At 36.9% G+C, this 60,948-nt stretch overlaps 1 protein-coding gene across 1 annotated transcript; it reads right to left on the reverse strand.

Moving 5' to 3' along the window:
- Positions 1–44,259: 44,259 nt before the first annotated feature.
- LIPI (lipase I) lies at positions 44,260–59,317 on the reverse strand. Its single transcript, XM_010227377.2, has 10 exons — positions 59,245–59,317; positions 55,870–56,246; positions 54,130–54,238; positions 52,489–52,590; positions 51,108–51,197; positions 50,247–50,414; positions 48,938–49,030; positions 46,313–46,424; positions 45,755–45,928; positions 44,260–44,422 (listed from the first exon to the last, which is right to left on the reverse strand). Exons 1-10 carry the CDS (start codon positions 59,291–59,293, stop codon positions 44,329–44,331), a joined length of 1,368 nt encoding a protein of 455 aa, XP_010225679.2. The 5' UTR covers positions 59,294–59,317; the 3' UTR covers positions 44,260–44,328.
- Between the last annotated feature and the right edge of the window lie 1,631 nt (positions 59,318–60,948).

Here is a 60,948-nt window from a genome sequence, read left to right on the forward strand (position 1 = left end):
GCATTTATATAGTACAACTATCTTCCCCCATACAGCACAAAAGAAACATCTGGAATGTTAGAGCAAAAAAAGGATGAAACAACTTCCCAGGCAAATTAATACAGGCCTTAAAGGACAGGCAACCTGCCCTACACATCCCTTTCATTCATGCATTGGAAAGGTATTTCAATATTATTTTCAGTAAAATACATAAATATTTCATATTCTTCCCTATATGCTCGATGCTGAAATCTGTATTTTACCCTCCTTGAATTTCTTATGTCTTCCTTGGTTTAGAAAACAATCCTATTTGTCTCTCTTCTCCAAAAATATATTTGGTATATTTGAAATTTACAGCTGTGTAAAAGTGAATAAGGGTGAAGATACCTAAAATACAAACAAAATAGCTTTTCTGATCCCTTTGAGGGCCACATGTGGAACGAGATACCATCCAATGAGGACCTCACTTTAATGTCAGGATTGTTTGCAGTGTATGAACAGCAACAATAAGGTTTTTCCTATTTAAACTCAGGAACAACATTGGAAAGTGTAGCAATATACACATCACATTAAAGTTTTTTAGTAACATTATCAGTGAGTTAGAGCTCTCCTGAGCCTTGCTTTTAAATGAGCCAAATAGCAGCCACTTTGGTGTGTGTTCATAGAAGGTCAGAAGTCATGAATTTGCACATAAGATTTGCAAGAACCTGGATAAAGAAAAGTACATCATGTATACCCGTCAGTTTATGGACAGCTATGGCTCAAGAAAAGTTCGCCAGCTACATATCTGCAGGCCTAGGTGCTTTGCCTGTGCTTTGCGACAGCTTGAGAGGGAAGGCCAACAGCTTTATGCAGAATTATGAAGATAAGGAAATATTTATAAATGCTTTGTGAGAGCTGAGGCAAATATTAACATTAGAGGTTGAGGAGGTGAGGCTTCCTAGGCCTCCTCCATTGGCAGTGGAAAAGAAAGTTGAGCCCCTCGAGGGGAATTGGAAGCACCAAAACCCAGACCCTATATCATCCACTAACTACAGGAGGAGATTAGAGACATTGATCACTAAGTATAATAAAGACCAAGGTGCATACTCATATTCATGGTAAGACATTCTTTCATCTACTGCCAGAATAGAGCTTCTTATTAGGACATATTACAGAATCACAGAATCACAGAATGGGTAAGGTTCGAAGGGATTTCTAGAGATCATCTAGTCCAGCCCGCTGTTCAAACAGCGACACCTAGAGCACGTGACACAGGGTGGCATCAAGGCGGGTTTGGAAGATCTCCAGAGAAGGAGACTGCACAACCTCTCTGGGCAGTCTGTTCCAGGGCTCTGACACCCTCACAGGAAAGAAGTTTTTCCTCACATGGAAGTGGAACTTCCTGTGTTTCAACTTGCATCCATTACCCCTTGTCCTGTCACCAGCCACCACCGAGAAGACTTTTGCCCCATCATCTCTGCGTTCACCCCTCAGGTACTTGTATATGTTGATCAGATCTCCTCTCAATCTTCTCTTCTATAGGCTAAACAGGCCCAGCTCACTTAGTCTTTCCTCACATGATAGATGCTCCAGTCCCTTAATCATCTTCGTGGCCCTACACTGGACCCTCTCTAGAAGTTCCACATCCCTCTTGTACTGGGGAGCTCAGAACTGCACCCAATACTCCAGTTGCGGCCTCACCAGAGCTGAGTAGAGGGGAAGGATCACCTCCCTCGCCCTGCCAGCAGCGCTCATCCTGATGCAGGCCAGGACCTCACCGGCCTTCTTGGGCATGAGGGCACATTGCTGCCTCATGGTTAAATTGTTCTGAACCAGGATTCCCAAATCCCTCTCCATGGAGCTGCTTTCCAGCAGGTCAACCCCTAATCTGTACTAGTGTCTGGGGTTATTCCTCCCCAGGTGCAGAATCCTGCACTTGTCCTTTTTGAAACTCATGAGGTTCCTCTCCATCCTGTCCAGGTCTCTCTGAATGGCAGCATGTCGGCCACTCCACCAGTTTTGTATCATCTACAAACTTGCTCAGGGTGCACTCTGTGCCCTTGTCCAAGTCATTGACGAACAAATTGAAGAGTACCTGGCCCAGTACCATCCTCCATCCCTGGGGGATGCCACTGGCCATAGGCCTCCAGCTAGACTCGGCCCCATTTATCACTACCCTCTGGGCTCTGCCAACCAGCCAGTCCTCAATCCACTTCACTGTCCACTTGTCCAGACCACACTTCCGGAACTTCCCTATGAGGATGTTATGGGAGACTGTGTCTAAAGCCCTACTGAAGTCTAGGTAGACAACATCCACAGATCTCCCATCATCTATCCAGCCAGTCACCTCATCATAGAGCCTAGCAGGTTTGTCAAACACGACTTTCCCTTGGTGAATCCATGCTGACTACTCCTGATCACCTTATTTTCCTTGACATGCCTAGAGATGGTCTCTAGGATGAGCTGCTCCATCAGCTTTCCAGGGACGGAGGTGAGGCTGACCGGTCTGTTGTTTTCCAGGTCCTCCCTCTTGCCCTTTTTGAAGACTGCAGTGACATTGGTTTTCTTCCATTCCTCAGGCACCTCCCCCACCCTCCATGACCTCTCAAAGATGATGGAGAGCGGCTGAGCAATGACCCCTGCCAGTTCCCTCAGCACCCTTGGCTGCATCGCTTCTGGGCCCGTGGATTTGTGGGTGTCCAGTTTGCCTAAATAATCCCTAACCAATCCTCCTCGACCAGCGGAAAGTCCTCCTCTCTCCTGGTTCTCTCTCTTGTCTCTGTGCTCTGTAGTTCATGGAGACTAACCTTAGAAGTAAAGACAGAAACAAAGAAGGCATTTAGTAACTCTGCCTTCTCAGCATCCTCCGCCACCCAGGCACCCTCCCCATTCAGCAGCAGACTAACATTTTCCCTAGTCTTCCTCTTGCTGCTGATGTATTTGTAGAAGTCCTTCCTGTTGCCCCTGACATCTCTCACTAACTCTAATTCCAAACCAGCCTTGGCCTTCCTCATTGCATCCCTACATTCTCTGACAGTGTTCCTATATTCTTCCCATGTGGCTTGGCCCTTCTTCCACACTATGTCCCTGCTCTTTTTCTCATTAAGTTTACCCAACAGCTTCTTGCCCTCCATATTCTTCTGTATTCTGTAAGAATTTCTTCAGAATCAAGGAGGCCTGATAGAATATTATGCGGTGGAATTACAAACATTCCAAAACATACTTAATAAGAGTGATTGAGAACATCAGTTAGTAATTATTGATTATTCGGTAATATTCTAAATCATTAATTCTGTAATTTATGATTAGTTTCTTTCAGTATCTTTCCAAATTTAAATAACTATTGATTCTTCTCTACTCTCTAATTTAAATACCTAGTGAAAAATGTAAGTTTTAATATTTTATAGAAAAATTTTTAACATCACATTAATGCTATAAAGAAAAAATATATATGTATAATGCTAAAAGAAAAAAATATAATCTGCAGCCATACTGTAACTAGTGAATTAATGGAACCTGAATAAAGGCCAATATGTTTTAACCTATGCATTTAGCCCTAAGAAAGATCATTTTGTCAATTCTTTTGTGTATGAGAACCTCTCAAATTTTTATGGAACATGCTATACCCTCAAGGCATTTTCATTATGACTGAAATGGATTTTTTTTTCTCAAACATAAAAATTTTCTCTGCAGTGTAACTATTGGATTGCTTTTAAGATTTTTCTTGAAGAAATTGAAATTATAGCATCTGATGCAGGAATTTTCTGTACCACTAAAAGAGCATTACCACCAACTATCCAAAAATCTGTTTTATGTCATAGGTGAGCAGAAAGAATCAATTTTTTCATAATATCTTATTTCTTCTTATTTTGTCTTCTGCTTTGGTGCCTTAGGATTCATGGTTTCAATTATTTTTCAACAAGAACCAAATTCACTCTCAGAAGCCAAGATTCTTGGGTAATGCATTTTTCGGTAAACCAACAATATCAAAGATCCCATAATAAAACAAAACTGGTATCCTCTTGATTCATATATGCCCTTTCTTGGAAGAAAGTGAAATGCTACATGGTTAATTGTCAAAATCTGATGTAGAAAGCTCTCTGTCTTTTATTTTTTCAAAACCAAAAAAAACCTTCCAAACATATTTCATCTTCTGCATTTTTTTTGCAAATAGATATTTGCACTTTCCAATAATATTTTTTTACTTCTAAGAAAGAATATATCTGATTCAAGAGATTTTCGTTTTGTTTTATAGTGAGATAATAACATTATTCACTATCAACAGCTATTCGATACGATTTTAATAGCAACAAAAGTTGAAGAATTCTCATTTAATCTTATTCCTACTCTTTATTCATAATTCTTAATTTTCACATTTAAAATAACCCCCTAAATACAACCTCCTGCAGGTTATCATTTTTTACAGGACAACTGGTATTGCGACTAACCTTACCCAAGAAAAATCAGACATCTCAGGTCTGCAGTTCTCTGTCTCATTAGGTTTGTATAGCAAGGATATATAATGGTGGCTTGTGTGCAAAGCAGGTTGCACATAGGGGCAGAAGCTGTGATATTATGGTCCTAGCAAAGTCCTTCAGAGGCCCCTGGTGCAGCTAATTGGTGTCCTATTCGTCTTCCAGATAGTCTCCTCTGGTGCCTGTGCTACCAGTGCAGCAGAGTGCAGCACCCAAGCGCAGTAGCATGAGAACTCAAGGAAAAATGTGATCCATTTCCTTGTGAATGGGTCTACCCTAGGGATAAACAGGGATAAATACACTAACTTTCTACAAAACAAAACAAAACAAACAAAAACAAAACAAAGTAAACAAACAAAAAAAAGCAGAGCCTCCTGCTACTACCAGCACCGTCTGATGTGGCTGGTATTACCTGTCACCTGGCAGAAGAACAGCCACAAAGTCACATAGCCTTTCTACACGGGATGGCAACTTGCCTTCATTTGCCCATAGGGAAACAGGAATAGAGCTGTCATTTCCTATTTGCAGACAACAGCATTTACCACCAGACAGCAACATTTTCCAAAATGTACTTGAGACATGGTAACGTCATGTTTGAGCATATCTAGTTTGTATAGCAATATTAAGTTTTGTTATCAATTGGAAGATGTCCCACCATCACATAAAACCAGATTCAGTTTATTACAAGTGCTGAAAGCTTTGGTGGGCCATATTAGCTGCTTTCAGCTGACACTCTGATATTTTACTCTTTAAGTCTTCCTGATTCATTAGAGAGAACAAAAGCAAGGAGTAAATTTAGCTGTGACCAATAATATAAGTTTCCTAAGTGCAATCACTCATAAAATCTACTTTTGCATTAACAGTTCAAAATCAATATAATTGATTTTTGCTCCCTGCAACTACTTTTTGTTTGTTTTTCTTTCTTTTTTTTTTCATAAAGCATGGAATAAACTTAAAATACATTAAGAAATTTCAGAGAACTGGCTCTGTCAATGGAGTATGAAGGATGAGGAAAAAGTGAGTAGAGAAGCAATATATTTTTCACAAACTATTGGATCCCATGAACAAGTTAATGATGTTTGCAAGGGAGAAAATGTGAGCACCAAAAGTTTTCAAGTTGCTGAGTGATAATAATGGTGCCATCTATTGTGCATCCATCACACTGTAGTTCTTGACACGTATTTTGGACTGTTTTCTTGCATTTTCTTTATGATGATTAATAGTGGCATTGTACCATCTGAAATAGCAGCCTATTACACAAAGAAAGGTACCTTAAATTAAATTCACACAATAGCAACTTTGATCTCAAACATACATGGAGAAAATACTTAAAGGTTAGGAAAAAAATCTGTAAGAAATACCCATATCTGAGAGTCCATAACAAACATAACACACTGAAAAGATAGCAGGGAGGGGATACTCAAAGACAAATACCTTTCTTAAGCATCCGTTATTCTGATTTTTCCCCAACCTCTATTTACATTAGATTGTGATGAGGTTCAGTTCGTGTTGTCTGTTGTTACACTTAGAAGGGAAAACAGGGCATTGCATTAGATAAAGTAATTAAATTTGTGCGAAAGGAAGGAGTAAAAGGCAATGCATATCATGCTTCTGCTTCTCACATCCTGAAAATGCTAGTGTGGCTTGCTTTGATTCTGATATAAATCTGAAGTGCATATACGTTGAAATAGCTTACATTTATTTCCCCCCCAGCTTCTTAAATGCTTTGAATTAAGCATCTGTTCACTTGCTTTCAGTGGACAGTGGAAGAAAAGTTAGCACAGAGAGAGACCACTAATATCTTTTCATCTGGTGAGTCTGAAAGTGAGATTCTGAAGCACTGTGATGGTGTCCAGAGCAGTGCAAAGACATTTCAGCATGAGTTTGCTTATGCTGACACATTTTAGTTTGCTCCCTCGGGGGATGAGCACAGTTATCATGGTTAAGCTAATGAGCACTATTTCTAACTTCATCTTTACGGAAGTGGAATTTAGCCAGAAGACTTAAGAGTTTTCAGGATGTGCCGTTCACTATGACTCAACCTGGACAAACAGGATAAAATCCCTTCTCCTATCAAAATTGCTCACAGAATAACCAGGTACATGAATGTCATAAAGTATATTTAATGACTAGAAATCGCGGGATGTGTCATGTGAAAACAGGGATGATAAGTCCCCATTCAAATTCACTTGGGAAACTGCAGCCCTGCAAACGTGAAAATGGAGCCATGTTATAGTTTCCCAGCATAGGATCCTTGCTGCAGAAATTAATTTTTCAACCTCTTGCGATCAAATGATTTGCAAGAAAAATGGAGTGCAGAGAGGGGATCAGACATGGTGGTCTGGTTTGTTCATCAGCTCAGGTATAAACAAATAGGAAAGTCTACATACAGGAAAGCTAGCTACATAATGCTACCGTCAGTCTTAACTAACAACATACATATATATGCATCAAATTTCCAAATGGGCCCGAGTGCAAGTTCAGTCCTGTTGGCTTTGGCTTTTCAATTTCTATGCAGTTACACATGTACACAATGTTATTGTACAGGACTATGTAGAGAAAAATAAAAAGGATTAACTGCAGGTTGATCCACTGAAAATGTTCTCTGCATAATCATCATGCAGTATAATTAAGAGATGTGACAGGGATTTAATAATACAATATTGTTTAGATGTTACAAATCCTTAACTTCTTACCACTATAATACAGAGAATATTGGCATAATTGTAAATCCTCTCTGTTTAGCTCAAAATAATCTTGATGGACTTGAAAAAGAAAAATCCAGAGGAGAGTTAAGTCTGAAGAACAAGAAAGGTCAAAAATCCACCCAACTTTCTGAATGGCAGTACAGAGGTAGTAAGCAGTTGATTAAGTTCTTTTGTTATGTACGTAAAATCCAAGTAGCCATAAAGCCCAAGGGAATCAGATAATTTATATTCCACCTGCATCAGTAATATCATACCACTATATATTCAGAGGGTGCATAACTTAACAAAAAATATTTTGGGGGTAATCTAGTATCTTCTAGTATATTTTTAGAATTGCACTTCCATGTGTTTTTAAAGATAACGCGCCAGAGTTCAATTATCTGGGCTTCTTCAGAGTAAAAAAAAAAAAGAAAGAAAGAAAGAAAGAAAGAAAGAAAGAAAGAAAGAAAGAAAGAAAGAAAGAAAGAAAGAAAGAAAGAAAGAAAGAAAGAAAGAAAGAAAGAAAAAAATAATCCGCTAGAAACTTCTTTGAATTACTTTCCTGTGCATAACTATGATGTACTTAATGATCTAAAAGAGCTGCTCTGCCCAGGCTAGCAACATCTAACTTTGAAGGGGGATCCTTGTGTCTTTCCATTGAAAAGTTCCTTTTTTTGACCATCTTCTCAAGAAAGTTTCACCTTAAATCTATCATTCATCCATTATACAGCTATTCTAATCTCTAGCATGGGGTTCTGTGGCAGGATATTCACATTTATGGAGCAAACAGCAAAGGCATTTTTTCTGCAGCTGTTGGCTTGGATTTAATTCTTTGGAGCATTTTCCTTAAAGAAAAAGAAAAGGCTAGCATCCACAGAGAGCTTCAGTTTTAGAAGCTGTCTCTGTGAAGTGAGTGAAGTTGTTTTCCATGTTTAAAACAGATAAGAAGAGGAAGAAATAATCACCCTGTGAAAATCAAAATAGTCTGCTGTGAATTCAGTTTTATATTTTCCTTGTAACCAACAGCACACTAAATTCCAAAGGCTCAACCACGACACTGAATGAAACTGTAAGGTGCAAGGTAGACCTGAGAAGCAGGCCAACACATAAAAGGAAAATCAGTACTTGCACATCAGTACAGCATAATAAAAGCAATATCTCATTTTGACACTTTGACTGAGTTTATTTTGGACAGAAATTAGCATTGTTTCACCTAAATTTATCCCCTGATGTTGAGTTATGCGTTTGTGTGATGTCACATATTGGTCCGTATGGCACAACTCCAATTGTAGTAATGTTGCTTGTCTTGTTCTTTCCTAAAAGCTCTGGTTATTCTTTTCTTTGTAAAGCACTTTTCTCCCACTCATAGAAAGCTAAAAATGCAATCCCAGGATATCAGAGACTAATCAAATATAGTGATTGTGATATTCTATTTTTTTTTCAAAGGTGCAGACTGCTTACTCCTTCTCAGAAAATATGGCATTAATAGAGACTCCGTAAGTGGTCACTTCTCACTCCTTGTCATTTCTGGTTGACCCTTTTAGAGGATCTCCACTTTCAAAGTTGTAAGGCAAAGCGTCTGAGCTGAAGGCCTTTCTAACTTTTTCAGTGAGCCGAACCATGGATAAAGATTTAATCTGGTGCCAATTGCGCACGTTCATTAAGATAGTTATTCAAGGGAATTCGTTTCAGTGTTATAAAAGGAATGGCTTTCAGCCACCAACTTTTGGGTTTTTTTTCTTATCATTTCTATATGTGAATGGATATAGAGTTGTGCTCACAATTATCCTGATGTATTTACAACCTGTTAAGCACAGAAATGTTGCAATATAGGAATGCTCACTATAGATTTTTTTCTCTTTGTCAATTTGGAGAACTCCAATAACCTCAGTAAAGTTGATTTTTCATTCACTATAAAGTTACAGACAAAATGGGTGACTAAAATTCATAACTAATCAGAGGAACAGCACCCCATAAATGATCTATCAATCAGAGGCCTAGGTGGTGCACAAATCAGGTGGCATACAGGTCTATGTCATATGAGAGAGAAAATACACGCACTTATACCGAACTTCAAAATAATAACTAAAAAGAAAAATGCAAACGCTGTCTTGTAAAGGCCAGAGAGAGACATAAATTGCATGTGGGCTATTAATACTTCTAGACAACTGAATATAGATTATAGCAATAAGTTATATCAAAACTTTTGGAAAATTCTATGTAAACATTAATGAATTTTATTTCCCTGATGAAGTCCTGAGTGGATAAATGCAGGTAAATATTCTCCACCTGTAACAATCTGTGCACTTGCTATCTCCAGTTGCATAAAAATACATGCTAGTAGAGTGTAATATAAACCAGTTTCATAAAACTGCCTAAATTGTTATATGCAATATTTAATATAAAAAATAATTTCCATAACATAAAATCAAAAGTAAAATATGGCTGATTTCCACAAATATGTTAATTAATTTGCTGTATGTATTGTAAGCTATATCTCAAATAAATGACCCAATATCAACAGTTTTAAATAATGGGTATAACTTTTACTTGCATCATATTTATCTCACCAGATTTACACCTGGAAATGATATATATATGATATATAATATAATAAGCACAGTATATATGATCTGTTTTGGCAACAAATGATGATACACCTCTTTTGACAGCAGTCAGTAGTTAGACACTAGTAGTTAGACACTGCTGCAAACCTAAAGGTCTACTTAAGCATCCATCTTGAGTCTTGACTTTCCTTCTTGAGCATATATTCATTATCTATCAACATAGATATCCTTTTCTTTATCAAGAGAAAATGCTATCCAAAGTTATGAAAACTGCAAAGGAAAGGCCTCCTGCTGTGTTGATTGCAGAGAACTGAAATTTATAAGGTTGAGTTTTCTTTGATGAAACATACCCATAATGAAGTGCCATCAAAATGATTTGCATTTGTATTACTTTTCCCAAAGCCAGTTACAACTACTTTTATTGCCCAACTTTTTCTTACTGTTAGCATCAACATAGCTGAATGTATTAGGTTAGTCCCAAATTAATAAAGGAAGTCTGTGATTTCCAATTTACATACTATACACAGATGCCTTTTATGAGCTAATCTGTTTTGAATACTGTAATCCATAATTTGAAATAAAAGAGCTTGCCATCTTTACTCATTAAACCATACATAAAGCAAGAGAAATGATCAAATTTCCCCGGCCCTTTGACTAGCACTTTCATATTTATTCCATGAGCTTTGGCGCTGAAGTTTAAGCGATGCACAGAGCAGCGTGACAGGCAGGTGCATGTGAGATATTTAGTATCAGTAAGCATGGTATTTGGGGGGGAAATCTGGGGGAAGTTGCCCAGCGTGATGCGTAGGCACGCAGGGAGCACAGGGCTTCCCCAGGTGGCCACTACTCTGCTGCCCAGAAACCCCCAGCCTGGGGGCAGTGGGGCTGGAGCTGTGGGGCCGGGGCAGGCAGCCTGGGAGGCTGAGGGTGCATTTCGATGGCAGGCAGTTCTTTGGGGTCTCTTCACTGGGAAAAAGCATCTCACTTTCTTGCTCTCTTCTCTCTTTTTTTTTTCCTGCTAGTGTATTATGAATTTCTCCCATTTTAGGTGGAAGGTTAACCTTTTTCTTTTTTTCCTTTTTTCTTTTTCCTTTTTTCCTCTTTTTTCCCTGTTTTATTTTTTTTTCTTCTTCTTCTTTTTTCTCCTTTCTTTTTTTCTTCTTTTTCTTTTCTTATCTTGTTTCCCCTTTTCCCTCTTTTTCATTTTTTACCCATTTTATCTTCATATTTTTGCTTTTTTCTCATTTTTTTCTTCCCTTTTTTTTGTTTTTTCCTCTTCCCCTTTCCCCTCGTCACTTTCAGAGGACTCCGGTGAGCCCCGGCGCTTTCCTGAGAGCATCCTCCCCCTGCTACTCTCCTGAGAGCATCCTCCCCCTGCCTCTCCCGTTACCTGAGCCCCCAGCTACCAACACCCCCTTCCTCTCCCCTGGCACCCCCACGGGGACTCAGCAGCCCCAGCTCTTACCTGCAGCCAAGCACGGGGCTGAGCAGCAGTGCAGCACTGTGCGGCCGGCAGGGAGATCCGTGCTGATGCACGCCGATGCGCCCGGAGCGCTGTTAGCGCCGCGCCGTGCTGCCCACCGTGGAGCAGAGGGTCCTGCTGCTCACCCCGAGCCAGCAGGGTCTGTGGTCAGCAGTTGTGCGCGGCCCAGTCACAGGAAGCTCCCTAAGGAGGAGGCAAATAAATAAATAAATGAAGAGGACGAGCAAGAGGAAAGCATCCGTGCATAGGAGCTTCTGGCAGTGCAGTTATTAAAGCTGAAGGGAGGAGTCACTTTAATTCAAGGTCTTGCTCTCAGGAAGCATTTCATTATGGATGCAGGCGCGGGGGGAGTAGGAAAGTTGGAGCAGACCCAACTTTAGGCACCTTGGGCAGTGGGAGCTCGCAGTCAGGCAGAACTGGGGCCCCATGTAAAGCACCTGCTCCTGCCCTTTTACAGGCATTCTTGATGTGAATATTTTGAATGACAGAAAGACCAGCATGCTCCTAGGCAAACTATTCCAAATGTTCATTGTCATCACACTTAAAAGTTTGTGTGTTATTCTTCCTTGGAAATCACCAAGTGACCAAGCTCATTGATGAGGGTTCTCCAAGCCATTATCAGCTTAAAACAGATGCCAGGTCATGATTGCCTGGAGAATCACTAAAATCCTACTAATGCAGATACTTTATATTTTATTGCATAGATTTTGACTGATTAGTGATCTAATTACCACAAGCTGGTAAATATTATTAACCTTATTTTACTGCTGAGGAAACTGGGACAGGGAACTTAGGAAATTATCAGGGTTAAATAGCTTCATGCAGGACCTGAGTACAACTCACTTGCCGGATCATCAGCCCCCTCAGACCACTTCCCTTCTCCTTGTTTCTTGGACATAACCATGACGTTTCACCAGCACCTTATATAAGCCGGCTGTCAGCTGACACCCAAACACTGAAATATGGTTGGAGGTACCCCAGATTTAAGGTCTTGCAGCTGTGAATGCAAAGCTCAAAACAAAGACCTGTGTTCTCATGGGGAATAGCAAGCAACATAAGTATGGAACTAGACCCTTCCTCAACACAGAGAAGAACTAGATATTATCATGCATTTGTGAAGTGAGATAAGCATTCACATTTATGTCCTTTCAAGAGGAAAGGAGAGAATGTAACTTTTGTAAATCTCAACAAACATCTTTTTCCAGATATACCCAGATATTAATGCTTATTATTATCTGCAAATTTCATGCAATATTAAACAAGTCTTGTTTGTTTCAGGACTCTGTATTGCTACAGGAGTGTAGCTGTTATTTTTGGAGGGGGAAATATTGATAAATGGAAATGAAAAATAAATTCATCTAAACAGAATAAGAAAACAGAACCTACTTCTTGGCAGTCATTTAAACTAGTATAATGACTGAAATAAAAGTTTAGGCAAGTTTGTTAATGATCAAGATAGACAGGAGGAAGGTGAAATGAATCTTAAAAACCACACTGCATGTCTCTTCAGTTCATCAAAATGTATATATGATCTACTTATGTGGATGCGTTTTCTAAAAGCTTGCATCACACAAGAATACAAATTATAGTTATGCAAATGGAAGGAAGTATGGAAGCCTGAAAAGATGGAAATCCTATGTAAAATTACTCAGATTTTAAATAACCATTAAACTTGTGATAGCCCATTCACTTTCTGTCTACTCTTTGGCAAGGTGACTTTGAAAACTACAAATGAGAACTGAAAGGATTTTTTGTTGTTGTTAACATTAAACAGACTCATAGAATTTTTTTAGCATACTAACATCTACACACAGAGATACAGAAAAGCCCAGATTCACTCTAGCCCAGCATAAGCAGGCAATAAATGATGAAAGGGAAAATACCCACTTCTGTGCATCCATGCCCAAATTTTTCTTTATAATATGTGTTTTTCCACAATGGAATCTTCTATTCTTTAGGTAAGAAATTATTAATATAAACATATTAACACGCACATGCATGCATACCGAAACCCAGTGCCAGAATTTATAGTGTTTTGTAAAATGGAGCAAGAACAGAAGCTAGACAGATCTCAATCTCCGGTGGCCTGATATGTAGACATGAACATAAGCTTATAAAAATGTTTATAGAGTAGTTTTCTTAACTAACACACTTCCAAATGCCTCATGCAAGTTCTCCCAACAGCAGCCTGCAAGCAGGTGCTCCAATTAGTCTGCTCACAGATTGTGCAGTGGAGACACAGCCCTCTTCAGCGAAAGCATCTTGGAGCACATCCAGCTCCAGTACATGCTGATGGATCCTATAGGGTCTGAGTCAAGACTGCTATGGCTTCAGACTCAGAAGTCACCTTGTGTCACAGATGGTCGGAGGAATGGACCATGGAGAAAGCAAGCTAAAACGCTCATGGCAGGAGTCACAAACTGATTTTGACCGATTGCAAGAAGCAATGTATGAGAAAGCCTGCTGTAACAGAGAAGAGGCTCTTTGCTTCCCTGTGCGAATCAGTAATTCCCCGTAAGGAGGCTTGTTTAGGGTACTGAACAGTGTGGTGTTTTCATCCTGCAGGACAACCAAATATGTCCTTATGGTTAACATTTGACAGGTAAGATTGCTCTAATACGGACTCATTCCCCATCACTCAGTACAGTTTCTACAGGAGACAATTTTTTCCCAGGTAGTAAAAAGTTAGAGCTAAAGCAGGTCAAGCACTTACACTCAGAAATTATTAGGGACTAAATAGTAATTACCTTGGATTACAATTAGAATGAGTAGATCAGCTATGCATTGCTTTCAGTTTTTGTGCAAGGAATTGTCCGTGCTTTGCTTCACTTTTACTATAGAGCAACCGGGGATGCATTATGTTAGATAGTAGACAAATAGGGTACAACATCATCAACAAAGAGCTTATAGTCTACAAAGGTAAAAATCTTGATAAGGATAATGTATTTACAGTGTGAGCAGCAGAAGTATTATGTGTTCTTAATTATTCATTTCTTTGCTTCTAAGTGCCCTGATTTATAAATGATGCAATGTGTACATGCAGTGTTGATACTCAGATAACTTAATTGTTTTGGTAATATAACAAGGCATATGATGTAATGCCAATTGACTGCACCTTGTGTGCATTATAGAGCTTTTCCATGTCGATGCTTTTCCTCTAGTGACAAAGCTAATGATTCCTAATATGTGTATATATGGTAAGGAAGCGACTGCTGTGATAGACACTTAATAAATGGTTAAACAGACTGGAGAGAGAGCCAAGAACAAGGCTCAAAATCAAATCTTGGCTTTAGACTCTTTTGGGACTGATCTAATCTGATGCAAAGGATTTGAATGAAAAAAAATGCTGAGTGGGAAAATGTACAAATGTAAAGTATAAATGTAATATTTCTCCACACATGCAGATTTCTTCACATAGACCATTCTAAAGCAGCTTCAAACAGTACCTGGTTTACCCTACATTTCTAGGAAGAATCCCAACTCAAAGTGATTAATTAGTTATTGTAGAGCACCATGAATTTGCTCTTGCAGGCGCATCAGTAGTGGAGTACCAAGTATCTAATTAAAATGTAAATATCCAAGTGGGTATTTACACCTTACGATGGATCTGAATCATTGCCTAGGAAAATTCCTTCTCTCCATATAGAAAAAATCACACTCTTAATTGTATTACCTAAACAGTATAAAGTCGCTGGTTTGCGTTCCTTACTATGACCTAACTTTGCTAAGGCAAAATAGAACTGGAAATGCATGAAGCAGAAAGAAGGGGAACAAAATCTAGACAGCTGCTACCCTTGTGGCCCAGCCATTCAGGAACAGTAGCATTTATTTCTAAGCTCTTCTCAGAAAAAAAAAAGAGTCCAAGTGAGATAGGTACCAACAACCAGCTGTTCAGATCAAAGAGGAAATTCTCACCTTTGTGTGTCAAATTATACACTATTTATTTATTTTTATTTTTTAAAAAAACAGACATTAATCTGTTGAATAAGATTCAATGAACCATTCTGGTTCTACTGTAAAGTGTACATTTCTGAATTTGGTTTCTTTTTTTAGATATTAGTATTACCATCAAGGTAGCAAAGGAGAAGGAAATCACCCTCTGCAGTCAAAACAGGAAGATAACCAGAGTAACAGCATCTTCCCCCTCAGTAAGACTATGAAAGATAATGTGATTTGAGTTGTGTCAAAGGCAGTAAAGCTACTACTAACAGTACTGCCTAATTACTAATATAATCATGCTGTTTGGTGAAAACTAACCTCATAGCCTTCTGCACAGTAAGGGCTTTAAGTACTAAGATTACTTTATATCTAGAATCTGACCCAGAATCTCAGTTTCATAATGCCAGATCAATTTGTAATTGATTTTCTATCACCATTGATTACTACAACAGTGTAAGATTTCATTCAATGGAGCTACATAGAGGAAAAAAAATCTATCACAAAGTTACAGAAGCATCCATCAAATATACATTTAGAGCAAATGGACAATGCACTTACTTAAAAAAAAAATGTAATCATATTCAAAGGAATGGCATTTCAGACTACGTTGACTGCAGGTTATGGAAATATTCTGTGACCTTGACTTCTCTTCCAAGGGGGATGCAAAACCACAAATAAACTGCAGGGAACAAAGCAATTGAGTTTTAGGCTCAATTATATTGTTTTGAGAATGTTCTATAGTATGATAATGACCTTAATTACACTCACATCTATCAATTTTGGCAATAGCCACAAACCACATGTTGAATAACTGTATAATCTGTAAATACACTGTTCAAAGTACTGCCGTCAGAACCGACCTACTTATACATAAATGAAGCTTACATATACATACTGTAGCAGCCCAGGTGTTTTGGTAAAAGCATGATTTTTACTGCCATAAGAGTTATATTGGCATACTCCTCGGTATGCATAAGTTTACCTTATACACACACACTATATTATGGCTTATTTCATTTCTACTGTGTAATATTAAAGGGCATAGCTACAGCCATACTGGGTGGGTATTTTCCATCCTACTGTAGCTTGATAATTAAAGCAGGAAGCAGGAAGTTTGTGTTTAGCAGCAAATCCTTTTTTGTTCATGTAACTACTCATTTTAATGTAAAATCAGATTCTAAATGCAAACATTTTCTTCTTTTATTTCAGAGAGGGAAGAAAATGGTAGAAGTTGGAAACCAGGCCCTAACATTCTGGTTTTAAATGATATTTATTTACAGCTTGAGCCTGTAAACCAAATTTAGCTGTTAAGTAAAGGAGTAGGAGAGGAAAAAGAGAACAGAAGCTCTTTGCCTGACAGCAGTTGTTAGAGTAGCACTCCTGATTATCGTAATGCGTTCACTTGTCAAACGCCTTTCATACCAAAAGCAAACCTGTTAAATGTGAAGTTGAGACCACAGATTTTTTTTTCTTTATAGAGTGTAGAGAAAAAGAAAAGTCATCATTTTTTCTTTTCTATTTTTCTTGTCTCCTGTGGCCATTAATGCATTTTTAATGCTTGAGGGACTCAACCCAAGTGAGATATCACAGCATCTATCTGTCTGTTGGTGCTTACGAATACCTTGTTCATAACTTCAAACAATGAACCTGCACATAAGATTTTTCTTTCAATTTACTACTACTACTAATTTATCTCTTTTGACCAACAGCATTAACAAGTAAGCTCTATTTCTCGTTTCTCAATCCCTAAAAGAAATGTTTTTAACACTCCACTAGCTGAATTGAAAGTTTCTGCTCATCTCTTCAGCTCTTTAATGGCATAGATCCTTTAAACACCAAAGGTCTGCCCTGCTTTTTTTTTTTTTTCTTTTCTTAATCAGCCACCAATATCACCTTAAAACTGCGCAGTGACTTAGGGAATATTTGGAGGCTTTTATTCCCCCAAATCCCCACTATCTCTATTGCTTTAGAGGTGAAAAGTTTGGATTGCCTTGGGGGAAATGAGCCAGCCTGTGGTCCCCCGCACAAAAATGACTTGTCCCACACCTTCTGTAGGGCTCCATCATGGCAATGATGACATTCCCATGCTCAGTAAAGGAAGGAATCCAAGTGCTTCCCCCATCTCAGAGGTCATGTCATGTGAGGAACAGATTGAGAGGTAGCGAAAAGGATATCAAATGAAAAAAAAAAACTGAACTTTACTCCTAATAAGAGTTGTTTAGGCACCTTGCTTTCCTTTTTATTTTTTTTTAAATTCACACCGTTCCTAAATGAGGTACATCTTGCACTTGCAGATATGCCAAACCGCTTTGCTAAGAGACAGGATTGAATGTTTTTTTTTTTCAGTGGTAGGCTGGGGAACTTGTCTTTTGTCCTTTGGCAAGGTGAGACTGGCAAAAGGGAAACATTTCTCCTACCTATACTCTTCTATCCTTCTAATAAGGAAGCCAAGGAACAATATTGCACACCCCATAGATTGTTGAAAAGATGTTTTTCCTTGCTGCATACGAAGAGAACAAGCTTCTAATTGGTTTTTAGAGCAGAGATGGGATGTGGTGATCTGTACCTCTGTCCAGCTTTAGCTTAGCTGGAAAATAAAAATTTGCAGCTCAAATAACTATTAAGTTAAGGACCCAATTTATGAGGCATTCCTGAAATGTTTCTTTCAGCTTCCAAGCCATCAAGACAATGTCAATTTTCTTGAACTCTTACAGAATTTGCAGATGTACACTAAACACAATTTTTAGTGAGTTATTATATTACCAGTGCTGCAGGACACCACTCTGCCAACAGAATTAAAAAGTTCGATTAGCATCTTATAGTACAACGAAAAAAAAATACAACTGAAAAAAAAATCCCCACAAAAGTGAAATCAGATTTTCAATGATTTTTATAAAACAGTTTTAGGCCAAGGTAACAGAGAAAATGAACACGTGTATTCAAAGAGATCTTAGTTCCTCTGTTAACATTGTCACAGATGTACTGGAAAAATCATTAATATCTTTCTGAAAGCTGTAGAGCTGGAAATATACCACCCTAGTTCCTGGTTGTGTCCTTTATTAGAAAGGCAAGTGATTCCTCCAGGTTTCTTATTATACATATTGAATAAAAGAAAAGCTGAAAAAAGATTAATTCTGGAAAATCACACATAAAAGCAGAAAAAAAATCAATAGCAACAGGAATCTAGGGAATAGGATTCAAAAAAATCACAAGAGCTGTAACAGTTATAGTGTGAAGGACAGATGAAAAGAATAAATCAATAGAAAGCTTTGAAGAAGGTACCATAGGAATAGCTGGATATATACTCCGGAAAGGTTTATGTTTTGTGTATAGAAGACAAAGGCAATGGAATCAGCCATCATGAACTAGAAAATAATATCACATCCCCTAACACTTGGTAATGACCTTGACTGCGGAGAAGTTACATCTTTCTTAATAGCGTAGAATTTTGCCCAGCTTTAAAAGCATTTACTTGATATTAGACATAGCTCTTGTCACCTGCAAACTGCTCCTAACTGGAAACTTCACATGGAGACAAAATCGCTTGGAAAGCTACCAGCTTTCTGATTTGAAAAAGATGATTCAAAATAGTTGTTTTTGTGCAACTTCCCCAAAAGTTTTATTCATAAAATATCTTGAAATTCCAAAAGAAATTTCTGCTACAAAGTATGAATACAGCACTTAGGGCATGAGAGACTAGAATAAGGAAGAAAACAGTTTGTTTGGTCTCCCTAGATGTGACCTAGCTATGGATTTCCATTCCATATTTCAGGAGAAAGAGCCCAAAGAGTAAGTCACCATTAATTTATGAAGAATTTTCCTGTTATTTTGTTCCTGCTCCCAATTACATTTTTATTTTATAGTACTGTTATTTCTCTAACTCCATAGATAACTGTGGAAGTTGAAACTCCATGTTGCAATAATGAAGTTTTAAATAGATATAAATTCCAGGCTGATGGATTCATCCAGCGACATCCGGTGAGAGGGTTTTTTAAAAAATTGATGAATAGATAGAGTGCACTTAGATTCCCTTTTCACGTGTTTTTTTTAAAGAAGACAATCATATATACATATATATATATATACATACAAAGAGAAATTGCAACACTTATTTGTTGTAAATGTTTCCTTCTGCTGGAAAGAAAGGACTTTAAATCCTATGTAAAAAATCACATTAATTACTTCAGATTGTGTTCTTAATATCTTGAACCTTTTCTTAATTCTGGCAGAAGTGAAGGGCAGTGTGTTGTTGTCATCTTAAACAGGCCAAATTCTGGTGAGATGTTAGCAGGCTACCTGATATGATATGTGAATGAGAATGCCCTAACCTAGGTTTTGCCCTGTAGTTTATGTACCCTTCTCATTCTGTCTGAGGATAGATGAGTTGGACAGCGATGAATATAAACAAGTGACTGGCAATATGAACCAAAAAACTAGATATTCCCCAATCCTGACGGTTAATCTAGAAACTTGGAGGGACCAGTCTGGACTGTGGTTCTTTGTTGGCAAAGTAGACTTTCAAGGACTGCTATGAATTGTTGTAATTTGAGCAACTTAAATACACCAGTCAGGGTACTGTGGATTTCCATGCTTGACAATATCATTTAGACACGTTAATCTCTGTTTTGAAATCTTAAACTACTTATCTCAAAAGTCCAAGAGGGAGGATGCGTATACTTCTTACACATGATATTCATATCAAATACATTATATTTTAAAATTTTCCCTTCTTTGGTAATCTCCTTTTTCCTACATCCAACTTTTATTCTTGAAGAAAGCAGAATTGGACGTTTATGCTTTACTCTGGGGAAAGGACAGAGCACAACTGTACATGAAAACCTTGGAGGGTTAACCCAAGAACTACTCATCCTCTACTTTCTCAGGCACTTCATGCCCTTGTTTACAAAAGCAGACTTACATCTTTAGTCCAGCTCAGCAGATACTTAGGTGGTATTTCACAAACCACTTGTGAAATATTCTGATATTTTTGAGAGCTTTGACTGTATGCCATTGGCTCTTTATGAGAAAAAGGTTCAGGTTCAGCTAAAAGAAGAAATATAAGATACTTAGCCCTTCTCCTTTCTCCCTTGTGAGTGTATGATTTATCAAAGATTAAAGTTGGGGAGTTCTTTTTGGAAACTGTGTGAAATTAGCAGCAGAATTTCAAAGCAGGGAAAATACCAACATATTTTTTCCAAGTTCTCTAGTGCAACATGTAAGTTACTTTCACAGCTTCCTCTTCGAACATTACTCTATGCCTCCAAACTAATAACACTAATATCACACATAGCTCTTCTTCAGCTATATCATAAAAATCTCCAATATGGCCTTCTCACTTCCATGCTGCCTCCAGCAATTTTTCTAACCTTCTCTTTCACAGCCCAGCACTTGAGCATTTTTTTCTCCTTTTTGCAGGTGCATGCTTCAAATATTTTGAACAAGATTTCTTTCTGATCAAAATACGGCACCTCACTCTTCCCATTAGTTAATGGTTTCCTACTTTCTGCTGCTGTAGTTTCCCTCTCTCTCATTGTTCTCCTTGACCTCAGCTCTGAAATTAGATTAGACAAGTTTATGCAACTCCCTTAGCTGAACAGAAGTTCCTCCAGTAGTTTTATTTCTGTGTCCAAAAAAATGCCTGGATTTTCATTTTCTTGTATAAACTGCAATAACATTGAGTGTGTATGGGTGGACATGACTATTTCCAGTATAAGAAAACTATGAAAATAATAGAAAGCAGAACAAGTAGAAGACAGTCACACTTATTGTTGTAGCACAAGTTCACAGAAGACTGTATATAAGCCTAAATACTGAGACCCAAACAGTCTTCATTCAGCTTTATGATAGGAAGAGCCATACAGAGGAAGAACCACCACAGACAGAATGGTCATGTTATCTAGTGATTAGGAATGGTTTATTGTTCAAGAACTAAGACTATGACTGGCAAGGAACTAATCTTCCCATCTTATCAGGCGCATTATCATTTTAATGCAAAGCTAATAGTAATAATAGAAGTCTAGTATGGGAAAAGAGGTTTGACACAGATGAACAAACCTATCTTTTAGCTACTCTGACTTTTATGAAGCAATATTAACCCAAATATGCCCTCACTGCTTGTATTTTATGAAAATTTTACAGGGATATGAACTTTAGCAGCAGGCATCCATAAAGCAAGTCAAGAAAAAAAAACCTATATTTGTACTTACAATAAAGTCCACTCTGTCCCCTATCAAAATACTTTTTTTTTTCTTTTTGTTTCTAGACATAACCTAGTTTAAGAGCAGCTGAAAAAAAAAGTTTTTCTCTGGAAAAAAATCTTTTCAAATAACCTACATGGTAATGCTTTAAAGGAAAACAGGAAAAGGGGAAGGAATATGAAGGAAGTAGAACTAAGTGGGAAAAAAATTCATAGTTTCGTAACTTTTCTTTTATATCAGCCAAATGGTGCAAGAGATACTTAAATAAAGATCTAGGCATGTCTCAAGGCGTTAAGTTCCTCATTTTTACACCATCAAATTTTACAGTCAGGTGAAAACCAATTTTACATTTATAAATAAATTCTATATATCATACTTCTTTAAAAACCTGCATAATCTTAAGGTATAGGTACATATAAGACACTGTCCTCTTTCCTTATGATAGGTCCACTGACTTGTCTTAGCAACCTCAGAACATGAAAACTTTAATATATTTAATCTTCCTTCTCTTACCTATCTTGCCTTTTGCCAAACAGTGAGTAATACATGCCTTAAATCAGGCTTTGAAGAATTGCGTTCTAGCTAAAGATGTGTTATCAAGTTAAATATAGGAAAAGTATTTTGGTCAGATTTTTTAATTCAAAAGGCCTGATACAGTCTGCATCCTAGTGAATTATGAGGTGTTTTATTTCCATGATGCCACTTCTGCTGTTCTACTAATGTAAAGTAATTTCCGTTATTTCACTGATGTACTGCAATACTTTATGAATGTTAAGGACTGCAGCCTTACAGCAGTCCTGATAGATATGCATTATTAAACAAGAAAGTGAAATACAGAGTTGCTAAGTCATAATGAAAAATAAAAATAAAAATAAAAAATAATAATAATGTCAGAAACTGTCATGGGACATAGACTTCCTGATAACTAATCTCCCACTTTGCAGACACTAACTGATCTAAATAGAAACAGAGAGAACAAAAAAGGTTAGTTAGCCATACTAGGAGTGATATTCATTTGAAAACCAGAAGTCCAGAGGTGTGTACAGAGCTATATAAGCAAAGAGGTAGACTGACCTGATCCTGCTCATCATTCATCCATCTCATCTCACCTGATCCACACCATCATCCTAATTACATGATGGAAACTCAGCATACTGCAGGGCCAGGCCATTACTCTTGGGTCTTGGCTACCAAACCTAGCAAGTGTACAGTTATCAAATCAAACCACGTTTTGTCTGGGAAGGACATTGAGGTCCTTAAACGTCAATGTTATGCCTCAAACCTCAATGTTACGAAAAAGTACATCTCAACTTCATACCAAGTTTCAATTGTGATAAAAAAACTCAGCTGTGAGTAGTTAACATTCAGAGCACATTTAGGCAATCCCCTGTTACCTGGAAGTATCTATGGTCTCATTTGGATTTATATCACTCCTTTGAAATGCATGAATATGTCTGCAATGGAAATCAGTACTCCATTAATTATAAAAGAATTACTCTTGCTTTAGGAAAACCTTCCCCAACACTTTCACCTTACTGGTGAAATTACGTATTTCAATGTCTTTTTGCTGAGTTCAGTGCAGTTTCCTACTTCCAGTTGGTGCTTTGCACTTCCTTTTCAGTTCTCTCTCTGCAGTGTATCAAACTTCGTTTGTTATATTTCAAGTAGCTGGGCAGCTAAATTGTGCCTACCAAGACATATTTTTGACAGAGCATGGAAAGTGCCTGCTTAAAATTCCCTTTGAATACACTTTTGGGTTTTTCTCTCTTCTTTTTTTAAGAGTTGATAAGCCATTGTCACACCATCATTTTTGTGCTAGGCTATTATAGAAGTAGATGTATTACTATAGCTGTATTTCACACCCTATTTTATAACTCAACAACAAAAGAAGGTACTGACAATCTTTCCCACTGAAGAATTTCTTATACTTTCTTAAATAGATAACTTCTGGGTTCCATGGGAAAGGACTTTTAGGTACCTCCGTCTGACTTCAACACACACACACAATGTGTTTTAAATCTGGCTATTTGTGTAAAAACAAAAAAAACAAAAACATCATATTTGCAGGTAACACAAGCCATACTTCCTGACAAGTTTCATCTGTAGCTTAGTGCTTAGGTAGAAGTATTCAGCTAAGTATAAAACTTTTTCCAAAAGCATCTTGCAGTTGCTTCTCAAACAGACATCTTAGCTTGATCATTTGACAATTAGTATTCTATCCGCTTCACACTTTTGAGTCTGAAAATAACAAGAGGCATGTATTACACTTCCTTTGGTCATTCAGGACTCAATAAGGGACAAATAGACCTGATTTTTTCCTACACTAGGAACAGCAAAAATTCACTGCAGATTTCTCTCTCTTCCTTTCAACCTGACTATGCTTTCTTACTAAGTTATTCTACTTATTTCCTCTGTGTGCCCTCACCTGCCATCCTGGCAACCTTTTCGGCAGTCTTGGCTCAGGTCCTTTTTGGGGGACAGACTTAAAGGACAACATATCAAGAGTCATTACTAATATTCTCCTCTCTGAAGTTGTCTCACAGTACACAGTTTGAATAAGTCAAACATGCTACACAGGACAATGAGCTTTTGATAAAGCTTAACACTTTGCCACAGGTAGCTTATGCTATAAGCTGGTCCTAGTGTTACATTTTCAGCAAATAATTTTAAAATTATTGGAATTGTTTCACTGAGAAAAGTAGATACCCTCTGCTAAGTTCATGCAATTAGTTCTACTCACATAAGCTGATATTTCTAGTACAAACATGCATAGCTGAATCCTTCTTTCAATGTATGCTTGAAGCAAAATCCCAACAGTAATTGCACCTCAAGCAACTCTATGCAGTCACTCATAACAAAGAATTACACAGTTTAGTCCACATGAGAGCTCAGTTTGCAAAATTCTTCATTCAAAACCCTCACTTTGGATACCGTGATCATAAGGCAAGAGAGACTATTTGCCCTCTCTGCTAGCCTTTGAAGCATTCATTAAATTCCTGGAAGAACTATTCAGCTATCTGGAGGAAGAATAGGACAGTGCAGATATTTCAGGCAAGATAGTCTATACCTATTTATTGGCACAGTATCTCTTAAAAGGTCATTGATTATTACCAACTGTGTCCATTAAAATTCAATTTTATATGACATTTTAAGATGTGTGTGGGGCAATAAATTGGTAGATTGAAAATGTTTTTCCAGGGAAGAGAAGGTAGCCACAAAAGCAGATATACAGTACAGACTAAGAAGATTGCAATAGACCGAAGTACACTATCAATCTGCTGAATTAATGTAGCAGGGTTGATCCATTGTCTTTGCTGGGATGGAGTTAGTGGTTGTCACTGGAAAACTATAGCATTACCAGATTTGATGAGTCTTACAATGACAAATACCAATGAACAAGATGGTTCTTGAGATGCCGATGTCAAAGTTGATATACACTTTGCTTTAGGGGAGCCTGAAAAATATGTTTCCATTACCCTTTTCTTCCAATGACCTCTGCCTTTTATGAACTCTGTCACAAATGCAGGCATGAGGAAGAGATTTAGGTGAGGACTGAAGTTTCTTAGGATCTTCCTTTCTCCCCCATCCTTCAGCAGACCACCAAACCTTTGGCTGCTGTCAGCTATTGATTCCGCTGCTTGTGCTTATTAGTAGCAGTCATAGTCACTCCTCAAGAAGCTGTTATACTCCTTTTGGGATTTTCTGACCAGTGATTGCAATGCCCTAATTTAGCTCTGCCCATGGTCTTTGTGACCCACAGTCTCTCCTTGTTAGGTCCCAGCTTCCTCCCTTCCCCCTCCCTCCGAAAAAAAAAAAAAAAAAAAAAAAAAAAAAAAAAAAAAAGACAGTATTAGCTCACCAGAGAAGCTACTTTTTACCAATCTACTTGGTTACCAAGTAGCCAAGCTACCTACAAGTAGTTCCAGGAACCACGAAGCCCATGAAATCCAGTGTCTTAAAATGTCTTTTTCATATTTACAGTCTCTGATTACAGAAAAGCAAAATCTGAGCTCTGGAAGGCAGCTTCCTGTGATTGGGAAATCAGTCAAATCTTTTTCCATTGTGGAGTTCTTGGTATCTAATAACAATTGGGTTTACTCCTCAACTTTCTTTCCCTAGCATGAGCAAACAGTCTCTGTCTCTTCTGCAGCACATCTAGTTTCATAAATTGTAGAAATTATTGCCTCTATGACTGTAGTCTCTTTGCTGGCAGAAAAGTCAAATGTCAACAGGAAAAGATGGTTAGAAAATCATCATGATTGCGTACTTTGCATCATTTAAGGAAACAAAGGTTTCCTGCTAACTACAGCTTAAAGATGGCAGCCCTCAAAATGACTGTTTATGCTTGGTTTGACCAAATTTTACATGTTTGCTACTGAACTGGTAGGCTAAGAACAGCTATTACACATACTAGCCATATGGAAACTGTATCAGTGAGGGAGTAGAAAGCAAACTTTTCCAGCAATCCCTTCTCGGTAATGGTAGCATAAATCTGTGGTTACCCAGTTGGCTTCAACGGATCTGCTTTACATTTATGCTGCTGTAGCCAAGCATGAAATTTGTCCCAGTGATTTATTCTGTAATATTCTATTTATTAGAATAGACTAGGTTGGACTCAGTTCTGCACTTAAAAAACACTATGTAATTTAAAAATTCACAGTAATTAGAGATAAAAATCCATGGTTGAGGAGTGACTCCAGACCAAAATTTTCAAAATGTTTTGGGTATTATATGTTGCCTCCATTACTATGATGAGCCAGATATATGAAGCGACCTATGAATTAATATGTGCATGCTTCAGATGTGAAATAGCTCTTAGACCCCGATCATTTGGGGTTAGGAAAGCTCTAGGGATAGCTATGTAAAGCTGATTGCTCTTCACATTTTAACAAAGGATTCAAGTGTTCATTGTATAATTCCTAAATCTGTAACATGGTTTCATATACTAAGACAAAAGTTGTTATCTAGGAGAAATAGTTGGAGAAAAAAATGCAATAAATCCACAACAAAATGAATTGACCACCTTAGTCTAATATGGACTAACATACTTAAAACACTCTCATCATAGATACTATAGGTGTAAAGATGACAGAGCCAGAGCCTTTTCCTTGGTAACCAGTGACAAGATATGAGGCAATTGTAACAAATTAGAATACCAGCAATTCCACTCCACAATAAAAACACCACTTTGTTGTTGTGAAGGTAGTTGAACCCTTGAACAGTTTTCCCAGTGTGGCTGTGGAGTTTGGGATATTTTCCAAACCCAGCTAGATATAAACCTGGGCAACAGGCTGTACCTGAGCCTGCTCTGCGCTGGGAGCTGGACCAGACAATCTCCAGAGCTGCCTTCCAGCCTCAGTTACTCTGCAATTGCTAGGCAGAGCTGAACTTATATTTTGCATATCTGAATAGGGTTGTGAAGAGTAATTAATAATAATGGGATAGCAATGACATTCTACTAATCCATAAACTACAAATGAGTATCCACATCTTTAACTCCCTTTTTAGAAAGACCTTTTCATGGAAAAAAAAAAAAAAAAGTGTTTCCATATTGCTATTCATAATAGATGTCTGAAGTTTATTAAAGAATCTGGCAGTGTCAGCCATTATATAAATTAAAAACTGTCCTTTCTCTAATTGTGGATAATTTTGAATTTCTATTATGATGTTGCAAATTACTCAGCTACTCTTGATGTAAAACAGCCTTTCAGAAATCAGACAGTATATCAAAATCTTTCGTATATATTGGTTCCTTAATTCTTTTTTTATTTCTTTTGGAGGATTAGGAAATTGACTATTGCTCTACAATCCTTGCTCTGCTTTTAGAAAGTCAGCTAATGAAGGCTCTTTGGTAGCAATCCATATAACAGAATCATGTTCGCTTATATGAAACCCTCCACCTTTACCCCAAGAAATGTCTCTTAATTTATTGAATGTGGATTAGCTATTGTTATGATATATATCACTTAGTAGCAACAATCTCCCCATGATCTGAAATTATACTAAAAAACTTTTTTTTTTTTTTTTTTTTTTTTTAAGAAAAGCCATTTTGGAATGAGGGAGAGAGTATTGGGTGCTCTCCGCCTGTATAAACTCAAACAATATATTCTGCATCTTGCAAGCCTGACCCAATCTGAAACCTATAAAAATAGTGTATTTTCATGGTTTTGGTAGCCTTTGAGTAAGACTCAGATTCCATGAAAAGATTAGACAAAAGCAACCATAGAATCAATTGGATGTTTTCCGCATTGACTGACTACTGTCTCCACCTTTTGCAGTAGTTGTACAATAGCTGCTCTGTAACAAAGTTCAGATAAAATTTACATAGCCATCTGGGTAAAATATATAATTCATTAACACCTTATCTTGTAGATGAAAATTGCAAATTTAAAACCTTTCTTCTTGTGACAAACTGGAATCATTTTTTTTTTGCCAGTAGCGTGAATTGATGTTTCCCATCTTTTGCTCTAAGTGTTTGGTGGGAAATGCACAATTTGCACTTCAAAGACTCACTCTAGATTAGTTGTCTGCTTAGCAGCTGTACAAAAGTCTTACAATTGTATCATTAAAGTCAAGAGATTTCCATATATTTCAAGGGACAGGTTTATGTGTGTTTGATTCTGTAGGAAGTATTAGATTGCATATCGTTGTGTGGAACATTTCGATATGCTTGGATTGAAGACCTATGTTATACAGATGATAAACTCGGTGACCATTACTATGTGAAATCTCATATGTGTGTAAAATAATTTAGCAAACACGAGGCAAATGACGAGGCAAAAATAAACTCAATGGTCCAACACAATCCTCCAATTGCACTGACAAGCCTGTGTATGTGAACTCTTACCATGAGGTCTGTATCTGTTTGAGGTGTCTCCAAGCAGACACGGTTTGCTCAAAAGAGGTTGCATCCTGCCATGCAATCCTCTCAAAATGTTCAGAGAGCCTTCGCTACTGATTTGCAAAATCAAATATTTTGATTCCAGCAGTGTAAAAACCATTCTTGGGACAACAGATGGTCCACAAAAATATTTCCTCTGCATGATACGAATGATGAAGAAACAAGAAAACTGACAAGTGTGTGGGAAGACAAGTTCCCTTGACAAACTTTGTTTTGGGAAAAGTCATCTATGTTAGCAACATGCCCAGACACATTATGCTTGATCATGACAAAAGGCAGAGAATGCAATGGAATATTAAAAGATAAAGGTTTTAATCTGACATTAAGTCTAGCACTGCTTGGTTTAACTTGGAAATGTTGATAGTAACTGTAATAAAAAACCCAGAAATCTCTGACAGCAATAGAAATTAGTGCTAAAATATCATCAGTTAAAATTGATTGTTAAAATAAATGTCACAAAGATTTCATTAGTAGCAAAAAGCTTTTTTTCTTTTTTTTCCCCTTACAGGGAACTCATTTTTACTTTTGTATTCTCCCTGGCTAAACATCAAGTGTTTTGTACGTTTTAATGCATTTTTAACTTTTTTTTGAGATAAAGAAATATCCTTGTTTTTCGTTTTACAGATGGAGAACTGGGGCAGATAGAGGGCATGCTTTATCTGTGATGATAGATTTGCATCTTCACTCCTGGATTCCCTGAATATTTGGAAAATCTTTTTTTCTTCTCTCACGAGAAAACATTTTCCTGCTTACAGATAGTCTCATATAGAAGTATTGACAGCATGACACCCAGTACAAGAAAAAAGTATGTCTCAGGATGCCCTTGCCCCCTTTCTTGGGGGAAGAATATGAACATCTCCCCCTGGTCCCTAAAGATGCTAAAAGATAATAGCTGTGTTAGTTACAGGCGTCTGCACCACCTTATCATCTTATGTTGCAGCAGCAAAACCCAGTCTCAAGCCATGACATCCAATGTGGCTCCCTAGACAAAAAATACCAGTGATGACATAGACCTAGAAGGTATCTCTTGAACAGACCTTTGATCTAGTCTCCTCACGCAGCTAACACACTGTTAGAAAGGACACAGCAACCAGGACCCCCAGGACTAAGAGGGTAAAAATCTCCTCCGAGTGTTGAGTGGTCCAATACCCCAGCTATAGGCATCACTCGACAGTTCAAAAAACTACCAAAGCCTTTCCACAGAGCTACACAGGCAAACAGACATATTAGGTTTAACAAAGGCTAACACCTAGAAACTATTCATGTGTAGCAGAAATATTTATTTTGTTGGTACCCGCACATCTGGGGATTTTTCCTGATATAGAGGATTTCTAGATATTTTATTAGTTTGTTGAAATAAAGTTACCTTTGATATGAAAACTATTACATGAAACCAGGATATGGACCTGAAATGAGGATGATTTCACTATCTAACTAAATCCATTTATCCTGATAGGGTCCATATCATGCATTAGTAATATGTATGTAGAAGCTGACAGCTTTGCTATTTGGCTGCCAGCAGGGCTCTCCGGGAGCAAGGAACAGAGGCAAGAGACATTCCTCCAGCAGAACTTGCCACACGTCTGTCTGATGGAACAGACACAAGCAAATGGTGTAAGCCCTCAGTTAACGCTGGTTTCCATGGTCTTACTGTCCTCTGTGCCATCAGAAGAAGTCAGGTAAATCAGAACGACACTCCCCAAAAAGCATCAAATCTTCTCCTGTCCCACTGTAACAAATCACAGACTCATAGAATGGCTGAGGTTGGAAGGGACCTCTAGGGATCATCTAGTCCAACCCCCTCGCCCAAGCAGGGACACCTAGAGCACGTGGCACAGGGTGGCATCCAGGTGGGTTTTGAAGATCTCCAGAGAAGGAGACTGCACTGCCTCTCTGGGCAGCCTGTTCCAGGGCTCTGTCACCCTTACAGTAAAGTTCTTCCTTCTTCATGGAGATGAAACTCCCCGTGTTACAATATGTACTCATTACATCTTATTCTATCACTGACTACCACCAAGAAGAATTTAGCCCTGTTCTCCTTACATTCTTCCCTCAGGTATTCGTACATGTTGATAAGATGCCTTCTCAATCTTTTCTTCTCCAGGCTAAACAGGGTCAGCTCACTTAGTCTTTCCCTATACAGTAAATGTTTGACTCCCTTAATAATCTTTGTGGCCCTAATCTGTACTGGTGCCTGGAGTTATTCCTCCCCAGATGCAGGATCCTGCACTTGTCCTTGCTGAACCTCATGAAGTTCCTCTCTGTCCAGCTCTCCAACCTATCTAGGTCCCTCCGAATGGCAGCGCAGCCCTCTGGAGTGTCGGCCACTCCACCCAGTTTGGTATCATCTGCAAACTTGCTGAGGGAGCACTATGTGCCCTCATCCAAGTCACTGATGAAAAGTTGAACAAAAAAGCCTGAATTCCTTCCTCCAAGTACATGCTCCTTCCATCATCATACAGGGGAATACAGATTTTTTTTTATTTTTAAAGGAAACAGGACCATTATGCAGATGAAGGACTGGTGACTTTTCTGCTCTTTTGCTGCATGTTCTATTAAATGCTGTTCTTCACAGATACTTACACATGCATATTTATACTATATATCCATAGATCATATTTTTCCTACACTCCCTAATTAGGAACCCTTCTCCAACTCCACAGCATTTTTATCATCTGTTTTCCTTTTCTTCTTATCTGTCTACATATGTGATCTTTGAAAAGTCTTTTTATCAACTAAAGAAAAATAGATGAATAGAAAGAACCAGCTACATTATTGCTGGCTTGAACTTTTTCATAAACCTGTCCTGCTTATGAATTCTTAATAGAAGTGGCTGTAATCAGAGCTAGTCATTGCTTGCATTGATAATTTTAGCACTTCAGCTTTTTTTTTTTTTTTTTTTTAAAAAAAGGCCTGATTATAATGATCAGTCTCTTGGAATTTGTTTTACATTTTCTGATCACTGTGTTTTTACACACTGTCTGGCTCTAATAAGATAAAAGGACTGCCTGTTGTAAAAACAATATTTTCTTTTCTGCGTTCTTCCTCTTTCAGGAATTAAAACTCTTTCAGTGCATTACAGATAATTGAAAAATTAAAATTATGGGCTTATTTTTAGCTTGAAAAAGAAAGATCTAGCAGAGTAATTCTGTCCAGGAAGTCTAAAAGATAAGAATAGTCAGATAAGGCCCTTTCCCATGCTCTGCAATCAAATAAAACTGCTGTTCGTTTTAACAGAAGTGTGCAGAGGGGTAGAGTGCCTTTGATACTGTAAGTTTCACATATGGACATATGGAGGTTACTTATTAAACAAGTAAAGCATTTAGTGCTGACTAGAAAGAGTGACAAGCAGTAGATCTACTATTGTCTCTACTAGCTGCAATGCCCTGGCTTTGAAAAAAAAAAAAAAAAAAGTCTACATTTTTGTGGAATGAAACATCAGAACTTAAACAAATAACAAGATGACTTAGATAGATAAACAACTCAATCACAGATGTCTATACCATACAATATGTCTATAAAATAGCGACTGCAAAATTCTGAGCTCACAGCTAAATTCTATTGTTTATTCATACAGACAAATATATAACGACAGTTTTCTTTTTGAAAAAAGGATATTTTTTCTGAGCAAATATCTATGTACACTTATATTGACTTCATCAAATTCCTATAGATATTTTTCATAATTAGAAAGCGCACTTAGCAAATTTGTTTCAGAAAATGCTGGAAAGTCATGGATCCAATTCTCTTTCATGTTTTCTTATTGTTTTTCTGTTCTTTTCCCATCATTACATGACACGCAAGTAGCAGTAATTCCTACTGACATATCATAACAGCTGAAACGTTCTGTTATTTGGACTGTCCTTCTAAAAACATCATGAACAATTGATCGTTACCTTCAATTGAAAAAAAAAAAGTCACAAAGAATTTTGGCATAGGAACTTCAGAAGAGAAGATCTGATATATTGTTTGAATACATTTTATATGCCTCCTGTGTCCACTGTAATGAAAACACTGTGACAGGCATCTTTATATTGATTCACAGAACTCCTACTATTTGCAGCCTAGGCCTAATGATTTCAAAGAAAACCTAAAATATGGATTAGAGGTGTGCTTCTAAAGATGTTTCTTCATTGCAGTACAAGCAGATCATTCTCATCCTCCTCTTGCATTTCATCTTCCCAAAGTTATCTTATACAACTGCCTGGAGGTCTGTGCAATAAGACACATCACTGTAATGTTCTGGGTTAAAAATGCTTCAAAGATCTCTTCTAGCTTGTTTTTGCCATGCAGCTTTTTTTTTCCATTGATTTGCTTTTATGCTGTTAACCACATGCTGGCAGAAATGAGAGAGCAACAAATTACAAGGGGTAGAAGAAGATGTGAAAATAGGAAATTTCAGAGCAACTTCTCAATTTAAGATAGAAGCCAGATTAGGAAGCTGATGTGGGGAATTAAGTTAGCTCTTCAAAAATCCCTTTTCTGTTTTTGTTACTATTATTATTTTTCTTGACAATATTTTTTATTGCTATACCTACTTCTGAATGAGCAAATCTTCAAAAACTCTTGGGCTGGAATACTTCACAGCAGAAGCGTATAAAGTAGATAATTACTGGCTTACTTACTCCTCTTGCCTTTGTACAATTTCCATTTCATTTTTCCAAAGTGTTGGGCAAAAAGGTATAGAATAAGAATGGTAAAGAAAACAATCTCTAAGTGTTTAACTTATAGTGTTAATCTTTAACAAGTTAAAAGACATTAAGCATACTTTTAATGATGTTCTCTGGAATGATTTCAATGTCAAAGCATATTGAAAAAGATTATGAAGAGCTGCAGAATAGGCACATAATAGACATTAAAAACCCTAAACTTTGCAATTATGCAAGCATATAATTAGGAGAATGCTATACAATAAACACCAATTAAGCTGGAACAATCACTAGGGGAATAACAAAATGAATACTGAAGCAGGAAAAGCAAAGCCATCTGCACGCTGAAAAATACTGTGAATTCAAGACAGGATGTGCATAGATAAATACCTGAGGCTCTTTATTACCACACTGGGTAGAGGGGGGCTGGGGGGGGAAGGATGACATAACATTTTCTTACGAAGTTCTCCAACTAGGAAGAAACCAAAAGACACTATATAAGAGATTGTTTCAAAAAAAGCACAGAAGAAAAAGGAAATGAGAGTATCTACAATCATTGTTTAAAATGAGACATTTAGGTCTTCTTCTTTCAAAGATTCAATCCAAAAACAGTTTTTATTTACCAGGAAAAATATAGCTTCATATGTAGATTTCTTAAGAATTTTATTACTGTGGTTTGCCTGAGCACAGACCTGCAAAATCTGGAGAGCAACACATCAGTAACGGTTAATGCATTCACTTTCTAGCCATTTATTAAGCCATTTCCTTGCAGTCTTTCTTATTATTTTCCTCATTATCATATCTAAAACAATCGCCTGCTATAGAACTGTCTTTCATTCACCCAGTATGGAACTTTCTTGCCTCTTTTGCTTATAAAAAGGCCTCTTTCTCAGGAGAAGTGAAATCTAATTTCACAAGGAAAGAATTCACATCATCTAGTGTCTATGGACAATTAGTCCCCATAAAAGCTATATTCGGTCCTCGCTCTGTCACAGGATACAAAAGCCTTAAACATTAATGAAAAACTTGTGATGTGACTTGACCCATGACTTTGTATATGTGAGTTATTTATGGAGCCGTACTTCTCCAGTTTCATACAGTATCAGTGTTGGATCTCAAATTGCCAATCCTGAGTTCTTGCAAAAGGAGCTAGTGACAAATTCTCCTTCTAGAACTCCACAAAGCCATGGCATCAGCAACAGCAATACCAAAAAGTAAACAAGGTAAATGGGAAGAGGGGCAAGATGCAAAGGAGGTCTTTTGTTTCGGCTGCAATTCGGTTAAATTTGGGAACATCACTCAGCAGTAAGTTGTAATACCAATGATCTTACCCACCTGCTTGGGAGCGAGCTTCTTGGCTCGGCAAAAGTGGTGACACTTGCATCCCTCCTTATGATGAGAGTTGATGACAGTTATTTTTTCCCTGTGGCCTCAGAGAGGACAGGAGACACCATTCCTCCTGTTTCCTGCCTGCCTGTTTCTGGATGGGTTTATTGGATAACCAAGACCCTCATATGCTGCAGTTATGGTCGGGAAAAAACAAAGCAGAGTAAAACAAAGTTTAACCATCCCAGTCTTGTGAGAAGTGAAAATTCCACCCATCCTCCAAAGACGACCTCAGTGCAAATCATAAAATACTTTGGATCCCACAGACAGAGAAAGTAAGGATGAAAACAGTCTTTAGCAGTGACAAAGTGTTAAGGTCAGAAGGAACAGAGTGTGGGCATGTGTTCATCCCCAGCATGCACATAACATCACTTTTTCCAGCTCCTGGATAATATCCTGGCCAATTGTTCTCACCTTCTGGGCATATGTGCAACAAAAAGATTCAGAAGTGAGCTCTCTGCAGGAAACCCCAGGCTTTTGAAAATGGAGGCCTCAGTTTTCATGTCACCTGAGTTAAAAGGCATGAAAAGGTAAGATACTGTTAAAGACATGGTGTTTAGGCAATTGGAGAACTTATCTAAACCCAGAAAATATTTTTTTACTCTTTACATGCGTGTAATCTTGCAAATCACTGCTAAATATTTGCCTGTGCATTGTTTAAAGCTTCATGACAACTTAAATGTTTGACTTCCTCATTTTTGTTAATACATTATTTCTATGAATTCAAAAGCCATCAGAGAAAGTACTTTAAATATTATACTGAACAATATTCATCAACATAAATTATACACGGCTCATTTCAGATTTCTTGCATAACCCAATATATACTTCCATACTCCACTCTTGCTAGTGGGAATAAATTAATTATAACATTAGAAGCCATTGTACAAAGGTTAAAAACAGGCAGGCTTGCATTCAATCTACAGAAAACTAAAAAGTTTAGGTTAATGAAATGTCTGCAGAAACGAGTCCTATTAATTAGCAGGTTCACAGCATCCTTCACAGCTATATTTTAGAGATGCCAAAGTGTAATATATTAGTGCTGTAGGCAAAAGCTGTATTGCTATCTAGAGAATCATTTCAAGCTTATTTTATTCAAGCTTGGATCTTTTTTCTAGTGATTTGTATGCTGTAAAGCACTACCTCTTCCTCGAAATCTTGCACGAGACAGAAATCAAGTATGATGTTTATGGACCTGTAGATAATGAGATAAAACTAGTGGAAGAGCTGTGGTTTTATTTATTTTTTAAAAATGGATTGCATTTTCAAAGTTTCATTAACATTATACCTGAGATAGGTAAGTGTTTATAGATTTTTCCCCTTTATTTGCTTTGGATTTGATGATATAATCTCTTTTTTTTTTTTCTTTTCTTTCTGTTATTTTTTGCTGTTTTTCTTTTTTTGGAGATGGGGAGAGGACTAAGAGGGCTGATCCAAACTCATAGCGGCCAGCACAAGTCTTTTCACTGACACTGCTGAACATTTGAACTAGATCTAGTAAAGAAAAATAAATAAATAAATATATAGCTAAGTGTAGTGTCTGGCATTCTAATAAAACTGAAGCTTTGTGTTTCATATGTAGAGAACACATGGAGTGAGAAGTATTGGTATTACCTCCCATTTTGACCTGAAAGAGAAACATGAGTAGATATTGTCTTGCTTTAGACTTTTTCAATACAATCCTGGCCCTTTGAGGAATATCAGAGACATTGCTGTCATTAGGGCTGCTTTTGTGGGATGGACACTTACATTTCTTTAACAGGAAACTTCTCTCCCTGTGTGACCACCTTTCGAACCAAGCAGTAGACCATCATTTGCGGTCCTGCAGGCTGTTTTTCTTCGGAGCAGAAACTGCGGATGGAAGGAGGGGTGGGAAGGGGCGAGCTGCCAGACTTGCAGCCAGTTCCCGGCACGGGGACTTCTTGTTCTGCGCCGTATGGGCAGAGGAGGAGGAGCCGCCCTCAAAGCCAAGCACTGTGGCACAGCTCCAGAAATGACGGTACCGGCGTGGGGAGCAGCATTTCTGCAGCTCCCTACGTAGGCAGCTCTGACTTTAAATCCCATTCACTCCCTAACCTATACCTGTAAAGATGAAGCAGCTTAATGGGAACAGTTTAAACAATAAGTTGCTACCAGCCAGAACACACTCAATTATATTGGGTAGTGATTTTATTTGTAGGAGAGGCAGAAGCCTAAACGGTGACCAGAATAGATCTGCCAGTTTTCTCAGTGCCTGGTTGCATTTTCTCTGCTTTGCATTTAGTCTATCAGTCCTCAGGAAAGTGCTTGAGTCGTGTGGGTAGATCAGCTTCTGTTCAAGTCTTGCCACCCACTTGCACATATTGCAAAAAGCCTCCGTTATTTCCTTCTTCAGTAAAGGGGCTTATCTGCATGTCCCTCCCCCGCCATCTCCTCAGCCTTCCCACTCAGAAAAACCCAACAACCACAATGTTTTTGTGTGGGCTGCTGAACACTTGGTGAAAATTCTTGGTCAATGCTAAATTGGGCTTCCTTTCATCTAATGACATCCCTTCCCCTGCCCCAGTTTATTACATTTAAGAAATACAGGTAAGTCCAAGAACAACCAGGAAGGTAATAATAGTGAGAAAAAAATAAATTAGATTAAGAAGACATTGAAAATATATATGCCTTTTGATTGCAGTAATTAAGGTATGTAGACAGACACAATAAAATCAGCATGAGTCCTTCATTTGATTCAAAGCTCATTCATTTGAGCTATTCACTACTACACCATCTAACAATCTGTATTTATAAGTTTTTGTAAAAATGGTACCTTTTCCTCCATAAGGAACTAGTGATTTCAAAGTAAATGTGACAATTTTGCTCACCAGAACAGTCTTTCTTCTTTTTTTTTCATTCAAAATGCAAAAATGAAAATTGGCAGGGGGCAAAGAGGGAAAGAGGGCAGAGAGCATAAGTTGTTGTATTAGATCCAGGTATTGAGAAATCAAAGTTGGTCTAGGGATCTTACTTACATATTAACAAAAAGCTGTAAGAGGACCAACGCTTTCACTTTGTTTATATGCTTAGATAAGAATATAAGTCCACTGACTCCAGTTTAAGCAGGCTCAGGGAGAGATCACTCTTGACAGACAGGCAGAGTCATACTGTTTGTGGAAATTTTCCAATTTATATGTGTGTCTTCAGTCATGCAGACCTACCAGGATCCCATGTGTTTTGCTAGTCAAAACATTGGGAAATATCCAAAATTCAGCAATCTTAAAATACCATAACATGCATTAAATATACCACAACATCTTCAGCTTGCATGCGCAGATACTGACACATTTTGTACAGCCCTCTGTTCCTTTAAGGAAAGTCAGCTAGAAATCAGCTTTACAGTGAAGAAATTGTTTTGTAAAAGAACTGAAACACCAAAACCCCATCTGCTCAAGACACCTTCCCGTATTTTATAGGAACTGGGCTGTAGCTTGGCATCCTATATATGACAATGCATGCTCCCCATGGCTATGATCAACTCCCAACCTTAGGCTTGCTTGCAGGGTGGAAACTACAGACCACAAGCATCTGTGAGGATGGACTAAAGAATGGGGCGGGGGGGGGACATTGGAAGAGCGTGCACTGTTTGCTGCATGTTTGGTTCTCAATTGAAACAAAAGCATAGGTTTGCATAGGGCATGCAAACCCAATCTTTTATGACAGTTTTGAGCACAAGGCAAATCCTTGAGCAAAAATTACTTAATTGCATGAGGCTGCAATTAAACACCTATTTAAGTGCTTAAGATTAATTCTAATCTTAACCAATCACTTAAATCACCTGGAGTTTACATTCTTTAGGGAATCACACTCTGAAAACTTCATTAACTTGAGCCCTTCCTGAGCCAAGTGTCTAGCATCTAAATTTCTGATCAGGGTAGATTTCCAAACCTTTAATAAGATTTGGGGACATTCTAGTTTGACATTTGACACATAATAAAATAGACTTGGAGCCACAGAATTACCTCAGTTTATATACAGATATAAGACCCAATATTTTCTTCACTTTCACTGGCTCTTCAGCAACATAATTCTAGCACTAAAATTTCCCTCAGTGGAGATCTCTCTGATTTATATTTTTAAAAGTGAGAGGTTTAAGCTCCCAGGCATTGGCTTAGTCTTTAGTCAAACTTAGTCTTAGGCTTAGTCAAACATTTGACGTTGTTTTGACACACTGAGGCACAGAAACCTAGACTTTGTTTTGATTTCATATGTTTCTTTATTACAACAACCCAGGACCTTTTTTTTAACCTTTGTTCTTGGATTTATTCTTGGAAATCTTTCTTTGGCCCATCTTTCTCATATGAAACTTTAATTCATGAAATTTTCCTCCTGCTTGCCAAAGTAAATGTTCCGAGGCAGAAATAAACAATTTTGACATCAAACCCATTCAATTAAACCACTCTGTGCAAAGCAAAGGTGTATTTTAGAAACTATTTCTGTGCTAACTGAATAAATTCCCCTTCAACAGAGCAAAACCAAATGCCACCATGAATGGGAAATGCTTCTAGTCATTCTAAAAAAGAAAAAGAGAGCCCATTTCAATGTCCTAACTTCAGACCCCCTAATCACTTTAAAAATTACTCTTGTAACTCATGAACTACCATTTTTTCAAAACGCTGCAGAAGCTGATTCACTAGAAATTTTTGAAAGAAGTGGCTGTGTTATCTTGCATCTTGCAAGGATTCATAGATGTGTAAGCTGAAAGAATATATCAGCTTGAATTAGAAGCACTCAAAATGGGCAAAGTTCCCATTTTAAAGATATATAAACAAATCAAGACTCTAGTAAGACTCCTAATTCTCTGATTACTTCGTTATTCTTTTCTATTATCTAAAAGATAAAATCTGTGTAGAATACATTGTCCTGCAGAGCTGGCATCTGGGTTTCTCAGCCTTAGAATAAACCCATGCATTGTTCACATCTATAATGAAATGTCACTGTGTTAATTTAGGCGACTTAAACTTCACCCAACTTTTTCTCTATTTTAGGTCACTTTTTCTCAATTTCCCTCTACAGAACCCTTCAGTAAGTTTTAGTCCTTCCTGTTCCTGAGGAAGGCTACAAAAGTATATGAAAGAGATAAACAAATCATGCTTCTAAATCAACATTGAATTGCAATTGCATTGCAGACTGTTTTGGACAGAATAGAGGATCTAAAAACATTTGGGCTACATCTCTTCAAAGAACTCTGCTGATTTAAGGTTTATCTGCAGAGCTGATGATTACACTCTTTCTCTTTGGCCTGTATCAGTGTTTTACCTTTTACTGTCTCCACACAGAGCAGATAGATAGACAGATTTTCTACAGGTAGGTGAGATGAGAGCTTCCACCACTCCTGTTCCGAACTGCTAGACTTGAAGACCCTAGTTTTGAAGTTGCTAGCAACAATGCCCAAGTTAATAAGTTTTACTGAGACACTGGACATTTTAATTTGGCTTCTGGGGAAAGGTCTTAATATTGAGAAGTTTTAATAGATACTGATGTATAATGCACATAAGTGTCATGCTTATGTTAAGTTGTTACATTGTACGCCTACTTACAGGGGAGTTTTCATGCCCAATCTAGAGAGGTTGGGAGGGCAACTTGGGTTGGGTGCAATTTGGCCCTCATCTGCTGTTGGCTACATTACTCAAAGTGGGAAACGGCCTCCATGCCACTGCTTCCATTCAAGAGTCAAAAATTAAAACAAGCACATCTTTTTAATATTTTATATCTCTTTTCGATTATGCCAGAAGCCCACCAGCGAATTTTACTTTCTGAAACAATGTTTGTGACTACATCTTGTATTTGAATAAATACAAGACAGATGGTGTGATCCAGAAAAGGAATACAGTAATAAATCCCTGTTCCTTTAATTTACACATTTTTTAGTTTTAAACTAAAAAAAATTATCTCTACGTAGCATATTTAGTCATAGCATACGACTTATCTCTATGTAGCATATTTAGACTAAGTGCACTTTGCCCTTAATACCCAAGGTATTCATAAGTTTATTTGCTTTTAAAGAAAAAAAAAAGAGAGAGAGAGAAAAGGAGGAGGAACATATTTCCCTTTGTTGATTCATCTTAAAAACCTGTCTAACTCCATTGTCTGAACAGAAAGAAAAAAATAACATAATAAAAAAATAAAAAGCACTGACAGTACAAAGTCAGTCCTCTAGGTAGCAGAAAAAGAGAGCCTTTCTTGCTGTGATCAAGTTTTGTGGATGTTCCAGTAACCTCAACATGGTTAATCCCACAAACTGTGTGCTTAATTCTAGTGAAAAGAATAATTTAAAATGTATTGTTGTTGTTGTTTTAGAGTTTATGTGAAAAGGGTGCCCTCTTCTGACAACATTTTCATTTCTTCTGAAATCTTAACTCTCTTCTTAACTCTTAGCTCTCTTCTCCAGTTACATTTTTTCCTTTGTTTCTGCATACTGTATTGGTAGGACCAGCACTCCATTCTTTACACTAATATTCAGAGCTTTGTAAGAAAGAAGTAAATATACTATGTACTTAATGTGAAAATTGCATGCAGGTGATAAACTTAATTAAAATCACCACCCCTTCTTTATCCAAACACAAAAGTAGCATACAATTGGATATCTGGCATCCTATGCTTGATATAGATATTAAATGGTGTTAGTGCTATTGTCACACTTACAATATTAGTATGATTCATCTTCCCATTTTCAGAAGCACGCAATGAATAGATCTCTTTATGCTTCAGTATTTTCACAGTGCCTGCATAAGGCTTTTGGTTTGGATCAGAGTACGCTTCTGAAATGATGATCCCAACTTGCCATGTCCTAGTTCACATTGCAGATCACCGGAGAGTCTCAGAGCATGCGGAGATGATTCCTTTCAAATGAAATTACAGTGAAAGAGGCCTTCCTGGAGAATACCTAATGTACTCTGATCACTAATCACACATGAAACAGGCATGCCCATCAGACTGAAGGGAGACATGTAAGAATTACCGGATTTTGCTTAGCTTGGAGGCAGTGTCAAACCACTCATAACTAACACTGATGTACATATGCGAAAATGCTCAAAAGAAATCTGGGAAACTTCAAAGTGAAGCAAGAAATTGTGGTCCCCTTTGAGTGCCTATAGTGACAGCTATCAAATGCACTACTTTTTAGGAATGGTTTTGCATTTAGCTTATATCCTGGTTAAGCACCTCTTTAGGTCAACATATCTGAATCCTTTTGGTCTCATTTGTGCTGTAGGGGTACTTCATTCGCTGTCCAGACAGATATGTCTCACCTATTTGTTAATTACCTGGAACAGTCCTTAGAAGTAACCCATAACTATACAAAATTTCCATCAAAAAAGTAGGTTTTCCGTAAGACTTTCTTCTTCGTAAAATGTAATCTGACCTCCTTTCAGTGTTGTCTTACTAAATAGTTTTCCACTTAGTTGCATATTAACATTGTCCTTAATTTTACCAGCATATATCTGCACTTAACCTGATACAAGTGAGTAATCCCAATGTGAAATCAATCCTTCTTAAGCTATCTGTGGCAGAGATCATAAACCACAACCCTAATGGATGGTATATAGCATCACTGAAGTCAATAAAGCTATCCCAAATAAAACTGGCAAATGGTCTTGTGCCACATATCCTTAATCTAGACCATTTAAACGTACTGTGAGCTAGCAGTGTTGTAGCAAACATTTCCTGTACTATGCATCACTTCTTTTTAGTAAACTGCTGCTTACTCCAGTTTGTACTGGTGCTTAATCAGTTTCTCAATATATTCCCACCTGAAATGGTATGGTTAAACTAAAAGATGGATTTATCAAATACAGATCAGTTCTAAGACAAGTACACAGAAAGTTTGTGGTATCAATTTTATAAATCTGTCACTTAAAATTTTCATCTTCCTGTGAACAAGCACTAAACAGACACTGCATTAGATCTCTAAAGTTTCTTGCATTTGACAGAAAGAGTTTAGAATTCATTACTAGAAGCATATACTAACACTATCCCTTTGGCATTACTGCAAGCCAACATTAGTACTAGCCCCATTAGCTACAGGGCTTTGTTTTACTCATGGAATATCTCTTTCCTCAGATTATAGAGGTTTTAGATTTTCTCATGGGAAATTGTTTTTGGATTTTGAATTTTTTCAGTTAGAAGGTATGTACACTACTTGTAGTAAAATTAAAGATGCTGGTGGGTATTTTGTGATGTGACAGACTACGTAGAATACTGTAATCCATGGAACCCCATCTTCAGCTCTGACGTGAAAGGAGATGCGTACGCCACTGAACTGTCAACACCACCGCTTTCAGAGCAGGGAACTCCTTGGAAGATTTCCATTTTCTGCCTGACCCTGATACCTTCTGCTGAGCTCAGGAGAGTTGACAGAATTAGCACAAAGTGGTATGTGGCAGTGGGCCATATCCAGCAGTGCTTTTCTGAACAATTACAGCATATTTTCGTCGGTGTTGGGAGACCCAAGGCTATATTCCAAGTGGTTAGTCACTTGGGAAGTGCAATTATGTACTGGAAATGCATTGCCTGGAACAGTCTCTCTTAAGAAATGGAAATTACAAACTAAATTGGGAAATCAGAACCAAAACCCTGATTCGTTTTTTCTCATTTTGATTACTTGGAACTCCTCACCAGCCCTTCTGCTTCGTTCCTCTTTACCTCAAATTTACCTAAATCAAAGCAAGAAGTCACTATTCCTATCCTACCTTTTATATAGATATATTTAAAATGTGTTAAAATATTATTATATGAAAATATTATTATTACCTTTATTCTGCATCACTGTGCAACTCTGGTAGTTTACGTCTACAGATCATTTCAAGATCCAAGGTTACGATTCCCTCCCATAGCTCTTTACCTCTTTGTCTAGACAGGTAAAAGCACATGCTATGGCTTGTTCAGAGCTTTGTGCATTTTTCATAAAACTTATTCACCTCTTCATAGGTTTTTGACATTCTGTCCATTAGTATTTAGTTGAAATTGGGCAACAAGTTCAGTGAACTACTGCTGTTAGGGACAGGGACAGTTGGGGTATAGGAAAGAAAGGAAACGATCAAAAGGGCTCATTTACACAAGAAAGGAGGATAAAATACACAAAACAACCTTGAAGAAGAAATATATACATATGTGTGTGTGTGTGTGTATATATATGTGTATATATATCTGTTCTTCAAACAGAATCATCAGAAAAGGCAAAGTGGCTGGGCTTGGGGAAGCTGCTCCGAACTGGAAGACGTGGCCTGTCTTTATGTAGGGCTTACCCTTGCTCACATACCAGTAACTGAAAAGCTGACAACCATTTAAACGTGTGCAGCAACTCTAATTGCAAGGAGCCCAAACTGAAACAAAATGAAAATGCATATATTTCATCTTTAAACTAATCTCTTCATGAAAGACTTTCCAATTACTCCATATCTGAAACATCACTGCTTTTTCCGTAGCTTTAATAGAAAAACAAAAGTCTAAATGGTTTGTAATAATATTCATCTAAGATGGACAAAGACATAAAGATATGTTGATTTAAACAGAGATTGTTGATTTAAACAACAATTTTACATATATGTTCACATTTTTATTGTTCCTCTTCTGAGAGACTGGGACATAAAAAGTAATGTGATTTCGTTTATTCAAGGAACACAGTGCAGCAGAATTGTTATATATTATATCTACAGATTACATGTACAGTATATATCAACTTCACTTAACAAAAGGAAATTATGTTTCAATATAAAAACTATTATAAAGAATAAATAAATATACATATGACTTGATAAATACTGTGCCAAGATTATGCAGATAATTCATATTTAATTCAGCAGTCCCATCGCCGCTAACAAATAATAGCGAATATAGCAATGCATGTTCTTTGCTATGATACACTTGTTTTATTTCCCTAAAATTTCCCAAAAATATATTTTCCAATGAACTTCACTCTAAGGCACTCACAGGTCATCAAAAATATTAGCATAGATTCTTGAAAATAAATTTAACTTATCTCATTTCCTCTCTCATTGCATTCTTTATCCTGAGAAAGAATCAAATGCCACTGCTGTGAGACAAATTAAGTTAGCAGAAGTTCTATCTTCCTATATCACTTTCTTGGCATGGGATAGGCTTGAAGGTCAGTTCAGTGTTCTCCATTAACACAAAATCATATCTGCAGAGTTGCAGCCTATAAAGCAGAAAAAATACACAGTAGAGAAAACAAATATAAAAACATTTTAGTATCCAAATTCTTAAACCTGCAGCATTTACCAGAGGCAGTCAATTCTCTTTTTCATTCTCTTTTTCAGTAAAGGTGCTAATAATTGTTTTCTTTTTAACTATTCCTGTTCTTGTTTTGGATAAAGGTGGCAGGACAAAATAAGTTGACTCATTTACTTCCCTCATGAAATGCATTTGGATTTGACTGACAAATTCAAAAGCTTTGGGGGAGAACTGACACCCGAATACCACACAAGTTACAAAAGTTTTCTTTTGTGAGTGAACAAGAGTGATTTATCTCAGAGACCAGAAGAAGAGTCTGAAAATGATATGTACCCTCTAGTACCTTCACATTCACACATCATCTGTGTGAAGAAAAGGTCAGTCCAGAAAACAATTCTGCCAGTGATATTCCTCAGACTCCCAATGCCTATGATTAACCCAGTGACAGAGATTGCTATTATCTTATCCTTGCACCTGTCCTCTGCTTTTTACGTAGTATTTTGTTGTATGAATAATTTGGAGATTTTATTCTAATATGGTTTAATGTTGATTATTCTGTATTTAACTAATTGCTGTAATTACATCTAACTAAGGTGAATATAGGTAGTCATAATTACAATGAGCAATTATGTAATTATACCAGCCACCGACATCGGAACACCTGCATTTAAATTAACTTCACGTGTTCACTTGCAGATTCAACACACACTTTTCTACCACTGTCTAAAAGCATCTAATGTGCTTACAAGTCTGTCAGATGATGAGGCTCTATAAGAACAACTCTAGTGGATCCTATATTAAAACAAATCAAGTGCATCTTACTTTAAAATCTTACTTAAAACTAACAAGAGTTCAGAACAAACAGGAATGAAAACTGAAAACCAGTCAGAGATGTGGACTGAAAGTGTTCAGGATTCGCTAAATTATTCAGCTGAAAGTCTTGAATCCTGATGGCCTTACACGCAATGAATCTTTTGACTTGTCACCATTGGGTTGGGAAAAAAAAATGCCAAATGAGTTAGAGCTTTGGCTATTTCTCATTGGCAGATGTTTTTTAAATAAAATCACACTAGTTCACCTGAGATCCTGAGACTTATGGCCTTCCATAAGTTAATAAAGTCTATTGCACACACATTTGGGAGTAGTATTTTGATTACTAAGTGTTCTATTTCTTCCTAAGGATATTAATGCATTTAGGAATATGCTATAAAAATCAACAGGGGCAAATACACATTTCTGAGGAAAGATGCTGCTCAGTTTAGTCAGTGTGCAACTTCCATACCTGATGAACACTTACCTTTCTGGGTTATTTAGAGATTTTAGCCTCATTTGGAGAATCCTGAGCTTATATTTTGGTCCTATTAAAGTCTTTGTAGAAAAGGTCAAGGAAATTCTCGATATTTTGTCAAGATCCTGGTAAAATCCAGTTAGTATTTTGACTCTTCTGTATTGCTGAAATGTTACAGCCTGACTAAAGAGAAATATTAATTTCTAGTCAGTGTTTCACTATGTGAGTAATATTAATTATTTTTATTAAGAACAGAAATCCGGTAAGATATATGGATTGAGAGCATTCAGAACAAGGACATCTAGAATCAAATTCAAACCAATGGCATGGGAGGATATGGCTAGCTTGCAAGTGGAGAGAAGCTCACTTCAGTGTGAGAAACACTGGCCTGTGGCTCTGAGCCATATAATCTCCAGAAAAAGGAACTGCAGAGAAGAATTAATAACTCCATGATACCCTCTAACGGAGTTAACAGGCCAGATGCAAGGTATATGGAACTCAAGAAATTAGTTATGTGAAGAGATAAAAAAAAAAAAAAAACACGTTTAGAGACAAAAAATGATTTACCTATCCATTTCCGATTCTACTGTCTTTCCGGCAAGATCTGTTATTTTCACTTTAATAAAACCTCTCCTAGTATTTTTATTCCAGGTAATGATATCCAATAAGTAGTTATACACTGCAAATAGAAATAGGAGGAAAAAAAATAGATTCAAGATATGATCTCAACAGGATACAGTCTTTATTACTTATTACAAGTACTCTCTGAATGATGAGTGTAACAGTGACTCATTACTTCAAAGTTACCACTCTAAACTGGGACAAGACTATTGACAAAAAGACAATTGTTGTCTACCAAACATCTACTTGGATTTCTATGTAAATAACTTCTATTTCCCCAAGTTCTTACAAGGAAAGGATTTGCATCAGAAAGCTACTCTCAGAATTAATGTGAAGAATTTGACCTGCCTAAGAAAAGTATGTAAAATCAAGCCCTGACTGACATCTTCAGATTTGGCCAGCTCCACAAAGCAGGGATAGTTTTGCTAAACTCTCGTATTATCCATAAAAGTAGTATTGCCACAAAACAGTCACAGTACATTGACAGGAAGAGGGGAGGAACAGCATTCACATAAGCTTTATGCACAGATGAAGTGCACAGTGAGCAGCTGAGCAGATTTATCCACAGGTAAAATTGAAGAGAAACATAATTCTGTGCTTTGCCTGCCCAGCCTGAGTAGTGGTAGCAGGACATGTCCTCCAACTACCCTTCTCTCAGAGCAGTTCAACCTGTTTGAACTGGACGTGTCATGGTTACTCGAAAAACTGTATGGGGTTGAAGGAGGAAGAGGACACAGAGGCTGATTGCTTTCCCAAGCTCTAGTCTCCTCTCTTGGGAGAGCTCACAGCCTCAGGAATCACATCGTGGCTTCCAGGGGCTGGCACCCTCCATGCAAGCAGACTACAGAAACATGTGTGCAGTTGAGCCTTCCCAGCTGGCAGCACAAGAGGGAGTTTGGTCTGTACTGCTAAGAAACCTTAACCTGGCCTTCTACTGTACTTCTCCAACCACCACTAATATTTTAATAACTCAGCTCTCCAGAGGGAATAGAGCTTTTATACTCAAATCAAATAAGCCAATTGAAATTTCTCTCTCTTTTTTTTTATACATATATTGCTTTTGAACATTCTCCTCTAAAAGATGAAGCCTCCTATGGGGCTTGTCCTGATCAGCTTTATAGTTTCACTTAGTTTAAATCTTCTGGTATATTCTTATTTCCTCATGTTTCAAACATCTAAGATTTAAGATAAAGTTTTAATTACTATATATCTTCTTTTTCAGACTGGTTTATTAGACTTAATTTTCTCCTTGAATTTGTATATTTTCCCTTAAGCTTATGCTGCCATTACAGCATTTCTTATTCCTCTCCATCTATCTCCTTCTATGTTTGAGAAAATTTCTCCTTCCTTTTCTGTCCACTGCCACCTCGCCAGGGACTATCATATATCATCACTATCATGTATCAGTGTGTTTTTCTGTCATAAAATTTCTGCCTGGGTGGACTTCTGATAAATACCCAAATATTAAGACTTGCCCAAGCAGGAGCAAAGCTCTGTTCTCCTTCTCATCCTCCACCACAGCATGAATATATAGGAGGTTTTTAAATTGTGCCGTAGGCTTTTCTATACAAGTCCTTTTCTCTCTATTCACACCAAGACTACTTCATCCTGGTGGTCACCGATGACCCTAGCACTAGCTTATGTAAAATCTATAAAACCTTTGTTAACCTCTCTTTGGCCATTTGAAATGTAACTAATGTAAAAGAAAGTGAGAGAGTAAGAAAAGTAAGTGTTGTGAGAAAGTGCACATTTATCACTATAACAACAAGAAATATTGAGTCACTGGCCAAAAACCTTGCCAAAATGATGGATAAAAGCTAATGGGAAAAGTTGATTTTCCTTGAATTCCCTGTAATCTCCCCACGCCACACATCAAAGAGCTTAAATATAACCAATTAGAGGAGTCCGCTAACATTCACTCATGGTGGTAAAATATGGCAATAGAAAGGGAAGCTGGATGAGAGTCTAAGCAGGACCTCCCCATGTCTAGGTAAATATTTAATCTGTTGTAGCTAACAGCTATACTAAAAGGGTTCATTCATATCCATAATAGTCACCTAAGTTTTCCCATCACTGTTTTCCTTAAGGAGAAATGGATCTATAATAGCTGCAGAAGCTTTAGTTCACTAAGGGGCACTCCTCTCTCCAGGGCGGAGCAAACAAATGTTTCTTCTCCTTCCTCCTTCAAGGCAATCTTCCTACACGTTTTTGCTCTCTGAAAATTGGCAGCAATGTTCCCATCATAGCAGGACTCTCTCAGTCCAGGCTTTGCCCTGTCACTTGACACTCATTTTCTGGCTGGCTTCCTTGGCAGCTCATCTTTCCTTATTTTTATGTAACGTTTCTTTTTCTCTCTTACTCAGTTCACTTATTGGGTAACTCTTCTGCCACAATCATTCTTCTCCTTCTCACAGCCTGCGAGCTGACAGCTGATGGTTTATTACGCCATTTTATAAAGCATGCAACAACAACTTCCTATTTTCAAATACAGACTTTCAGTCAAGATCAGCTAACAAATAACAACCATAACATTCTATAAAGAGTCTGTTTAGTACTTAGTCATGCACTTACTACAAAATGGGTCATGGTCCGAAGTATCAAAATAAGCTTTTGTTGGTAAATTATTTTGTATCAAGACTTCTTTCCACCTATCGGCATGATAACCTGAAATTCAAATTTTATATATTTCATTTCAGACATTCAGCAAAATCATGATATGCATATAATTACACAGAAGTAAGTCATCTAAAGTGATAGATTTGGCTTTAACTTTCTAAAAGATTGTGTGGGAAAGTAAATTATTAAGGAAAATGTAGGAACAACCTCAGTCTAATAGATTGTAGATATAGAATGTGGATATTATTTAATAAAAATGTTAAATCCTATTTAAACCTGCTAAACTCTTAGATGCAAGATAGAAAGTATTTTTTTCATGCAGTTTTATGTTTATTATCTTTTGGTCTTGATCTTGGGATAGTTCCAAGTATGTGAAAAAGGATGCTGTTTCTTCTCCTAGTTTTCAGGTTCAGCTGCCTGCCATTTCCTCATAGGTTTTATAGATATATATTTAAAAAAAATATAACAGCTGTTTGGACAAACATTTCTCTACCTCTAGGCCAGGCTTTCTGTGTCAATGCATCAGATATGCCTAATAACTATTCTAGGGAAGTCCTGGAATCTTTCTGCCCTATTGTGAGGTGCCATTATAGTGTCTTTTTATTATAAAATGGTATATATCTTTCAATTTCTTGCCTATTTCCAAACCTGATTCATCTACTATATGGTCTAAGGATGAAGACAAGGTATGAATTCAGAGTTAACTTCTATTTAAACTTCTGTTTAAACACTTGTTTTTTAAAGAAAGCATTACTAACTGGGAAATGTTCATACCATTGTAGCTATTTTCAATCTATCCCCAGATCCTCTCTAAAACAATAAAATGTCAAATTAAAAAAAAAAAAAGTATATTTCGAAAAAAACTTGACTCCAACAGAGGAGCAGAGTCAAAAACTCCATGAAGTTACAATGAACATTACTACTCCAAGTAAAAAAGCACAGTTATTCTACAGATGATACTGCATTGTGGAAGCCTACAGTGATGGACTAATTAGAAGCAGTTTCTCTGTGCAGAGAAAATTCACAGTGAATCTATTTCAGATTAGAAAGCCTAATAATCAAAGATTGGGAACATCCAATGCTTTTGTCCAACAGAAACATCTATAAAGTAGCCAAAATCTTAAACTTTAAATTATTTTAAACAGTATGCAGCTCTGTAAAGAATCTCTAACAAGAGACTACAGACCTCTGTAGTCATGGAAAGAACAAGTCTAAATTACTGAGAAAATCTCACTCAGGTCAGAGGAGATCCCATAAGTCTTACCCAGTACAGGACAGGACATTGGATGAAAAGCCTTACAATCGACACATTGTCCTCTCTTGTAATCAAAGTATGAGTCACAAGGATATGCCGTTATGTTGCACCCGCTTTTCAAGGATGATAGGAAGAGGTAGACAGATCTCTGATGATCACATTTAAAAAAATGAAATCCTTTAGGGAAAAAATATACAAAGAACATACACTATTTTTACTTCTGGAGAGAACAGATGTTATCCAACTAACCCTGTTTAACTTAGTCATTTTTAGTCAGCCATGTTTTTATTCTCTGGTTAGTTGACCATCAACAGTTGCATGTGATTTATTTCACTTTAAGTCTTTGAAAGTGTAAGAAATGGAGGGATATACACAAAAAGAAGAAACTGACGACTATTTAGAATGTACAGATACCAAGAAAAGTCTACAGGGTTTTATATGCTAGAAATAGTCTACTAAATCCTATCAAATTTACAGAATTACAGTGAAACTGAGTTAAAGGCTGAATTAAAATAGGCTTTATTGAATCTCTAACCAAGTTCTTAAGTAAAAAATAAAAAAGGAAAAAGAAATCCCGCACATCTAGCTCAATATAAACATAGAAACATAGAAAAATAATGATTATTATATGCAGACTATATATATATATAAGAACAATAATGGTGTAATGGGATGTGTGTACTTACAAGAAGATTTTTATTAAAAAGAAAAGTCATTTTTCTTTGTTATTTCTCATTTGCTGAATGGGCATGGAAAAGAAAGAATACAATACCCTAGCCCTCATAAAACTGAACATGTGTGAGTTGAGTTTGCTTTTTTTTCACTTGCTTTCAGACTCTTTTCCTAATAACAGAAAACATTTTTATTTACCGCTGAATACTGTGTTTGGACAACCAGGCTGATCCATTCCTCCATTTGGATAGAAATCGATGGTTCCTAAAGGTTGCCTGAAACCTAGTGCTGAAGTAAAAACATACATCAAAAGCACATAAATAGAATTGTCCAATGAATAATTTGTCATTACACAGAAATCTTACAGAAAATTTTTGCGGATATACTCTTTTGTTCTGTAAAAAGGACGTATACAAATCTGTGCATTATATGGGCACAAAAGAGAATCAATATAATAGAAAACACTGACAATTTCATGTTGCAGTTGAGTTACTTGCACTAAGAAATTTATGAAATGCATGTCCTGTCTAGCAAGCAAAGTTCTGTCCCAACATATAGTTCATTTATAACTCATTTTTTCACCAGATGCCGGATTTTGAGTTACACTAATGAAAACAATAAATTATAATAAGGTAGGAAAAGAAAACATATTTGCCTTGTAAAAAACAATGACTTATTTCAGCAGCATTTAATCCAAATAGACATACCTTCCTTTTTAACACATTATCTTAATCCACATACGGATTAAGGAAAATTGGATATGGACAAAGGAAATGCTAAACACTTAATATAAATTTGTACAGAAAAAAACCCTAAGTTTTAGTCTTTTGGAAAAAAAATATAAAACTACACAAATAATGGGGCAAGTGGTACCTTTGAAATGTTTACTTATGTTTTTTTGTTAAAAAAAAAGATGGATTACTGTTTGGACAGACGAGCAGATTTCCACAATCTTCATTTTAACCTTACAGTAATATGACTCTATACAGAATATAAGCAATGGATTTGTACAGAGTAGTCCTATGATACAGCTGACACTAGATATCTTGGAAGGGAACTATATATAAGTAAGAATATCTTAAATTAATGCAATAGATAATTTGTTAATTAATTTGAAGACTTCTTTTGTTCTTATTCATAATGCATATAATAAAACAAACAGGATAAACAACTGCTGAAATCTCTACTGTCACATTACATTAAATGGATTTAGGAATATATAGCTGCTACCAGCACCTGTAGCTGGTTATTCGAAATGAAAATTGTTATTTCTTTATTTTTAGGTTCAGTCATGAAATTGAACTTACTCAATAAGAGCGCTTCTCATGTCAGAGGTGAATGAAATGGCCAATTATGCTAAATTAGCATAATTAGCAATGTTTCTTGAAGAATAGGTATGATTAGGTTCAATATGATGTCAACCATATAGATGAAACCACTTGGAACCAATATCACAGATACCCTGCTGATTCACAGAATACACCACTGCAATACTGTTTGCAAGCTCCTGAATTACCTTATCCTTTCCTTTCCTATCATTCCTCCATTTAAAATAGCAAAATTAAAGCTATGTCATTACCATCGATATCCGTATGAATTACATCAATAAATTGTGCATCAGTGTAATACAGTCTCCCTTCTGGTGGTTTCTGAGAGAACAAAGGACCTGCAGGATCAAGACCTGAAAGAAAACAATGCTAACATTACAAATCCAGGGGTCTGTTTCTACAGCCCTCTACAAGACCAGCATTCACAGCAATTCACCCATTTTCCTGGAGTATGAAAATAAGAACAGATAAATTGCACAGTTGTTCTCAAAATTCCATTCTTCAACTTACTAGGCAAGTATTGTTCCTACTGCAAGACCGGTATCTTTGAATTTCTCTCCCTGTTTTCCAGAAAAGCTTTAAGGCAACAGCACTAAAGATCAAGTCAGGAGAATTCATCTTGCCTTTTTTTTTCCCGTGCAGAAAATAGCATACCTATTATGTGCTTCGTAAGCACACAATCCACAGTGTAACTACTCTCACCATCAGTACCCAAGATGTCTTATCTCTGACACTGCTGAAGTTATGAGCCTTGTGTTTTTGGACTACTCACTCTTCGTTTTTATTTATCAATATTTATAACTATAGGAAGGTGGTTAAAACTTTTAATGCAATTCCATTTACCTTTGAGCATCTGAGTCCAGAAATGATATCGATCTGCTAACTCCCAATCATTGCAAGAAGTTAAAAAGGCCACAAGCCTGCTAACCTAATACTGGCAGCAAGCCTGCCCCAGTATCTGAAGCCCACAAGCTCAAAGAATTCAATACAGTGGAAATGAGTCTTCCAATTAAAGGAATATAATTGGAGCCTATTACAGTCCTAGAAAATACCCTGACCATATCATTTTACTAAAGGGAAAGAGTCTCTAATTCCCTTTTTTAAGACTAACTCCTATTACATTTTGGAAAACAACAACAAACTTCAGTTAATAATCTGAAGAGAGGGTTAGGGATATGAATCTCAAGCAGAGATAGGCCTGAGGACAGCTGCTTTCATAAATCCTGAGTATCAGGATCCTGGAGTCACCACATAACAGCATTTTCTGTTAGTCAGCTTAGCCAGTTGTTTTTTCTCAACACGCTGACTACTTGAGTAGGACCTTGCACTTGGCCTTGTTGAATTGCATGAGGTTTTTCACTGTTCAGTTGTCTAGTCTGTCCAGGTCCCTCTGGATGGCAGTGCAGCCTTCTGGGGTATCAGCTATTCCTCCCAGTTTGGTATCATCAGCAAACTTGCTGAGGGAGCACTCTGTGCCTTCATCCAGGTCATTGATGAATAAATTGAACAGGACTGGACCGAGGACTGGTCCTTGTGCCCAAAATCTATGCTCTAGGAACTTTCAAATATGCCTTTGGAAGAAACTGATTTTCTCTACTAACTATGTAAAGAATTTGCATAGCATGTCACTTAAGTGGCATCTGAATTTAGCATTCAATTTTCACTCAAAGGATTAGAAGAAAACAGTTTGGAAAATTTTGGCTTTGACTTATTACGTCCTCATATCAGACTCTCACCATTTTTGGAACTTATATCAGGGATACCTTTTCACCTTGTATGTTACTACATAACCATTTCTTATTTGTTGATATTTCAATACCAGCGTCTGTGTTTTGCAGCTATGAGAACAAGTCAAGGTATTTTAGAAGACATGCCAGGATTGAAAGCCTTACCTGTAATTCTGCCAAGTCTGCCATTATACTTCTTGCCAACAAAACCAGCTATATGAGCCCCAAGGCTAATTCCAATTATGTGTACAGAGTCAAGAGAAGCTCCATCGGCCTAGCAGGAAAAAAAAAGGGGGGGGGATGACTGATCTCTAGCGTGACAAGCAGTTTGCAACATGGTTAATTGAACAGGTCTACCCAGTCACTAGACTGATTTAGTTTTCCTTTTTTGTCAGTACTCTATGTTATCTATCTAACTAACTTTAAAACATATTCTGTACTAACTATATAGTGTAGTAATTATGATTTTTTTTACTAGTTAAAAATGTAAAAGGGAAGCCTGAGTATCATTTCTTCCAAACTGTCGTGTAAGTCTACTTGAACACGGAGAACACCAGGAGGGAAGAGTTTCATCAGAACACAAAAGATGAACCAAAACTATGAATTGTCAAGGGGAAGGGAATTTCCCCTACGCCTGATTTTCAACCCTCTCCTCTCAAAAAAAGAAAAAAAAAAAAAAAAAAGTAATACTATTAACACTTATACCTTGGAACATCTGCATAGGGCAGACAAACACCTGCTGGCCGGAAAGCCTTAGCACTCTACAAAGGAAGCAGTATTTTTAAATCTTCTGAGGAACTCTGAGTTAGAATCAATGCACCTATTTATGTACTCTCAAAATTAATTAACAAACAGCTCACAGGTATCAAACTGATAAGTCATGGGATACAACACCCTTCTCCACTATCATTTTGCTGGCTCACACAGTAAGATCAGCAAGATCTACGTATGCATAGGTCAGATAGATAGCCTCTGCGGCCACTGTTTTACCAGATGGGGTGCGTGACAGGCAACCAACCAGAAAGTTACATAAGGGAATTTGCAAAATACACCTTTCTATCCCAGTCTGGGTAGGGAATTGTATCTTAGAATGTATGTAATACTATTTTTTATTGCTCCATATTAATAAATATACTACTACAGTTATGAATGGTTGTCATTATTTCTGATCCCAGAGGACAGATTCTGAGAACTATCTCTCCTTTCACCTCATTCTTTCTCAAAATGTTGTTTTCCCTTTCTCAAATTCTATATGAATAATTTCTTACTATAGGACATTTAAATTTTCTAAGAGCATCTGGAAGTGCTGAGAATGGAAGAAAAAGTAAGTGATAAATCTAATTATGGAGTAAATAAAATGATCAAACTTTTCCTTCCTTTTTAAACAATAAATGTAAAGGCCAGTTAAGACCCTGGAATCAACAATTTTTTCAATGACTACCTGTAATTTTGCAACAAATATTTATATATCACTATAAGATTTTCATTGAAAATCTTTAGTTATGTTAATTTTACATTCAAGAGTTCTTGTAACATCTTAATGCTGCATCATATTCGAGTATCTCCTTTCACCTCCCACTGATGCACCAGCATTTTTCAGGAGACATGAAACTCTTCAATGGCCAAAGAAATTACATGCAGTGCAGTCTCAGACATATTTCAATAAAATGACAAAAATCATTATTTATTTCAGAGAGAGGGAAGTAAGAACTTAGGTGAAGTTAAGATGTGCAAAAGCTGCATAAAAAGTTAATTGGCAAGAGATTGGTAAGACAAGTCCATGGATGTTGTTCGCTGTGCTTCTCTTCAGATATCACTCTAAACATTCATTCCCACTCAAACTATGCCATTTAAACTTATATGACTGATATAGATTATATGACTGATATAGCTGATATACCTTACCAGCATCTGGTCAATATAGTTCTTCAGTATTTTTGCAACTTTCCTGGTGTTTTCAACAGCAGTGTTATAATTAAAAGTTGTAGCACCACGATTCCAATCAACTATAATGAGGTTAATATCCTCTGAAGTTAGTAAAAGGGTCTTTATGTCACCTAGCCATACTGGTGAAGATCCTGTTGGTCTGAAGCCATGAACAACAAAGACAATTTTCTTGGAGGTATTAAGATATTCGGATGCTGTAACATTGTGTTCATTTAGTTTCTCTGAGCAATCTGGATTTTCCCTTGTGCTTAAGAGTAGTTGGACTTCAAGATTTGTTCCAGCCAAAGCATTGCCTATATTAAGATCTGTAAATTCAGGACACTTTTTCTCCTCATCTGAAAAAGATGAAAATGTTAGATAGTCATTCAATGAGTTAGACTACATGAAAGGCCACCTGTTAATTTTTATCTCCAAATTTATCCATAATGGATAAATATCCATAAAGGAATGAAGAATTTCCTTTTTATCCACCCTAGACCTTTGGAGCAAGGGGCTGGAATGTGTGCTGACCAATGGCGAGCCATGGTTCAACCAATGGTGCTGCAATTTTCACTATGCTTCCCTGAACCAGCCAAATACGAAATATATGTAATTATTTCTGAATCATTTATTTTCTCTGTAACAAATGCACAGTAGCAGTCAGTATCAATAAGTTCCTTAGCTTAGCCCTCCAATTTTAGGTTCTCAGACTTTTTTCACAATTAATGTGCATTGTATAAGCAGGAACACAGTTGAGGCTGTTTCTTCCTCTTTCAGCTGCGGTGGTTGAGTTGCTCATTCTTAGGCTTTCTTGTTCGACCTAGCAGTAAGAAACCACAGTTGTATAAAAGTGTGGAAAAATCCAGAACCGTCCCCTATTTTGGATCACCATAATAAGGACACCATTACCAAGAAACAAAGAGATAGCAGACAAAGAATTCTGCTCTGAGTTCGGAAAAAAAAAAAAAAATGAAAATCTGTCAGATGAAGCAGCATTTAATACTTATGTGCTCAGAAAATTATGGTACAACAGGACAAAAGGATGGAGATTTTCAAAACAGTCTAAAAATACTGAATTCTTCCCCTGCATGGCTATTAATATTAAAAGTAAATGCTTTAAAATGTATCCTTTGACAAGTAAGGTCATACTGTGTGGAAAGTGACCTCAGGATCTTGGGTACAATCCAGTGCCTGTCACAGATTTTTTTTTTAATGACCTCTTCATATTCTCAATGATTCGAGGTATTTTACGATCAAATAATATCAGGCCAATCTCTTGACTTCTAGTGGGCTCTAGTACTTTACAGAAAGGTCTTGACTGATATTTGAAGGCACCTTTCACAATTTTATTGTCATTAACAGTTGCATAAATGAAGAGTTGGTCAGCTGCTGGAAAACTGAGATAATAGTTCCTATTCTGTTCCTAAAAAGAAAGTAAAAAAGAAATAAGTAAACTGCTCTGAATTTCTTAGAATTATAAGAGAAGTAGTTTAAGCACTTCTTCATTTCCCAGCAATGTTACCAATATGGGGAAGACAATTAAAAAAGAAACAGACAGAACCAGGTCCTTCACATTATCAAATCTAAGAGATAAAGTCCTCAGCAGTTTCTAAAATCTTGCAAGGAAAGCACAAAAGTATTCAAATCTTCCTTTGAAGCTGGACGCATACCAAGGTTAGACCTAAATATCAAACCCACATAGAAAAAGCGATATTGGCAAATCGGAATAGGGTTGAAAGGATTATTAGAACTTCCTACCCCAACTCAACCAGAGAGGTTTCATGCCTATCCTTACCTGATCATAAATGATGAGAAGTTAGAATTCTCCATATTAAAAAAAATCGCAGTTCTCCTCATTTGCATGTTGAATAATTTAAGTAATGTTTACATGATTACTGAACAGTTTATTAACTAGATACTGATATAAGAAAACTAAAGGATACAGTTGCTTTGATGACATTTATCAAAAAAAATGCAATTACTTTGAATATAGTAGAAACAGTATTCAAAAACTTGGCAAAATGTCATGCACCTGACAAGATACTGAGTTATTAACAAAATGTGACATATTTAATCTCCAGGTTGTATATAATAAGATGATAAAATCAATAAATATTATTTAAAAACACCATACACAGAACTAAATGCTAAAAAACAGTCAGTTAATTACATTTTCACTATTCAGATTCATAGCTACAACATGAAAGTCTTTTTAATTTTGCATAATACTCTTCTTACTCTGGAAAATCCAAATTTAACCACAGAAGCTTATACTAATACTAACATATAAAAAGACATGCTAATATTGTACTGCATTTACTAATACTGTAAACATTGAAGTGTTCCTTCATACTGATTTGAATGTTTTGATTAGTTATCATAACATTTATTTGGTAGAAATAAGATTTTTTTTCCTAAAGTCAATGGAATTAAGCTGATATAAAACAGAGACAAAGTCTACTCCACTGATGTGAAATATCTATCACAAGGGAAATATTTTAACCAGTGAAATCTAGTTACTAGCTGGGAAATTTCACAGGAAAAACATATTTACCTATGGCTGTTAAATGGCAGCAGAATTATTATTTGAAAAATAGATAAAGGAAAAAATGATGATTTCTATACTGTGCTAATACATAAGTGCAATAAACATAGCAATGAACTAGTGCTTTGATTTGTTTAGCAACAAAACATCAAGAGGAAGTTTTTCAAACCCTTATTTCTGGTTGGTTATTGGAATGAATACTCAACTGCCCTCTGTACATTCTTGTGAGAGTACTCACATATACTTTTCTGCATAGGTTGAAAATATAAATACATTTTGAGTTGTTATATATAAAGTTCAGTCCAGTTAATATCTAACTTCAATTTTTTTCTGCATGTTTATGATCATCCTTATTTAGTAGCTCGGTTCTGTGGCTGAAGAGGGGAGAATTTTAAACATACACAGACGACTTTGTCCCTAAATTTTGTTATTTAAAGTATAATAGATACTTGAAAAGTTGTCAGCTTTTAAGGTTGGCCCAGTCAGCAATGAACAATTTCAAATCCAAATGAACATATTAAAACTATTTCACAATTTCCTCTTTACTTAGTACAAAGTGCACATACCTGTATGTGTGTCTGTACAAAGTACAACAGATAAAGTTCCAGGCTTTGTTCTATTTACTTTAAAATGAAAATATTTGGCTCAGTTTCAAAGCAATCAAATTCTCTTTAAGAATCAACTGTTCCATCAGGCATAATTCACAGGATTTAATCTTTTGGCCAAATTACATGAAGAAATATTAGCTTTCCATGCTTGAATAAAGACAAGAGACTATACCACAAAGAGTAAGCTAATGGTTTTCTTACCTGATTTCACCCAGCACATCAGACAGACGAAGAAACACAATTTCAACATGTGGAAATGGAGAAAAGCAATACGTAGCACCCACAAACAACTCTAGACTACTCTAGACTACACTCTACAGCATGCTAGATTTCTAACTTAAGTGAATGCCACTGACAAAGTAGGTGGAAGGTAGAGTAGGAAGCAGAAAGCAAAACTGCATTCAAGCTTCTGCAATTCATGACTCCTCCTATTGAATGACTTCAGTAGGTAGGGTGGTTTCTGGACTTTCAGGGTTGGGATTTTTTAAAATCTATTTCCCTCTCTCTTTGACAATCACCAGATTAACACGTGAGTAAGGCTCACTCTGTATATTACCAACAACTCTGTTACCTGTGTGAGACTTAGAGTAACTAGCTGTACCTCACCTTAGGGATCCACCATGCGGCTCGTTTCAAAAGTGTCACTAAATTGGTGTCCTGTGGAACCTGGAATTAAGAGATATTGAGATCGGCATAGGAAATTTGCAATAAAAGTCATATATGCTATGGAACCATTTCTTTGTAAGAATTTGAGAATTATTCTGAGAACTCTATGTCCATGGTTTAATATGCATACAAAATAATTTTCTGAGCTTTCTAAAAAGTGACTCTAATTTAAAACTAGAGCACATCTGGGAAAGTATATGGGAGAGAGATGGAGTTTACAGGCCCAGGATTACGATTCTCACTCAGACACTGGCTTGCTGGGTATTCCGAGTATGTCACTTAACTTCATTCTCTTTGTGTCCCCAACTGTAAAACAAATGAAGAAACATCTATCTCTGTGAAACTCATTTCTTTACAAATCAATTCACCAGATAAATATAACAGGACAAGCTAAACTTTCTTGGAGTTCATTGGTAAGGCAAAGAGGCAGATAAACTCTACATTATCCCAGTTAGAAGACTGAACACTTGGTCGGTTTACCTATATCTGGCTCAACTACTTCCACTGTAGAGGGAAAAATAAAAATAAAAATAAAAATAAAAATAAAAATAAAAATAAAAATAAAAATAAAAAGTGACACCAGAACCACTTAGATGTGATGCAGAAGCATGCCGGACATGCCAGAGATGTTTCCTAGATGGTGGATTTTTCACAGGTATGATCTGGGTTTCCTTCTTTTCTTTCCACAATCAGTAACAGGGGCTTTTCATTATTTACTTCTAAGTCATCCATCTTTATAGCTAGCTTTGTGTTCCTGGAGGCTCGGCAAAATTGTGCAATAAAGGTTTCTGCAGGTGATAACCTTTAGGGAATTTATTTAAAGTCTTTCCCCCTTGAATTCAATAATAAGCAGAAGACAATGCAGTCTGACTACTCACATGCAAACGGCCTCTGCTTAACCAGTAACTTTAGTTTAGTTTAGTTTTGTTTTCCATTCTCAGAATTGTCATCCTATTCTCATTGAAACACATTAAGGCAATGTTATTTTTTGCAAACCCTCTTTATTCCACATCTTAGACTATACTACTGTTATGAAAGCAGAGACATATTGATGTAAAGTATTTCTTAGAACAAGTAACAGTATAGTTTGTGCTACGTATAGTTACATGATGTTACATCAAATGAAAACTGAGTGCATTCAGGCAACTATCAATTAGGCAGCCTCAGTGTGCAGGCTTCACAAGTTAAGGATGGGAAACTCAGCACCAGTGAAAATGCTCCGTACTAGAAAATACTGGA

The sequence above is a fragment of the Tinamus guttatus genome, unplaced genomic scaffold (assembly GCF_059628265.1).
Source record: "Tinamus guttatus ecotype Peru unplaced genomic scaffold, ASM5962826v1 Tinamus_guttatus_pri_ptg001602l, whole genome shotgun sequence".
NCBI classification, from domain to species: domain Eukaryota; kingdom Metazoa; phylum Chordata; class Aves; order Tinamiformes; family Tinamidae; genus Tinamus; species Tinamus guttatus.

Bases quoted from the DNA above. Each gene is read 5' to 3' on its own strand.
- LIPI (XM_010227377.2), bottom strand. From the start codon at position 59,293: ATGTTGAAATTGTGTTTCTTCGTCTGTCTGATGTGCTGGGTGAAATCA. The intron at 54,239-55,869 runs GTAAGGTATATC...TTTTCCTGCTAG, and splicing joins ACTATATTGACCAGATGCTG to GCCGATGGAGCTTCTCTTGA. The intron at 44,423-45,754 runs GTAAGTGTTCAT...TCTGCTTTATAG, and splicing joins TCTCTAAATAACCCAGAAAG to GCTGCAACTCTGCAGATATG.